The 72,089-nt window shown below is 40.7% G+C and overlaps 2 protein-coding genes across 2 annotated transcripts; both read right to left on the reverse strand.

Moving 5' to 3' along the window:
- Positions 1 to 10,006: 10,006 nt before the first annotated feature.
- On the reverse strand, positions 10,007 to 10,945 carry LOC110309831 (olfactory receptor 4E1). The gene has a single exon (XM_085828975.1). The coding sequence runs from the start codon at positions 10,937 to 10,939 to the stop codon at positions 10,007 to 10,009; it is 933 nt and encodes a 310-aa protein (XP_085685101.1). The 5' UTR covers positions 10,940 to 10,945.
- Positions 10,946 to 27,632: 16,687 nt separating this feature from the next.
- LOC110309772 (olfactory receptor 4E1) lies at positions 27,633 to 28,574 on the reverse strand. The gene has a single exon (XM_085828976.1). It carries the CDS (start codon positions 28,572 to 28,574, stop codon positions 27,633 to 27,635), a length of 942 nt encoding a protein of 313 aa, XP_085685102.1.
- Positions 28,575 to 72,089: the final 43,515 nt, after the last annotated feature.

Consider the following 72,089-nt stretch of genomic DNA (forward strand, 5'->3'; position numbering starts at 1 on the left):
ATAATTTCTTTCTTCAGAGACTTGAAGTTTTTATTATACAGATCTTTCACTTCCTTAGTTAGAGTCACGCCAAGATATTTTATATTATTTGTGACTATTGAGAAGGGTGTTGTTTCCCTAATTTCTTTCTCAGCCTGTTTATTCTTTGTGTAGAGAAAGGCCATTGATTTGTTTGAGTTAATTTTATATCCAGCTACTTCACCGAAGCTGTTTATCAGGCTTAGGAGTTCTCTGGTGGAATTTTTAGGGTCACTTATATATACTATCATATCATCTGCAAAAAGTGATATTTTGACTTCCTCTTTTCCAATTTGTATCCCTTTGATCTCCTTTTGTTGTCGAATTGCTCTGGCTAGGACTTCAAGTACAATGTTGAATAGGTATGGAGAAAGTGGACAGCCTTGTCTAGTCCCTGATTTTAGAGGGATTGCTTCAAGCTTCTGACCATTTACTTTGATGTTGGCTACTGGTTTGCTGTAGATTGCTTTTATCATGTTTAGGTATGGGCCTTGAATTCCTGATCTTTCCAAGACTTTTATCATGAATGGGTGTTGGATCTTGTCAAATGCTTTTTCCGCATCTAAGGAGATGACCATGTGGTTTTTATCTTTGAGTTTGTTTATATACTGGATTACGTTGATGGATTTCCGTATATTGAACCATCCCTGCATCACTGGGATGAAACCTACTTGGTCAGGATGGATGATTGTTTTGATGTGTTCTTGGATTCGGTTAGCAAGAACTTTATTGAGGATTTTTGCATCAATATTCATAAGGGATATTGGTCTGAAGTTTTCTATCTTTGTTGGGTCTTTTTGTGGTTTAGGTATCAGAGTAATTGTGGCTTCATAGAATGAGTTGGGTAGAGTACCTTCTGTTTCTATTTTGTGGAATAGTTTGTGAAGAACTGGGATTAGATCTTCTTTGAAGGTCTGATAGAACTCTGCACTAAACCCATCTGGTCCTGGGCTTTTTTTAGTTGGGAGACTATTAATGACTGCTTCTATTTCTTTGGGGGATATAGGGCTGTTTAGATCATTAACCTGATCTTGATTCAACTTTGGTACCTGGTATCTGTCTAGGAACTTGTCCATTTCATCCAGGTTCTCCAGTTTTGTTGAGTATAGCCTTTGGTAGAAGGATCTGATGGTGTTTTGGATGTCTTCAGGATCTGTTGTTATGTCTCCTTTTTCATTTCTGATTTTGTTAATTAGGATGCTTTCCCTGTGCCCTCTAGTGAGTCTGGCTAAGGGTTTATCTATCTTGTTGATTTTCTCAAAGAACCAGCTCCTTGATTGGTTGATTCTTTGAATAGTTTTTCTTGTTTCCACTTGGTTGATTTCACCCCTGAGTTTGATTATTTCCTGCCGTCTACTCCTCTTGGGTGAATTTGCTTCCTTTTGTTCTAGTGCTTTTAGGTGTGTTGTCAAGCTGCTAATGTGTGCTCTCTCTAGTTTCCTTTTGGAGGCACTCAGAGCTATGAGTTTTCCTCTTAAAAATGCTTTCATTGCGTCCCATAAGTTTGGGTATGTTGTGGCTTCATTTTCATTGAACTCTAAAAAGTCCTTAATTTCTTTCTTTATTCCTTCCTTGACCAAGGTATCATTGAGAAGAGTGTTGTTCAGTTTCCACGTGAAGGTGGGCTTTCTATTATTTATTTTGTTATTGAAGATCAGCCTTAGTCCATGGTGATCTGATAGGATGCATGGGACAATTTCAATATTTTTATATCTGTTGAGGCCTGTTTTGTGACCAATTATGTGGTCAATTTTGGAGAAGGTACCATGAGGTGCTGAGAAGAAGGTATATCCTTTTGTTTTAGGATAGAATGTTCTGTAGATATCTGCCAGATCCATTTGATTCATAATTTCTCTTAGTTTCACTGTGTCCCTGTTTAGTTTCTGTTTCCATGATCTGTCCATTGGTGAAAGTGGTGTGTTGAAGTCTCCCACTATTATTGTATGAGGTGCAATGTGTGCTTTGAGATTTACTAAAGTTTCTTTAATGAATGTGGCTGCCTTTGTATTTGGAGCATAGATATTCAGGATTGATATTTCCTCTTGGAGGATTTTACCTTTGATGAGTATGAAGTGTCCCTCCCTGTCTTTTTTAATGACTTTGGGTTGGAAGTCAATCTTATCAGATATTAGAATGGCTACTCCAGCTTGTTTCTTCATGCCATTTGCTTGGAGAATTGTTTTCCAGCCTTTCATTCTGAGGTAGTGTCTATCCTTTTCTCTGAGATGAGTTTCCTGTAAGCAGCAAAATGTTGGGTCTTGTTTGTGTAGCCAGTTTGTTAGTCTATGTCTTTTTATCGGGGAGTTGAGTCCATTGATATTAAGAGATATTAAGGAAAAGAAATTGGTGTTTCCTGTTATTTTTGATGTTAAAGTTGGCATTTTGTTCTTGTGGCTGTCTTCTTTTAGGTTTGTTGAGGGATTACCTTCTTGTTGTTTCTAGGGCGTGGTTCCTGTCCTTGTATTGGTTTTTTTCTGTTATTATCCTTTGAAGGGCTGGATTCGTGGAGAGATAATGTGTGAATTTGGTTTTGTCGTGGAATACTTTGGTTTCTCCATCTATGTTAATTGAGAGTTTGGCTGGGTATAGTAGCCTGGGCTGGAATTTGTGTTCTTTTAGTGTCTGTATAACATCTGTCCAGGATCTTCTGGCTTTCATAGTCTCTGGTGAAAAATCTGGTGTAATTCTGATAGGCTTGCCTTTATATGTTACTTGGCCTTTTTCTCTTACTGCTTTTAGTATTCTATCTTTATTTAGAGCATTTGTTGCTCTGATTATTATGTGTCGGGAGGTATTTCTTTTCTGATCCAGTCTATTTGGAGTTCTGTAGGCTTCTTGTATGTTCATGGGCATCTCTTTCTTTAGATTTGGGAAGTTTTCTTCTATAATTTTGTTGAAGATGTTTGCTGGTCCTTTGAGTTGAAAATCTTCATTCTCATCCACTCCTATTATCCGTAGGTTTGGTCTTCTCATTATGTCCTGTATTTCTTGGATGTTTTGAGTTAGGATCTTTTTGCATTTTCCATTTTCCTTGATTGTTGTGCCGATGTTCTCTATGGAATCTTCTGCACCTGAGATTCTCTCTTCCATCTCTTGTATTCTGTTGCTGATGCTTGCATCTATGGTTCCAGATTTCTTTCCTAGGGTTTCTATCTCCAGTGTTGCCTCATTTTGGGTTTTCTTTATTGTGTCTACTTCCCTTTTTAGGTCTAGTATGGTTTTGTTCATTTCCATCATCTGTTTGGATGTGTTTTCCTGTTTTTCTGTAAGGACTTCTACCTGTTTGATTATGTTATCATGTTTTTCTTTAAGGATTTGTAACTCTTTAGCAGTGTTCTCCTGCAATTCTTTAAGGGATTTTTGTGCTTCCTCTTTATTGTCTTCTTCCTTTTTAGCAGTGTTCTCCTGCATTTCTTTAAGTGTGTTATTAACGTCCTTCTTGAAGTCCTCTATCATCATCAGGAGATATGCTTTTAAATCCGTGTCTAGCTTTTCCGGTGTGTTGGGGTGCCCTGGACTGGGTGAAGTGGGGGTGCTGGGTTCTGATGATGGTGAGTGGTCTTGGTTTCTGTTAGTAAGATTATTACGTTTACCTTTCGCCATCTGGTAATCTCTGGGGTTAGTTGTTATAGTTGTCACTATTTAAAGATTGGAGCAGAAGCTGTGTTCCACTCACCAGCAGTCCCAAAATCCTGCGGCGGGGGTCGTGGGTAGCTGGCGGGTGTCAGGCAACCCTGCGCTCCCGCTACCCTGGCGCTGATCCGGCCGGGTGAGGCCTGTGGCCCTACTCAGGCTGGTTTCTGCTTCCCTAACTAATGCAGTCTCAGGTCCCGCGCAATTGGATTGGAGCAGAAGCTGTGCTCCCCTCACCAGAAGTCTTAAGATCCTGTGGCGGGTGTTGTGGGCAGTTGGCGAGTGTCAGCAGACCCTGCGCCCCAGCTGCTCAGGTGCTTTTCTGACCGGAAGAGGCTTGTGGCCCTGTGTGGGCCGGATTTCTCTCTCCCCAACCAGAGCAGTCTCAGGTCCCGCGTGATTGGACTGGAGCAGAAGCTGTGTTCCACTCACCAGCAGTCCCAAAATCCTGCGGCGGGGGTCGTGGGTAGCTGGCGGGTGTCAGGCAACCCTGCGCTCCCGCTACCCTGGTGCTGATCCGGCCGGGTGAGGCCTGTGGCCCTACTCAGGCCGGTTTCTGCTTCCCTAACTAATGCAGTCTCAGGTCCCGCGCAATTGGATTGGAGCAGAAGCTGTGTTCCACTCACCAGCAGTCCCAAAATCCTGCGGCGGGGGTCGTGGGTAGCTGGCGGGTGTCAGGCAACCCTGCGCTCCCGCTACCCCGGCGCTGATCCAGCCGGATGAGGCCTGTGGTCCTACTCAGGCCGGTTTCTGCTTCCCTAACTAATGCAGTCTCAGGTCCCGTGCAATTGGATTGGAGCAGAAGCTGTGCTCCCCTCACCAGAAGTCTTAAGATCCTGTGGCGGGTGTTGTGGGCAGTTGGCGAGTGTCAGCAGACCCTGCGCCCCAGCTGCTCAGGTGCTTTTCTGACCGGAAGAGGCTTGTGGCCCTGTGTGGGCCGGATTTCTCTCTCCCCAACCAGAGCAGTCTCAGGTCCCGCGTGATTGGACTGGAGCAGAAGCTGTGTTCCACTCACCAGCAGTCCCAAAATCCTGCGGCGGGGGTCGTGGGTAGCTGGCGGGTGTCAGGCAACCCTGCGCTCCCGCTACCCTGGCGCTGATCCGGCCGGGTGAGGCCTGTGGCCCTACTCAGGCTGGTTTCTGCTTCCCTAACTAATGCAGTCTCAGGTCCCGCGCAATTGGATTGGAGCAGAAGCTGTGCTCCCCTCACCAGAAGTCTTAAGATCCTGTGGCGGGTGTTGTGGGCAGTTGGCGAGTGTCAGCAGACCCTGCGCCCCAGCTGCTCAGGTGCTTTTCTGACCGGAAGAGGCTTGTGGCCCTGTGTGGGCCGGATTTCTCTCTCCCCAACCAGAGCAGTCTCAGGTCCCGCGTGATTGGACTGGGGCAGAAGCTGTGTTCCACTCACCAGCAGTCCCAAAATCCTGCGGCGGGGGTCGTGGGTAGCTGGCGGGTGTCAGGCAACCCTGAGCTCCCGCTACCCTGGCGCTGATCCGGCCGGGTGAGGCCTGTGGCCCTACTCAGGCCGGTTTCTGCTTCCCTAACTAATGCAGTCTCAGGTCCCGCGCAATTGGATTGGAGCAGAAGCTGTGTTCCACTCACCAGCAGTCCCAAAATCCTGCGGCGGGGGTCGTGGGTACCTGGCGGGTGTCAGGCAACCCTGCGCTCCCGCTACCCCGGCGCTGATCCAGCCGGATGAGGCCTGTGGTCCTACTCAGGCCGGTTTCTGCTTCCCTAACTAATGCAGTCTCAGGTCCCGCGCAATTGGATTGGAGCAGAAGCTGTGCTCCCCTCACCAGAAGTCTTAAGATCCTGTGGCGGGTGTTGTGGGCAGTTGGCGAGTGTCAGCAGACCCTGCGCCCCAGCTGCTCAGGTGCTTTTCTGACCGGAAGAGGCTTGTGGCCCTGTGTGGGCCGGATTTCTCTCTCCCCAACCAGAGCAGTCTCAGGTCCCGCGTGATTGGACTGGAGCAGAAGCTGTGTTCCACTCACCAGCAGTCCCAAAATCCTGCGGCGGGGGTCGTGGGTAGCTGGCGGGTGTCAGGCAACCCTGCGCTCCCGCTACCCTGGCGCTGATCCGGCCGGGTGAGGCCTGTGGCCCTACTCAGGCTGGTTTCTGCTTCCCTAACTAATCAGGAGAAACCGTTGGATCCCTTTTGAACTGGAGTTACAGATAGCTGTGAGCCACCATGTAGGTGGTGGGAACTGAATCCAGGTCTTCCACAAGAGTAACAAGTGTTCTTGACAGGGAGAAGAAAGCAGAAAATCTCAGAGAGAGATGCAACCAGGAAAGATTGTTGTCTTTGATGATGAAGGACCAACATCCCTAGAATACAAATGGCCTATAGAAATTGGAAAATGAAACTGAGATTTCAGAAAACATGACACCTGATACTTGTCCAGGGTGGTGTTCATTGAATGTCTGGATAACATTGTGCATTGAATGTCTGGACCATAGTCCATAAGAGCACACACAAAAATTTAGGTAACACTCTCAGTAACATTTTGTAGCCTGTTTGGGAAAAGTCAACCAATAAAATTAGTTAAGAGGGCAACTTAGTTTACAATATCAGAGCCTGATTTTTTGAACTTGCTGATGTATTATAGATTTAATGACACATTTTGAGATGCAGGTCAGAAGTATGTGATGCATTTGGAGGATTTTGCTTATTTTGAAAAGAATTTAGAATCCAATGGATATTAACTGACATTCTGTTATTTGTAGAAATGAAACTCAAATGTATTCTGGAGAATTGGACCCAGACAATATGGGCATAGGTACATCACAGACATATACAGTGCAGAGTGAATAGCCCACGAACTGCAACAAAAAGGCAAGATATGATTGAAGTGATAGGGCAAAGATGTGGTCTATTTAAGCAAACAAGGAACTGTTCACAAAAGTATTAATATATGTAAACTGTTAATCTTTAGTTAATAACAATGTACAAAATATTGTCTATCCCTTAATCTTCTTATATAAACAAAGTCAAAATAAAAGTCTTGTGTGATATAGGGTGATGAAAGACAGTCTGGTTATAACTTCTAAACTTATATTTAAGAATTTAGGGGCTGGTGAGATGGCTCAGCGGTTAAGAGCACTGACTGCTCTTCTAAAGGTCCTGAGTTCAAATCCCAGCAACCACATGGTGGCTCACAACCATCCGTAACAAGATCTGGTGCCCTTTTCTGGTGTGTCTGAAGACAGCTACAGTGTACTTACATATAATAAATAAATAAATATTAAAAAAAAAGAATTTAGGAAAGAATAATTACACCTTACATTGTGTACATTTATATGCATTGATGTTCAGACCCATTGATATCTATTATATAGAAAAAGTCTCTAATACTTTATTTGCAACATTAAAATATTTCTCTATTGCATAGAATGTTATGTCTGAAAGATTCAGTGATTGAAGAAAAGGCAGCTGAGCAAGAGTCAAAGTCTTTTGAGCTATTCAAGGTGTTACAGTCTTGTAAGCAGAGCTCCTGGGAGGTGAGGGCAAAAGGATAATGAATTAAGGGTGAGACTCAGCTATGTAGTGCATTTGAAGAGAGCCAGGACTACAAGAGATATTGTCTCAAAAACAAGTACAAGAAACCAAAAGATTAAAAACAAAACAAAACAAAACCAAAAAACCCCCCAAAAATCAAAATGTTAAGATTATTTTCATTTTATTCTTTATCAAGTAAGTACACACATTCTTATCTTTTGTCAGAGTCTGAAATAATTTCTGTGAAATGGAGAATAGCTGTTTTACTTTATGTCTCTAGAGAGTTGTGAAAATTCACACAATTGCAAACAGTAGTGACCATTCACAGGTGACAACTTTAGTGACTGCTAGGCAACATTGGGTGATGTTGCCTTTTCTATCAGTATGGGTTCCTCTGCTGATTTCTGCATACAGGGGCTCTGTTTGTACTCGTTGGAAATCTATTCTCACATCTATCATTGCCTATAGGAAAAGGACACTTCTTTTTATATGAACTGTATGATTTTAGAATCTGGCTTAGTTATTACACCAGGCAGAAGAACAAATATGCTTTAATGGTATCCAGGGAGTTAGGTTTGGAAAAAGCAAGCATGCTTTGATGAGCTGATGTGTCTATGGGAAATTAACATGCCCTACCTTAAATACACCCCCCGCCCCCTGCACCCTATGCTTGCATAGCCAAAGCTCAGAACAACTGAAATAGATTTTGGAGCTCAAATCACCTACTAATACATTTATAGGCAAAAGGACCATTAAAAGTAGAGATGGTTATTTTGGCCCAGGGATTTATTGGTGGCATCCTCACTGATAGTTGGTGGCTCAGGAGATCCAGGTTGAACTACAGTGTGACTCTGACTGATGGAGTCACAGTGTATGTCTGATTTCCAGTATGTCATGCTCCTTTGTAAACACAGATTCTTATACAGTCCAGGCTAATCTTAAACTCAACAAGTAGTTGAGGCTGACTATGAAGTCCTGATCCTCTTGTCTCTACATCTTAAATGTTGGGATGACAACCATGTGTAGCCATTTTCTCTTTTATAAATATGTAGAGACACAATTCTTTGTTTACCAATTCCATTTGTCACACACCTCTTTGCTGTGGTGCAGGCCACCCCAGAGCAATTCAAGGGGCTGGATATAGACCATGTAGTCAAGATGGTGTTCTCTTTCAGCAGTTGAAGCAACATCAAGTGATTATTAGTAGTTTGGAAATATATGCTTAGTTGGGTTAGTTCTCTACATAATAAATAGACCAATCCAGACACCGTGGCTCATGCCTGTAATTCTAGTGTCTGAAACTTAAAGGCAAGAGGATCAGGAATTTAAGGCCAGACTGAGCTACATGAAAGTTTGGCAACCAGAAGAGTAAGCTGTTCAGTGGTGGCATACACCTTTAACCCCAGAACAGGGGAGGCAAAGGACAGCCTGGTCTTTAGAGCAAGTTTCAGCACAGCCAAAGCTACACAGATAAACCCTATCTTGAACAACTAAAATGAACTAACCAACCAAAACCAACCAACCAACCAACCAACCAACCAACCAACCAACCAACCAACCAACCAATCAACATGCCAACTATCAAACAACCAACAACAATAAGAAAAATCCATTTTAACCTAACAAAACCCACATGTAATTTCTCATTTCTTTGCTTACCCCATTTTGGCATCTTCACACAGTATGGAAAAGAGTCTTAAACTCCTCAAATGAACACAGATTTTTCACTTCTTCAGTGCCCTTCTGCTGCCAGCCTGCCCTGCTATCTAGGCTGTCCCCATAGTGGTTGTCACTTGGAACAAGCAGTCTCCCCACAGAGGTTTTTGTACCTTACATATTCTCAACTTGGAATGTTTGCTGCTTCTGTTTTTCATGGTTGGTTTCTTCTGGTGTTTTATACTTCAGGTATAATGGGGCTTCCTCAAAGAGGGTTTCCTGGACTGCTAAGGGCAGAACATGCTACCCCTGCCTGTCTATGATACTCACTCTGTTCTTTCTTGTTGTATTTATAACTGTATTTAGTTGTTCACACTTTTTTTTTTACTAGACTGCTTCCTCCATGTATGACTGTCTACATATTTTTGTGTTTGTAACCATAAATCTAGTATCTAGCATAAATTTGATGCTCAGGAAGTATTTGTGAAATAAGAAATAAAATGTTCCCCTTTCATTACTCTGATGGCAGATTTGGATGAACTCTCAAGAGGATTAGTGACTTCAGTGGTTCCAAGTTGTTCTTTGTTACTGGTCATATTGAAATATTCTTTGTTTCATTTACCTGCACTTGAGAAGTCATTTAGGGAAACATCGAAATGAGCAATGTATGTGAGAGTGGTCCAGAAATCTGGTTTTGTTTAGATTGCTGGTTAATTGAAAAGCAGGAAGAACAGAATGAGATAATGAATTCAAATTGGTATTTTCTCCCAGTTCTTGGAACAATAGTGTGTTAGTGATCTGCTTTGAAATCCAATCTTGTGATTTTTATTTATTTTTTTGTCAAGTAGGGAAGTGAACCCAGGGTCTTCTATATGCCAAGTACACATTCTGCACTGAGCTACATTCTGGGTCCCCTGAGTTCTGTCTATGATTTTGTAGCAGGGTTAATGTTCAGCATGGTATTTTCTCAGAGTAAGCTTTTGTTTTGTTGTAATTAGATGAACATGTAACTACTGCTGCTGAGATAATTAACTAAGTCCCACTCACTATGATAATGTCTACAATGTGGAAGATGTTACCAGTCACAACATTTACTTTGATTGTTAGATGTAGGACCAGAAGAAAATGTTATAAGTCATATCATCTGGTAAATATAATAGTTGCTGTTTTGGTTTGGATCATCAAGAATCCTAAGGGCTTATCATTTTCACTTTTCTCTTCTCTTAATTAACTTGTTCAAGGCACTCTTCATGTCCTCATTCCTAAGGGTGTAGATTATGGGATTCAGTAGAGGGGTAACAGCAGTGAAAAACACAGACACAACCTTGTCCTCAGGAAGACTGGTGGATGGGCGTGAGTAGATGAAGATACAGTGTCCCAGAAACAGAGTGACTACGGTGAGATGGGCTGCACAGGTGGACAAGGCTTTCCTCTTGCCATCAGAGATCTGTTGCCTCAGACTCACAAGGATAACTGCATAGGACACTACAAGAACCACAAAACATACCACAGAGATCAGCCCACTGTTGGAGACAATGAGAATCTCAATGATGTGGGTGTCAGTGCAAGCCAGTTTGATCACTTGAGGTACATCACAGAAGAAGTTGTCAATCTCATCAGGACCACAGTAGGGCAGCTTGATGGTGAGTGAGGTGAGAGATATGGAATGGATGGTTCCCCCTATCCATAGGGCTGCTGCCAGCATCATACACACCTTCCAGTTCATTATTGTCATATACTGCAAAGGTTTACAAATGGCCACATATCGATCATAGGCCATGACAGTAAGAAGGAAGATCTCTGTGCAGGCAAAGAGGTGCAGGAAGAACATCTGGACCACACAGGCATCAAAGGAGATGAGCTTTTCTTCTGAGAAGGTGTCACTCAGCATCTTAGGGACAGTGACAGTGGAATGGCAGACATCAATAAAGGACAGATTGCTGAGGAAGAAATACATGGGAGTATGGAGCCGGTGGTCGTGTATGATTGTTATGACAATCAGGATGTTACCAACCAGAGTCAGGACATAGAAAATGAGGAATATGAAGAAAACAGCCATTTGTACTAATGGATTTGTAGATAAACCTGTGAGCCGAAATGACATCACTGAAGTTTCGTTGATGAGGACAGCCTTTTCCATTCTTTTAATTCTCTGTCAAAAATTAGATTAAAAGCTTGAAATGAATATAACACTTAACATGTATATCAATCATTTGGTCCCTTAATTTCTTGGTTATTTATGACCTCATTTATATTTATAATTCGTGGATCAAATATCTTGTGTTTATTTCCTGTTCTGTTCCCCTCTCTCTCCACCCTTGGTGCTATGAATTTGATAGCAGCTCAAACGTGAAATGCTCACTTAACCTGTGAAACTACAACCTCTGTTTTGTGTTTCTTAAACAAATTCTATTTCAGCATCTCCACTAGATGTTAAACCCACACCTTGGGAGTAATGCTATAGTGAGCCTTTATTTACTAGGAAATTAAAAATTATGTTAAAGAGGGAGGTGGAGAGCTCAAAGAAGCTATTTCTCCTGTAGTCATGTGTCAGTATTTAGAGTTATGTTATGTGTTTTTGGTTTTTTTTTTTTTTTTTGGAGACAGAATCTCAAAGAGTCCAGACTTGCTATGTAGCTGAGGGTGTCCTTGAAGTTCTGATCCTCCTCTCTCACTTCCTGACTGCTGAGTTTGCTGATGTGTGCCATCTCAACCAGCTCAGACTATGGATTAAGGTTATCCACAGTCTAAATAAGTCCTTTTTCTAAGGTCCATAAACCTGGCCTTTGAATATATTTTCTATTGTTTTCTGATTGTATTTTTCATGAGCCCAAATATCTTCTCCCCTTTTGCCCAGATGCTGGGAGCTTGATGTCCACAACATCAGTATTTGAGGATCACAGCCATTCACTATGCTGCTGGACAGATGGTCATGTGGCTGTGATGTTTGTTGAACAGTTCTTTAGAGAAGGCTGCACAAACCCTAGAAGCCCTAAGATGCAGACAGACTTGTCCTCAACCTGAAGATCAAGGTCCAGGCTTGGCAACACTGACTAGATCATCCCAGCTCTTCAGATTCTCATTCTGTTGCTTGATTTACTGGTCTATGAGTAAATCCAAAGACGTTGTTTTATTCATTTTTTTTAATATTAGCTTTCCTCTGATCCAAATGTCACTGTTACTTTGCAAGATTTTATTTGGCTATCTATCTATCTATCTATCTATCTATCTATCTATCTATCTATCTATCTATCTATCTATCTATCTATCATCTATCTATCTATCTATCTATCTATCTATCTATCTATCTATCTATCTATCTATCTATCTATCATCTATCTATCCATCCTCTAATTCTCTCTCTCTCTCTCTCTCTCTCTCTCTCTCTCTCTCTCTCTCTCTCTCTCTCTCTCTCTCTCTCTCCTGTATCTAACTGTGTGTGTGTGTGTGTTTAGTCCCCCCTTTATCAAATGGCAAAAATGAGGCATATATAGTTGAAACAGTAATTAGGCTCAAGGTTACTCAAAATTGGAGTTTAAGCTGGGTCTAGAGTTCAGGTCTCCTGGTCCTGGGCTTTATCTACTTTACCATTGCTTTGAATTTCTGTGGTGGCCAGCATAATAGGAGAGTCAAGCAGAGGTGTCTTAGTGCTCTCTTTCTTCTCTTAGGTGTCCTGAGTCTGCTTGGGGTTTGCTCTTCAGAGAGCCCACTTCTCAGGGTTGCCCAATCATGCCATCTTTGCACACAGCTTTCCAGTGGTGGCTCACCCAGGGAATCTGTCTCTCTTTGTCCCCCAGAGCCCCTCATCTTGTGCTGTCTGTCTTATAACATTCCTCAGGATCAGACTCTGCTGGACAAACACTTCTTTCCAATACTGCTTAGGGGAAACTCCCTTCTGCTCTCAGAAATTTCTAATATTCCCTGCCATTCACCGTGCCAGACTTATGCAAACAATGGGCACTTTTGCTGTTTATGTCAAAAGAAAGATTAACAGTAGGGGCAAATTGAGGCACTAACCAAATGGCAAACAGGATACTTTTAGACAGGGATCTTTCAATTAACACCTAAAAAAACCAACCAGACTAGTGTCTTGTTACAATTTACAGCAATATCTTAACATAGATATGGATTAATTTTACATCTTATCATTTCTCTCAGAACATACATTTAACATTTTTCTTTGGCACAGAAAACTATTTCAATTATTTAATTAGTGACTTACAGCCACTTTCCTTGTTTAAAAACTGAAGGTTGAAGGGCCAGAGGTTGGTTTTAAATTCATCGTGCGACATTTGGTCTGAAGCAAAGACTTCTGCTTCCTCCTCATTGGACAGTGATTTACACAGTTACCTCACCCTTTCTCCTGTCAGCATTTTTCTTGGACTTCCGTGAGCTCACATGAAAAGATGCTTAGAAAATGCACTGCCCAGTGACATCAAATAACTGAGGTAAAAATATGGGCTAGAGAGATGGTTCAGAGTTAGGAGCACCTGTCACTGTTGCAGATGACCTGGGCTTGGTCCCCAACACCTGTAACTCCAGTTACAGTGTATTTGAGTTCTTTTTCTAACCTCCATGGGTACAGGCACTCACATGGTACTTACATACATGCATGCAATCAAAACATTCATCTGAGTAAGATAAACTAAATAAATCTAAAAGTATATGGTGTGTACATCTTTCAGAAAAATGTATTAGATCATGAATAAGAACAAAATTAAAATATCTATAAATCTCACCTGAGTGCCTTCTGATTCTCTCAGTTCCTCCAAAAATACCTGGGTCTTCTGTCTGGTAGTTTGAGTATAATGAAAATTATCTTCCAGCAGAAGGACGAGTTTTCTTGAAGTTGGATAGTCAGAAAACCTTGTGTACATTGATTTTTTTCCCCCCTTATGGAGAAGGTGAGAAATCCTGAAGTTTCCTGGAGAGTTTGTTCACAGTTGGTCATAAGTCAGAGCAGAGAGGCACTATTCCGAATTTCTGACAAAACCATCCATTTGCATCTATACTTTTGCCCTCTTCTCACTATGCCAATAATACTGCAGTAAGGGTTCCTAGGATGGTGTCCAGCTGACTGAAGTTATGGAACAAGGGCAGTGTATTTTCTGTGTCCTTTCAGACCCAAGGATGAGTACCTGTGAGCAGTCAGTTTCAGAGCTGTAACAGTTTATCAGGGCAATTTAAAAACAAAAGGTCACCGACTTACTCAGAACCCCAGTGTGGCCAAAGGGTCTTGTTGCACACTTTAGGTGCAAGTTTTATCATTAGTTCCAGATGCAACATTCAACTCTTAAACTTTGAAGGGGAATCATAAAGGAAGCAAACAGCTGAAGCTGGCAGCTGTTGCATTGACGGTGTTGCACCTGGATTATCAAGGTTTTATTTCCAAGGTAACATCCAAGCCATGACATCAGCTTGCCAGGTCACTAGTTAGAAAAAGTAAGTTCTGTGGCTGCTGATGTAATCACCTCGATGTCTGTTGCTAAGAGGGTTTAATGAAAATAAAAATAAAAATAGGACTTGAACACCTATCTCTCTGGGGCATATTGCATTAATTAAATTAACTACTAGTACTTAGTGGCCTTATGTGAAGAGCTAATTACTAGGTGATGGCTTTGCATTTTTTTTATTTATATAAGAACACAGATGTGAGAAGGGCACTGGATGTGAGGCTCAGTCAGCTCTCTGATAGTATAAGTTCTTTGTCTGGGTGCAACTGTAAAAGTCCTAGGTGTTTAAATTTTAGGAAGTGTGTCAGGTCTCTGATCCTTATTTTCTTCTCCATAAGGCATTAATAGGGCCAGCAAGATGACTCAGTTGGGTAAGGGTTTGCCATGTGTACTTGGCAACCCATGTTTAGTTCTTGGGACACCCCTAAAGGTGGAAGGAGAGAACCAACTCCTCCAAATTGGAGAATTCTGACATTCACATCTATACTATGTCACAAACACATATCCACACACCATTCATATATATGTATTTATGTACATATATATTCATATATATGAATGACATATATGAATATACATATAAAGTCTCTTTATACATTAAAGAGAAGAAAATGCATAAGTTTTAGAACTGATGAGATATTTCCAAATGATGTGGTGTTAACTGTTATGGATAAAATATATATTTCAAGCAATAAAATGAAACAAAATAAAACCTATTGTCAATATTTTTGCCTCAAATATTTGTTACTTTAGACAATGGCAAGTCTCTTGAATAAATTAGAGTCTATTACCCTGGTTCTCTTTTTGTGTCTTCTTGGCTGTAGCTATTTGACTTTGGTATCTAAATATGCGAGCAAGAATATAAAGTAGAGAGATGAAGATTGCACTAATTAAAAAAAATTAATATGTATTTTTAAAAGATTTATTATATACTTTAGATAAAAATTTACATTAAAGATTAAGTATATATGCTAAAATATGAATTAAATATGAGTTAAATCTAACATGTATACAATAGCTACATACATATTCACATGTGTGCATATATAGATTATTCATATTGAATATAAATTATACATTAAATAAAAACTATATACACTGAATATGATTTATATATGTTAATATATTATATGCTGTAAATGTAAAAAACATGCATTAAAATTAATTATATAGTTTAAATGAACATTATTTATTTAATATGTATATTATATACATCATATATAGTAAATATAAACCATGTACATTAAATATTAATTATATGCTTTAAGTGAAAATTATATACTTTTAATACAACCATATATATTAAAATATGAGTTAAATATAACTTAAATCTAGAAAATATGTGTTACCTTCTATATAATATACATCATTTTGTATGTCCTCAAGGAGAGGGGATTATGGAACAAGCCCAAGGATCTCTAAAACATCAGTTACAAAAAATGAAAAAAGGGGGAGTTTATACTCCTTCACCACAAAATTTTATTTTGAATTTTTTTACCTTGTATGACAAGGAACTCTCTGCTGCTGAGCATCTATGGCATCCTCAACTCAGCATTTTTATGCCCGGGTGAAATGGAAGGATTTGCTTATTGACATATAGCATGGTCCTTATCTGGTATTAATATAGGGAAGAAAGCATGTTTGGGTTTTTCCGTGGGATGCTGAAGGAACATTGTGGCTGCCAGAGCGATTGGTGAGACATGCTGATGCTGGGACAAAGAATGATGCTGTCCATGATTTTGCTGAGTGTCTTGATGATGGTGATGGGGAAGCTGTACTGACCCACCTTTGCTACATCCTTCTGTATGGTCAAGGAGAGAAGTACATGTGATCTCAACTGTTAGGATTCCCTTGGTCTAGAATAAAAAGCATTCCAAATTGGTGAAGTACACTGCTATGGGTCAGGGCCTACCTATTTGTTTTACTAGAAATAGTACCAGTGCTGGATGTGTTTCTGTGGACCCTCAGACTAGGAAGAAGAATGTCTTTAAGACTGTAGTGAAAATCATTAAGATGGGAATGCCTGTATCTCAGACTGGACAAGCTGCCTTGGCTCAGGCTTTTAGAACGTGTGGGACAGAGACTGTGGAACCTGCCTCGGGGAAAAAACAAAAACAAAAACCAATCAAATAGAGAAGTTGTTATACTGACCCTCCTCTTTCCTTTAATGTGACCGGTTATTCAGACTCAATCAAGGATTGGTCTGAAAATCAATCCAAAATTGAACAAAAGGTAATTACAGTGGGCATTTGTAGGGCTGCTTTTTGACATTTTCAGAGACATATTTGGAAATTGGCAGCTGCCTTGTATGATGTTATGTTTGCTGTGGCTAGAAATGGAACAGGTTCTGGGGTTGAGGTAAATGGGACATCCTGCTTTGTTCTACCGAATCTTTTACTAATTAGGAATATTACCTTTGTTATTGGATATGATTATTAATTCAATATTTGTTGTTTTAATTGTCTTTTGTCCAATTGTATTTCTGTACTAATTGATGGTCAGTCTGGAATGGTAGTATATCAACAAAGTTTTATTATGTTTTCTATAAATTTATCTGAACCCTGATATTCTGAAGAAGTCTTACAAATATTGGAAGAATTAGATCATGCTCTGGCAAGGAGCAAATGCATGGTTGGACAGATTATTGATGATGCTGTTGCTCTCATAACTCTCACAGCCAGTGCTACTACTTCTGCATTAGCTTTAGCACAAGAGGTACACACAGCTAGTTTTGTTAATCATCTTGCTGAAAGTGTAACCAATGTCTTGAGCATATAAGAAGATTTGGATAGACAGCTAGAACCAAGAATTGATGCATTATATGATATAGTGCAGATCATGGGAGATGAGGTACAAGGAATGAAAGTCAGAAGCCATTTGGAATGTCATGCTTGATATCTCTGGATCTGTAGAACTCTAAATATATATAATTAGAGTCAGAATAACTGGACCAGAGTAAAAAGGCACCTTTAGGGTATTTGGCATAATACTAATCCCCCCCTTTTTTAGATTAGTCATACATAAGGAGGTTGTAAGTTTAAGAAACACAAAGCCTTTGTCTTTTGATGCTGGTAGCATTGCAAAAGATATTCTGAAAAAGTTACAGGCCATTTTCACTTTATGGTCCTTATTAACATCTCTCTTACTGGATGTAGCAGGACTTGATTTGATGCTCTTTTTTATGGCATGTCTATTACCTGTTCATTTTTTAAATTTTATTTTACAACAATTTTTAAATTAGATATTTTCTTTATTTACATTTCAAATGTTATCCCCTTTCCTAGTTTCCCCTCCGAAAATCCCCTATCCCCTCCTCCACTTCCACTGCTCCCCAACCTACCCACTCCTGCTTCCTGACCCTGGCATTCCCCTATACTGGGGCATAGAACCTTCACAGGACCAAGGGTCTCTCCTCCCATTGGTGACCGACTAGGTCATCCTCTGCTACATATGCAGCTAGAGCCATGAGTCCCACAATGTGTACTTTTTATTTGTTGGTTTAGTCCCTGGGAGCTCTGGGGGTTCTGGCTAGTTCATATTTTTGTTCCTCCTATGGGACTGCAAAACCCTTCAGCTCTTTGGGTACTTTCTCTAGCTCCTTCATGGGGGACCCTGTGCTCTGTCTAATGGATGTCTGTGAGCATCCACTTCTGTATTTGTCAGGCACTGGCAGAGCCTCTCAGGAGACAGCTATATCAGTCTCCTGTCAGCAAACTCTTGTTGGCATTTGCAATAGTGTCTGGGTTTGGTGGTTGTTTATGGGATGGAGTCCCATGTAAGGCAGTCTCTGGATGGTCATTCCTTCAGTCTCTGCTCTGAACTTTGTCTCTGTAACTCCTTCCATGGGTATTTTGTTCCCCCTTTTAAGAAGGATCGAAGTATCCATATTTTGGTCTTCCTTCTTTTTGAGTTTCATGTGTTTTGCAAATTGTATCTTGGGTATTCTGAGCGTCTGGGCTAATATCCACTTATCAGTGAGTGCATATCATGTGTGTTCTTTTGTGATTGGGTTACCTCACTCAGGATGATAACTTACCTGTTCTTTTGAGAGGAATCATCAGAGTTTTTACAGATATCAAGCAGAGTTACATAAGTTCAAGGTACATCTTCCCTAGCAGAAGTTGGTGGTCAATGATGGGTAAGATTGTCTTGAAAATCTTCTCAATGTAAGATAGGCTACAGATACAAGATTATTCACATGCCAATGATGGCTAAGAGTTGTGTTTTCCAATGGCAACCTAAGACAGGCACAAATTTCTGCTCTGTGACTGATAAAGTGCCTCCTATAGATAAAAAAGATGGGTAAGATTCTCTCAGAGGTGGATCAACCTAAGACAGGTCATGAGTGCTGAGATTCATGTATCAATGATGGGTAAGGTCCGTACTCCTAGAAGGGATGCCTAAGACAGGCACAGTCTTTTCTGCACCAATAGCTGAGACAGCTTTTGCTTGTATAGATAAAAAAGGGGGACATGTGGGGAGCACTTCCAGAGTTAACTTTGGCTGACTTCTTGCTTGTGATTAATCATGAATTAGTCTGCCTATATCTGTCTTTGTTTTTAATTAAGACTTGTGTTATATCCTGCTAAGTTCCTCCACTTAAGCATATGTCTTTGAGAGACTGTCCTACCTTGAAGAAAATGGCCTTAGTCAAACATAGGTACTCTGTACCATAAACTTGCCATGTAAGCTTTTGTGGTCATTGTTTATCTTTCTGGAATTGGTCATGCTTTGCTGCTTGCCCTTAAAAGACACTGAGAAAGTAAACTTGCTCACTGGTGTGGTATTAACCAGCAGCCCTCCCATACTCTATCTGCCTTTCCTATAATCATCCTCATTCCCCAAGTCATGGTTCCTGTGTTGACTGACTGGCAGACCCCCATAATATATGAGCATTTGCTCTCATGCATACCTGTGTACCACAAATCTTCTTGGTATACACAGAGTCTAGAAGAGGGTGTCAGATCTCTTGGAACTGGAGTTACAGACAATTCTGTGCTACCATGTGGATGCTGGGAAATAAACCCAGGTCCTCTGCAAGAGTAGCCAGTGCTTTTAACCATTGAATAATCTCTCCAGTCCCTTAAGTTTATTTTATTTTTATTTACTATTAACTTATTTATGATACATACAGATTATATATGCTATGAGGTACCATGTTATGTTTGATATGTGTATATTTTATGTAATGTACATTTTACCTCCTCCTCAAATATTTACCATTTCCTTATGATAAAGGATTCAAAATGTTGTGTCCTAGCAATTAAGAAATGTGTGGCTTGGGCCCAGGAGTCATTTCTCCTGTGCTATGCCTACTGAAGGCAGACGAAGGTCAGGGTCATCTCTCCTGTGCTCATGTCCTCAGGGCTGACTTGCCTGCCTTTCCCCCTGCAACTAGGGCCAGTTCTACTCTGTTGCCCAGGCATGGTGCAGGGCCTGTTCTCTGGAGTGCTGTAGTTGGCAAGGGCCAGCAAAGAGATTATTCTTGAATGTTCTTTTATGTGTGTATATCTTATTTGACTTTGATCTAGAGAAATAGTGTTTTTGTGAAAGAGTTTGGTATAGATCCTCCTGTTCTAATTTTAGGCAACAGTTTCAGAGGTATGGTGCTCTTCTTTAAAGTTTAGGTAGAATTCAGCAATAAATGCATCTGGGCCAACAACCAAAGAGCAAGCATTGGCTGGACCTAGGCCTCATGCACATATGTGGCAGATATGCAGCTTGGTATTCATGTGGGTCTCCCAACAAGTAGAGGGAGGATCTATATTTTGTTGCCAGTCTGTGGATCCCATTCCCCTAACTGGACCACCTTGTCTGGTCTCAGTAGGAGAGGATGTGCCTAATCCTGCAGTGACTTGATATAACAGGGCAGGATGATACACAAGGGGAGAGGCCTACCTCATCTCAGAGGAGAAGGGGAGAGGGGAATGGGAGGACATACAATTTGAGGGGGGACTGGGAGGAGAGAGGGGCCTGATATTGGGATATAAAGTAAATAAATAAATTAACTAATGAAAACATGCATCTGAACAATTTTTTTCTGTTATGAGGTTTTACTTTATTCATTATGATTTGCTTATCCTTGAGAAATCCATAGATGTATACAATGAAGTATGATTACAGAGTTCCATACTTCCTCCTCCAATTTCCCTTGTATCTCTCAACATGTCCTTCCAACCTTTGTTTGCTTGTTTGTTTCTTTTCTTTCTCTCTTTTTTCTCTTCCTTCCTTCCTTTCTTCCTTCCTTCCTTCCTTCCTTCCTTCCTTCCTTCCTTCCTTCCTCCCTCCCTCCCTTCCTTCCTTTCCTTTCCTTTCCTTTCCTTTCCTTTCCTTTCCTTTCCCTCCCTCCCTCCTTCCCTCTCTTCCTCCCTCCTTCCTTCCTCCCTTTCTTTTGAGAAGCCACTAGTTTCAATTATAAGGTCTACATATAAGGCCATGGATGTAGACCATCCACTATAGGATGGAAAACCCACTAGTAGCCTTACCCATGATTTTCCCTCTCCCAGAAGGTATGAATGTTTAAGAACTCCTAGGTAAGGGTCTAGATCTGAAGAGTACCTTGCCTTGTCTATTGCAAGATTTTGGTTGGCTTGATCTTATGCACATATCTGTAATTTCTTTGCATGTATGAGAACAATAGACATGTCATGGGTAGAAAAGAGTATTTCACATCATCTCTCCCCATCCTCCAGCTCTTCTGAGATGTTTCCTGGATGTCTGCATGAAGGGATTTGATAATCCTGTCCTATATAAGATTGAACACTTAATTTCTTGATCTCTGTACTTTGACCAGTTATACATTTTTGCATTAACCTCTGCTTAGTACAATAAGAGGCCTATCTAACCCATGTGTAGAGCAGGCTAGCTCTATGGGTATAGCCAATAATATTTAGAAGGCAATTTGGCACTATGATTATTTTTTAATTTAGTTTTTTAATTAGGTATTTTCTTCATTTACATTTCAAATGCTATCCCAAAAGTCCTCCCCACACTCCCCCACTCCCCTATCCACCCACTCCCACTTCTTGGCCCTGGTGTTCCCCTGTACTGAGGCATATAAAGTTTGCAAGAACAAGGGACCTCTTTTCCCAATGATGGCTGACTAGGCCATCTTCTACTACATATGCAGTTAGAGACACGAGCTCCGGGGGTACTGGTCAGTTCATATTGTTGTTCCACCTATAGGGTTGCAGACCCCTTTAGCTCCTTGGGTACTTTCTCTAGCTCCTCCATTGGGGGCCCTGTGTTCCATCCAATAGCTGACTGTGAGCATCCACTTCTATGTTTGCCAGGCACCGGCATAGCCTCACAAGAGACAGCTATATCAGGGTCCTTTCAGCAAAATCTTGCTGGTGTATGCAATGGTGCCAGAGTTTGGAGGCTAATTATGGGATGGATCCCCGGGTATGGCAGTCTCTAGATGGTCCATCCTTTCTTCTCAGCTCAGCACTATGATTATTGAGCAAAGCAACAAGAGCAGGTTTCCCTCTATAGCTCATGATCTACCCAGTTATGAGCCATTTGTCTACCAGGGTTATAGTACCATAACTGAAATTCTTTCCTACAGAATAGACATCTAGTCAAACCAGAAATTTATTACTTATCCCAAAATAGTAATAACATTATTACACCAAGTGATGCATCTTTCTTGGAGGGTCAATATTGTAACATGCAAAATCCAGCACTGGATAAAACCACTGATATTTTTTCTCTCCCACCATCCTGCATTATTTATTAAAGCACTGTAAAAGCTATTCAGTAAGGAATAAGTCTTTTCATCATTTTGAGATTAATTTCTCTATCTCCTAGACATTATGTATAGTATTTTCAGCAATAGCAACTTATCATTTAGTTATGGAATGTAACCAAGGGCAATGCCAGTTTATTAGTGTTTGTTTTGAGACCTTTCTCCTCAAGGAACATAGGAAGATATCTCAGGCCTTGCACGGTTATAGTTGAACTCTTTTTCAACTCTGTTGTACTTTGAAATTATCTTATTAACTAGTAAGTTTTGATAAAGTTTCTTTGTCATAAATCCTCAGATTTGGCTAATCCATCCACTACCTCTTCCTCATCGCCCTGTTCCCAACCCCCAATTAATTCTTTAACCCCAGGTATACCCTCACTTCTTTCATGTCACATGTGCTCCACAATTCCTTTGATTATATTTTAAAGATAGGTTGTGAGATAGTAGACTTCAGTATAGCTTTTCACATGACTGCTCTTTGTGGTAGCTCTCTCTGCTAACCCCTGATTACCCCATGTTTCTTCATGTTTGTCTTAATTAATGTTCTACTGCTGTGGTGAGACACCATCACCTGGGCCATGACAACTCTTATAAAGGAAAACATTTAATTGGGGTATGCTTACAGTTCCAGAGGCTTAGTCCAGTGTCATCATGGCAGTGAGCAGAGTGGCATGCTCACTGAGCAGACCTTGTCATGGAGAAGTAGTTGAGAGTTCTATATCTGAATCTACAGGTAGCAGGAAGGGAGATAGCCTGGCTTGGGTTTTTGAAACCTCATAGCCCATCCCCATTGACACATTTCTTCCAACAAGGCTACATCTCTAATCCCTCCCAAGTAGTGGCACTCCCTGATGACTAAGCATTCAAACATATGAGCCAATGGGGGCCATTTTTATTCAAACTACCACAATGTTTAAAAGCTGTTTCACCCCCAGAATTCTATTCTCCCCTCTTTTACCCTACAATTTATGATATCCTCTCTGTTAATGTATCTTCCCCCTCAAAGGTCAATTTCTGGTTTTCACTTCTGTTCCACATATACAAAACAAAAGGTTTAAAACTAAGAGCTTCATATAAGAGAGAATGTGAGACATTTTTTTCTTATGAGGTCTGATTTGCTCACTTTGTATAATTGTATACCATCCATTTACCAACAAGAGTCATTATTTCATTTTTCTTTACAGCTGACTAATACTGAACTATTTCTGTCTATATACATCAATCTCTCTATCTCTATCTATCTATCTATCTATCTATCTATCTATCTATCTATCTATCTATCTATCTATGTAATCTTATTTTTCTTACCCATCCAGTTGGTGAATATCTATCTATCTATCTATCTATCTATCTATCTATCTATCTATCTATCTATCAATCTTATTTTTCTTATCCATCTAATTGTTGATGAACATCTATTTTGCTTCCATTTTTTTTTAGCTATTGTGAGTTCAGCCTTGAAGAATATGAATATGTAAGTAAGCATTCCTATAGTAGGATATAAACTCCTTTGAGTATGTGTATAAGAGTTGTACAGAAGGGTCATATGTAAATTCTATTTCTGGATATTTTAAAAGGATTTATTTATTTTTATGTGAATGGATCATTGCCTATGTGGATGTATGTGTACCTTAAGTGCTTGCTGCTTGTAGAGGCCAGAAGAGGTTGTTGGATCCCTTTGAACCGGAGTTACAGATAGTTGTGAGCTACCATGTAGGAGCAGGGAACTGAATCAGGTCTTTCAAAAGAGTAACAAGTGCTCTTGACAGGTAGAAGAAAGCATATCTCAGAGGAAGATGCTGTTGATACTACTGAGTGAGAACAAGAACTACATCCCAAATAAAAGCCTATTAAGTGAGCTTTATTTACCATGCATAGCACTGACTTTCCAAAGTGGGATTAAAGAGTGTAGTGTGGGCTAACTTTTCAGGCCTCCATTTTTAGGGGAAAAATGTATAAACTGGGGATTTTGTAAAATAAGTATTTTGAAAGCAAATTTTATAGAAGCAGATGGCAAATTAGATTATTTGATAGATCATCTTGGCAGGACATCTCAAGTTTCCTTTACAGAAGACCTTATCTTACTAGGGTAGACTACATATGGGTCAAGCTCCAGTTCAGAATTAGAACATCTCAGGACTCCTTGGCAGAATACCATCTTATCAGGGTGAAGAATCCAGGGTCAAGCTTATCCTAAGATGAAATCAGAATGCTCTATCAGTGCAACCAGGAAGTATAAATGATTCACAAGGTCTGCTTTAAAGATGAAGGGACCAATATCCCTAGAATGCAAATGGTCTCTAAAAATTGGAAAAGGAAACTGAGCTTTCAGAAACCATGTCATCCTCCTGAAACCTGGTGCTACTCTAGAGTTGTGCTTGTTGAATGTCTGGGTCATATTGTGCATTGAATGTCTGGACCACAGAACTGTGATGCAATGTTTATGGCATTTAAAGCAGTAGGATAGAGTAGTTGATTATAGCACCAATACAAACATTAGTGCCAGTCCTACCCCAAGAGAACATACATCATTGTTGGGTAATATTCCCAGTAATATTTTAAAATTTATTTAGAAAGTATTGTGTAATTTAGTTGATGAAAGACAGTCTGGATATAACTTCTAAACTTATATTTAAGAATTTAGGAAAGAATAATTACACCTTACATTGTGTACATTTATATGCATTGATGTTCAGACCCATTGATATCTATTATATAGAAAAAAGTCTCTAATATCTTATTTGTTCATTTACTTAATGGCAATATTAAAATATTTCTCTATTGTATAGAATGTTGTGTCTGAAAGATTCAGTGGTTGAAGAAAAATCAGCAATTAGAGTCATGGTCTTTTGAGTTATTCAAGGTGTTACAGGTTTGTAAGCAAAACAACATGGTTGGTGAGGGCAAGGGGATAATGAACTAAAAGTTAGCCTCAGCTATATAGTGCATTTGAAGAGAGCCTGGACTACAGCAGATCCCATGTCAAAAAACCAAACTCCCCTAAACCAAACAAAAATTTAAGATATTTTAATTTTGTCATTGCATAGCTATACACATTTTTATCTTTTGTCAGAGTCTTAAATAATTTCTGTGAAATGGAGAATAGCTGTTTTACTTTATGTCTCTAGAAAGTTGTGAAGATTCATACAATTGCAAACAGTAGTGACCATTCGCAGGTGACAACTTTAGTGACTGCTAGGCAACATTGGGTGATGTTGCCTTTTCTATCAACAGCATGTGATTCTCTGCTGATTCCTGCATAAAGAGGCTCTGTTTGTGCTCCTTGGAAGTCTAGTCTCACATTTGTCATTGCCTATAGGAAAAGGACATTTGTTTTATATGAACCTTATGATTTTAGAACTTGGATCATTTTTCGTACCAGGCAGAAGAATAAATGTGGTTTAATGTTATTCAGGGAGTTAGGTTTGGGGAAAGCAAGCATGGTATTAATGAGCTGATGTGTCTGTGGGAAATTAATATGTCCTACCTTAAAAGCACTCCTTCCAGCCCCTACCAATGCCTGCAAAACCAAATCTTGGAACAACTGAAATAGCTTTTGAAGCTCAAATCACCTACTAATACATTTATAGGCAAAGAATCATTAAAAGTAGAGATGGTTATTTTGGCCCAGGGATTTATTGATGGCATCCTTAGTGATAGTTGGTGGCTCAGGAGATCCAGGTTGAACTACAGTGTGACTCTGACTGATGGAGTCACAGTGTATGTCTGATTTCCAGTATGTCATGCTCCTTTGTAAACACAGATTCTTATATAGTCCAGGCTAACCTTAAACTCAACAAGTAGCTCAGGCTGACTGTGAAGTCATGATCATTTTGCCTCTACATTTTAAATGCTGGGGTGATGACTGATGCCACCATGTCAGGCCACTTTCTTCTTGTATATGTATACATATATGTGTACATGTATGTGTACGTGTACATGTGTATGTGTATGTATATGTATTTGTATATGTATATGTGACATAATTCTTTGCCAATTCTATTTGTCACATGTCTCTTTGCTGTGGTGCAGACCACCCCAAAACAAATAAAGGCGCTGGATATAGACCATGTACTCATGTTGGTGTTCTCCTCCAGCACTTGAAACATCATCAAGTGACTATTAGTAGTTTAGTAGTAATGCTTAGTTGGGTTAGTTCTTTACATAATAAATAGACCAATCAAGCCCTGGTGGCCCATGACTGTAACTCTAGTGTCTGGGACTTAAAGAAAAGGGGATCAGGAGTTTAAGATCAGGCTGAGCTACTTGAAAGCCTATTTCCAAAACAACACCATGAAGTTTACTTTACCTAACAAAAACCAAAAACCAAACATCATTTCTCTGCTTATCCCATTCTGGCATCTTTTATTTTATGAAAAGACTCTAAACTCTTTGAGTGAATACAGAAAGATATATGTATATATATATTTAACTTCTACAATGCCCCTTTCCTACCAGCCTGCCCTCCTATCTGGGCTAAAAACCACAGTGGTTGTTACTTCTCAGAACAAGTCATCTCTCCTAAGAGAGGTTTTGCACCTGCCATTTCCTCTGCCTTGACTGTTTTCTGTTTCTGTTTTTCATGGCTGGTTCCCTTTCCATGTTTCACACCTCAGCTAAAATGGGACTTTCTCAAGGAGGTTTCTCTGGACTGCTCAATGTAGTATCCACCTCCCCTGCATGGTCATGTTGCTCACTCTATTCCCCAACAGGATTTTGCTGCATCTATAACCCCATTTAGTTGTTCACATTGTGCTTCTTCTTTGTACTCCACTGCACACTCCATGTAGGACTGTCTATTTGTTGCATTTGTAACTACAAATCTACTGTCCAGCACAAATTTGATGCTCAGGAAGTATTTGTGAAATGAGAAATATGTCCCCCTTTCATTACTCTGATGGCAGATTTGGATGAACTCTCAAGAGGATTAGTGACTTTAGTGGTTCAGAACCTTTCTTTGTCAGTAGTTAAACTCAAATGTCCTTTGATTCATTTACTCACTTTTGGTATGTCATCTAGGCACATGTCAGAATGAATAATGTAAGTGAGGTGACAACTGAAAAGCAGGAGATAATGAATTCGGGTTGGTATTTTCTCCCAGCTCTTGGAGCAATGATGGGCTGATGGATTTGATTGAAATCCAAACCCAATTTTGTGACTCTTTTTTTTTTTTCGTGCCAGAGAGAGAGAGAGAGAGAGAGAGAGAGAGAGAGAGAGAGAGAGAGAGAGAGAGAGAGAGAAAAGAAAGAGTGTGTGTTTGAAGTAGTTTGAAGCAGGAAATGCAACCTGGGCCTCTTATATACCAAGTACATATTCTGCACTGAGCTACATTCTGGGCCACTGAGTCCTATCTTTATGATCTTGTAGCAGGCTAACTTTCAGCATGGTATTTGCTCAGAGTGAGTTTTTGCTTCTTTGTAGTTAGATGAGCATGGAACTACTGCTGTAGATCAAGGTCAGTACGTGATTAGTCCCTATGACAATGTTTAGAATATGGAAAATGTTACTAGTTACAGCAGTTACTTTGATTGCTACATACAGTATCAGAATAAAATGTTGTCATATCATCTGTTAAATACAATATAGTTGCTTCTTTGATTTAGATTACCAAGAATCCTAAGCACTTATCATTTTCACTTTTCTTTTCCCTCTTTTCTCCTGATTAACTTCTTCAAGGCACTCTTCATGTCCTCATTCCTAAAGGTGTAGATCATGGGGTTCAGCAGAGGGGTTATGGCCGTGAAAAATGCAGATACAATCTTGTCCTCTGGAAGGCTGATGGCTGGGCGTGAGTAGATGAAGATACAGTGTCCCAGAAACAGAGTGACTACAGTGAGATGGGCTGCACAGGTGGACAAGGCTTTCCTCTTGCCGTCAGAGATCTGTTGCCTCAGACTCACAAGGATGACTGCATAGGACACTACAATAATCACAAAACATACCATAGAGATCATCCCACTGTTGGAGACAACGAGAATCTCAGTGATACGGGTGTCAGTGCAAGCCAGTTCGATCACCTGAGGTACATCACAGAAGAAGCTGTCAAGCTCATTCGGACCACAGTAAGGCAGCTTGATGGTGAGTGAGGTGAAAGATATGGAGTGTATGGTCCCTGCTGTCCACATGGCCACTCCTAGCACCATACACACCTTCCAGTTCATTATTGTCATATACCTCAAAGGTTTACAAATGGCCACATAGCGATCATAGGCCATGACAGTAAGAAGGAAGATCTCTGTGCAGGCAAAGAGATGCAGGAAAAATATCTGGACCACACAGTCATTAAAGGAAATGAGCTTTTCTTCTGAGAAGGTGTCACTTAGCATCTTAGGGACAGTGACAGTGGAATGGCAGACATCAATAAAGGACAGATTGCTGAGGAAGAAATACATGGGAGTATGGAGCCGGTGGTCGTGTATGATTGTTATGACAATCAGGATGTTACCAACCAGTGTCAGGACGTAAAAAATGAGGAATATGAAAAAAATAGCCATCTGTACTTTCGGATTTGTAGATAAACCTGTGAGCCGAAATGACATCACTGAAGTTTGGTTGATGAGGACAGCCTTTTCCATTCTTTTAGTTCTTTGTCAAAAATTTAAGGAAAAAACATGAAACAAATGTAACACTTAACATGTACATCAATCATTTGGTCCCTTAATTTTTTTTGGTCGTTTACGATGTCACCTACATCTAGAAAATATGAGACAAGTATCTAGTTTATTTCCTGTTCTCCTCTTCCTTCCCTCTTCCCTTGATGCTGGGGATTTGATAGAAGCTCACACAAATTAAGCGCTTCTTTTGTCTCTGAGCTACAGCTCCTGTCTTGCTTGTGTTTCCTAAAAAAAAGAAAAGAAAAAAAGAAAAAGAAATGCTCTGTAGGAGCCAAAAGAGTCAAGGACACCACTAAAAAAAAAAAAAAAAAAAAGCCTACAAAATCAACTAATCTGGGCGTGTAGGGGCTCACAGAGACTAAACTGACAACTAAGGATTTTGCTAGGAGCTGACCTAGATCCTTCACACTTGTTACAGTTTGTGTAGCTTGGTCTTCTTGTGGGACTCCTAACTTTGGAAGCAGGAACTGTTTGTCACTCTGTTGTCTGTGTTCAAACCCTTTTCTCCTACTGGGTTGCCTTTTCCAGACTTAATAGTAGAGGTGCCTAGTCTTTCTGCAACTTGATATGTTAGGGCTGGTTGAGATCCACGAGAGGCCCTTTTCTGAAGAGAAAAGGAATGGATGAGAGGGAAGGGGGTGGGGTGGTACTTGGAAGAAAGGAGTGAAGGGAAACTGTGGTCATTATATAAAACAATCTAAATAAACAAATAAATAAAAATAAATAAATAAAACATAAGACTGCCACCATGAGCCCTCCAGTAGATTTAGACTTAGAAAGAGTATTTCTGTAGGAATATAATGACTATTTCCAAAACTATGTGTGTGATATTCTCTTGGGTGTCTGTACATAATACCTTCTCTTAACTCTAAAGTATGTAGTCAGATGCTTCAAAATATTAGATTATAACAGAAAAGCAGCAAAGAAGCAAGGACTACGATTAATGCTCTTCAAATTCAAAATAAATAGTGTCTTCTTGTGAGATAGTTAGGTGTAATGCAGACATAGTTGCAAATGAAACAATTTTCCAAATTATTTTAGCTCCCATTTAACAATAATAAGGACCAATCCTCAAAGATTAAATCATAGGCTTTCCTCCATAGTGTAGCAAATATAACTTGGGGCTTTATGACATCTACTCTGAAGCCAAAGAAACATACATTAAGGGGAAGTCAGAAGAAATCTGTATGTACAGTGGGTGTTGGGGGAACCAACAGAGACCTCCTCAGGACTGAGAGGCCAATTGCAGCAACTGTTGGGGGAACTGCTAGCAGACAGCCCTCAGCTGTTACACTGCTTTGATAAGTGTCTTATCTATACACCTTAGAAGGCAGCTCCAGTTCAGCCATTGGTAGGCTAAAGAGAGTTTGTCATTCCCCAAGTCAGGATAACTGTAATAGACCATCTTGGCTTTAGCCTTCTCACTGACCTGAGTGGAGCCACTGAGACCACAGAGGAGGACAACTCTTCCCTTCACTCAGCTAAGCTTCCTTCTTCCAAGGGGGGTGGTTCCTATAGTGCTCCTAATAAACAAACATTCTTCACTCTCAAAAAAAAAATCTTGGAACATCTTCCCTAGATGTTAAACCCACACTTTGGAAATAATGCTGTAGTGAGCCTTGATTTACTAGGAAATTAAAAATCACCTTGAAGAGGAAGGTGGAAAGCTCAAAGAAGGTGGAGATGCATCAGTGTTTAGTTTATATTTTTTGTTTTTTTCTGGAGACAAGAATCTCAAATAACCCAGACTTGCTATATAGTTGAGGGTGTCCTTGAACTCCTGATCCTGCTGCCTCCTTTCCCACCTGCTGAGTTTGCTGGTGTGTGCCATTGCAACCAGCTCAGATTATGGATTAAGATTATCCATGCTCTAAATAGGTCCTTTGTTTAAGGTCCATAAACTTGGCCTTTAAATATAGTCTCTATTGTTTTCTCATTGATTGTACTTTCCACTAGCCCACATCTCTTCTCTCCTGGTGGCTTTGCCCAGGTGTTGGGAACTTGACATTCACAATGTCAGCATTTGAGGACCACAGCCATTCACCATGCTGCTGGACAGCTGGTCATGTGGCTGTGATGTTTGTTGAGAAGTTCCTTAGAGAAGGCTGCACAAACCCTAGGAGCCCTAAGATGCAGACAGGTTTGTCCTCAACCTGGAGGTCAAGGTTCAGGCTTAGCAATATCTGTGTGTTAACTAGATCATCCCAGCTCTTCAGATTCTCATTCTGTTGTTTGATTTACAGGTCTGTGAGTAAATCCAAAGAAGCTGTTTATTTATTCATTTTAAAAATTTTTTAAATTTAATTTAAATTTTTAAAATTTTTAAAAATGAGCTTTCCTCTGATCAAAAGTAGTATCACTACTACTTTAAAAGATTTTATTTACTGATTTATTATCTATGTACTATCTATCTATCCATCTATCCATGCAATTATGTATAGATGTATCTGATGCACATATATATATATGTTTCATGTGCATGGATGTTTTGCCTGCATATGTCAATGTGCACCATGAGTGCCTGGTGCCCATGGAAGTCAGAAGTGGGCATCAGATTATTCTGTGGAGTTTCAGATGTTTATAAGCTTCCATATAGGTGCTATCAAGAGAACCTGGGGCCTCTACAAGAGCAGTCAGTGCTCTTAATTGCTGAGGCCTCTCTCCACTACCACTACTGTTTTTAAAACAATTGTATGTTCTATCTATGACTTTCAGGATTTTAATTCTCAAAGGGAGTTGAGGGTTTAGCTTTTTTTTTCTTCCATTTTACAAATGGCAAAAATCAGGCCTATAGAGGTAAAGCACTAACTAGGCTCAAGGTCACACAGAATTGGACTCATAGCTGGGTCTAGAGTTCAGGTCTCCTGGCCCTGGCTTTATCCACTTCACCATTGCTCTTAACGTCTGTGGTGGCCAGCATAATAGGAGGTCAAGCAGAGGTGTCTTAGTGCCCTCTTTCTTCTCCTAGAGGTCCTGAGTCTGCTTGGGGTTTGCTCTTCAGAGAGCTCATTTCTCAGGCTTGCCCAATCTTCATGTGCCATCTTTGCACACAGCTTTCCAGTGGTGGCTCACCCAGGGAACCTGTCTGTCCCTCATAGTCCCTCATCTTGTGCTGTCTGTCCTATACCATTCCTCAGGATCAGCCTCTGCTGGACAAACACTTCTTCCCAGTACTGCTTAGGGGAAACTTCCCCTCTGCCCTCAGGAATGTCTAATATTCCCTGCCATTCACAGTGCCAGCCTTATGCAAAACAGCCCTATGCTGTTTATGTCAAAAGAAAGATTAACACCAGGGACACAATGAGGCACTAACCAAACAGAGCTGTGGCAAACAGGATACCTTTAGACAGGGGTCTTTCAATTAACACCTGAAACATAACCAGACTAGTATCTTGTTACAATTTACAGCAACTTTTTTTTTACATAGCTATGGATTAATTTTACATTTTATAACTTTTCTTAGAACATGCATTTAACATTTTTTCTTTTGCTACAGAAAACTATTTCAGTTATTTAATTAGTGACTTACAGTCATTTTTCTTGTTTAAAAACTGAAAGTTGAAGGGTCAGGGGTTGATTTTAAATTCATCATGTGACATTTGGTCTGAAGCAAGGACTTCTGCTTCCTCCTCATTGGACAGGGTTACCTTACCCTCTCTCCTGTCAGCATTTTTCTTGGACTTCTGTGAGCTCACAGGAAAAGATGCTTGGAAAACATAGTGCCCAATGATATCAAATAACTGAGGTAAAAAATATGGGTTAGTGAGATGGTTCAGAGTTAGGAGCATCTGTCACTCTCATGGAGTACCTGGGCTTGGCTCCCAGCATCCATAACTCTGGTTCCAGGGTATTTGATACCTTCCTCTGACCTCCACAGGAACTCACATGATACACACAGGCAGACAAAACACTCATACATGTAAGATAAACTAAATAAGTCAAAATCTATCTTCTCTCTCTCTCTCTCTCTCTCTCTCTCTCTCTCTCTCTCTCACACACACACACACACCCCACACACAGAGTATATGTAACTATACATCTCAGGAAAATGTAGAAGGTGATGAGCAAAATAAGAAAGAATATCTATAAATCTCACCTGAATGCTTTCTGATTCTCTCAGTCCCTTCAAAGATACTTGGGTATTCTGTCTGGTAGTTTGAATACAATGAAAATTATCTTCCCGTAAAAGAAACAACTTTCTTCAAGTTGGGTAGTCAGAACATCTCGTGTTACAGCAGTCCTGGAGAGCCTGCTTCTCGTGTCAGGGCAGAGAGGCACTATTCCAGATTCCTGACCAAACCAACCTTTTGCATCTACACTTTTGCCCTTGTCTCACTATGCAAATAATTCTGCAGCAAGAGTTTCTAGGATGGTGTCCAGCAGACTGAAGTTGTGCAACAAGGACAGTGTGTCTTCTGTGTCTTTTCAGACCCAGTGATGAGGAGGGGTTCCACGCTGTGAGCAATCAGTTTCAGAGCTGTACCAGTTTATCAGGACAATTTAAAAACAAAATTGTCTGGTCACCAACTTACTCAGAACCCCAGTGTGGCCAAAGGGTCTTGTTGCACACTTTAGGTGCAAGTTTTATCATTAGTTCCAGATGCAACATTCACCTCTTAAACTCTGAATGGGAATCATAAAGGAAGCAAACAGCTGAAGCTGGCAGCTGTTGCGTTGATGGTGTTGCACCTGGATTATCAAGGCTTTATTTCCAAGGCAACATCCAAACCATAACATCAGCTTGCCAAGTCACTAGTTAGAAAAAGTAAATTCTGTGGCTGCTGATGTAATCGCCTTGGTTTTTCTCTCTAAGGGAAGTTAATGAAAACAAAACAAAACTAAATTAAGTACTAGTATTTAGTGACCCTATGTGAAAGCTAGGTAATGACCCTAGGCGTTGGCTCTGCATTTTCTCATTTAAGTTATATGAGATCACAGACATGAGAAGGGCAGTGGATGCGAGGTTCTGTCAGCCCGCTGATAGTGTAAGTGCTTTGTCTGAGAAGTAGATTGTCTGGGTGCAACCGTAAAGGTTGTAGATGTTTAAATTTTGGGAAGTGTGTCAGGTCTCTGATCCTTAGTTTCTTCTCCTTAAAGCGTGAATAAGGCCAGCAAGATGGCGCAATAGGATAAGGCTTGCCACGTGCATTTGACAACCTAAGTTTAATTCTTGGGACACCCCTAAAGGTGGAAGGAAAGGACCAACTCCACAAAAGTGGAGAACTCTGACCTCCACATGTATGTTATATGCTGTGTATATATGCCCACACATGCTTTCTCTCTCTCTTATATATCTAATAAAACAAAATTAAAAAGAAAAAATGCACAATTTTTAGAACTTTTGAGATATTTTCAAAGCATGTGGCATTTACTGTTATGCATAATTCATGCCTTTCAAGCAAAAAGTGAAAAGAAAAAAAAAATCCTGTCAGTTTTTTTGCCTCAAATGTTTGTTACTTTAGACAATAGCAAATGTGTGTATATAAATTAAAGTCTCTCGTCCTGGTTCTCCTTTTCATTTCTCTTTGTTGTAGCTATTTGAATTTATTGTTTAAACCAGTGAAGAAGAATACAAAGTGGAGAGATGAATGTCACTTTTTTTTTTTTTTTTTTTTTTTTTTTAGCGTGACCCCAGTCAATTCTGAGACTGAAGGCAAATTTTTATTTTCTAACCCATTTTTAAAAATTTTAATTAGGTATTTTCTTCATTTACATTTCCAATGCTATCCCAAAAGTCCCCCATACCCCCACCCCCACTCCCCTGCCCACCCACTCTCAATTCTTGGCTCTGGTGTTCCCCTGTACTGAGGCATATAAAGTTTGTAAGACCAAGGAGCCTCTCTTCCCCTGATGGCCGACTAGGCCATCTTCTGATATACATGCAGCTAGAGACACAAGCTCCGGGGGGTGGGGGGTACTGGTTAGTTCATATTGTTGTTCCACCTATAGGGTTGCAGACCCCTTTAGCTCCTTGGGTACTTTCTCTAGCTCCTCCATTGGGGACTCTGTGATCTATCTAATAGCTGACTGTGAGCATCCACTTCTGTGTTTGCTAGGCCCCGGCATAGCCTCACAAGAGACAGAATGTCACTAATTTTTTTAAAAATTAAAATGTATATATTTTAAGATTTATTCATTTTTTTCATATATGTGAGTGTTGCCTACAGGTACGTCTGAGCACCACATGCATACTTGGTACTCACTGAGTTCAGAAGAGGGTGTCAGATCTCCTTACCTAGACTAGACTTACAGACAGTTCTGAGCAACCATGTGGGTGCTGGGAACCGAACCCAGGCCCTTTGCAAGAGCAGCCAGTGCTTTTAACCATGGAACAATCTTTCTAGCCTTTTACTTTTATCTATCTATCTATCTATCTATCTATCTATCTATCTATCTATCTATCTATGTTTTTTTGAGACAGTGTTTCTCTGTGTAATAGCCCTGGCTGTTCTAGAACTAGCTTTGTAAACCTGACTGGCATTGAACTCACTGGTATCTACCTGCCTCTGCCCTTCAAGTACTGGGATTAAAGGCATGTCCTACCATACCTGGCTAATTTATTTTTAACTTATTCACGACACACACAAAGTAAATATGTTATGAGGTACTGTGACTGTTTGCATATGCTTGGCCTAAGGGAGTGGTACTATTAGAAGGTGTGGCCCTGTTGGAGTAGGTGTGTCACTGTGGGTGTGGGCTAACGGACACCCTTTCTAGCTGCCTGGAAGTCAGTCTTCCACTAGCAGTCTTCAAGTAAAGATGTAGAACTCTCAGCTCCTCCTGCACTGTGCCTGCCTAGACATCTCTATGCTCCCACCTTGATGATAAAGGACTGACCCTCTGAACCTGAAAGCCAACCCCAAATAAGTCCTTTATAAGACTTGCCTAGCTCATGGCATCTGTTCACAGCAGTAAAACCCTAACTAAGACAGGTACCATGTCATGTTTGATATGTATTTATTTGATGTCTATATCTGATTATACATATCCATATTCTCAAATATTTATCAATTTATTATAATTAAAGCCTTCAAAATTTCGTCTCACGGCAATTAAGAAATATGTAGAATTATCTATAGTAGCCCTACTGTGCATGCAAAACTTTCTGTTCCTGTGTAAACTATGTACAGTTACTGTTGATCAGTTTCTTCCCACCCTTTCAGCCCATCCCTTTCCCCAGCTTCAGGGAAGCTCCATTTTACTGTCACCTCTTATGAGATAAACATTCTAAGATATCTAAGAATATCTAAAAATATCTAAGAAATATTCTAGTTGTGAGTGAGATAATCCAGTATTTACTTTTCGGAGCATGGATAATTTTATTTAACACAATTATGTTCATTTTCACTTATGTTGTCTCCAGTGACAACATTTCAGTTTTCAAAAGTGGCTAGTGCACAGTGCTTCTACATTGGGGACCCTGTGTTCCATCCTATAGACAACTGTGAGCATCTACGTCTGTATTTGCCAGGCACTGGCAAAACCTCACAGGAGACAGCTATATCAGGGTCCTTTCAGCAAAATCTTGCTGGCATATGCAATAGTGTCTGCGTTTGGTGGCTGATTATGGGATGGACCCCCGGGTGGGGCAGTCTCCGGATGGTCCATCCTTTTGTCTTAGCTCCAAACTTTGTCTCTGCAACTCCTTCCATGGATATATTTTTCCCTATTCTAGGGAGGAATGAAGTATCCATGCGTTGGCCTTCCTTCTTGATTTTCTTGTGTTTTGGAAGTTGTATCTTGGGTATTCTAGGTTTTTGGGCTAATATCCACTTATCAGTGAGTGCATATCAAGTGACTTCTTTTGTGATTGGGTTACCTCACTCAGGATGATATCCTCCAGATACATCCATTTGCCCAAGAATTTAATAAATTCATTCTTTTAAATAGCTGAGTAGTACTCCATTGTGTAAGTGTACCACATTTTCTGTATCCATTTCTCTGTTGAGGGACATCTGGTTTTTTTTCCAGCTTCTGGCTATTATAAATAGGGCTGCTATGAACATAGTGGAGCATGTGTCCTTATTACCAGTTGGAACATCTTCTGGGTATATGCCCAGGAGAGGTATTGCTGGGTCCTCCGGTAGTACTATGTCCAGTTTTCTGAGGAACCACCAGACTGATTTCCAGAGTGGTTGTACTAGTTTGCAATCCCACCAGCAATGGAGGAGTGTTTTTCTTTCTCCACATCCTCGCCAGCATCTGTTGTCACCTGAGTTTTTGATCCTAGCCATTCTGACTGGTGTGAGGTGGAATCTCAGGGTTGTTTTGATTTACATTTCCCTAATGATTAAGGATGTTGAATATTTTTTTCATGTGCTTCTCAGCCATTTGATATTCCTCAGTTGAGAATTCTTTGTTTAGCTCTGTACCCCATTTTTTAATGGTGTTATTTGAATTTCTGGAGTTCAGCTTCTTGAGATCTTTGTATATATTGGATATTAGTCCCCTATCAGATTTAGGATTGGTAAAAATTCTTTCCCAACTTGTTGGTGGCCTTTTTGTCTTATTGGCAGTATCGTTTGCCCTACAGAAGCTTTGCAATTTTATGAGGTCCCATTTGTCGATTCTTGATCTTACAGCACAGGCCATTGCTGTTCTGTTTAGGAACTTTTCCCCTGTGCCCATATCTTTGAGGCTTTCCCCCACTTTCTCCTCTACAAATTTCAGTGTCTCTTGTTTCATGTGGAGGTCCTTGATCCACCTGCACTTGAGCTTTGTACAGGGAAATAAGAAAGGATCAATTTGCATTCTACATGTTGACCACCAGTTGAACCAGCACCATTTGTTGAAAATGCTGTCTTTCTTTCACTGGATGGTTTTAGCTCCCTTGTCAAAGATCAAGTGACCATAAGTGTGTGGGTTCATTTCTGGGTCTTCAATTTTATTCCATTGATCTACTTGTCTGTCGCTGTACCAGTACCATGCAGTTTTTATCATAATTGCTCTACAGTACAGCTTTAGGTCAGGCATGGTGATTCCACCAGAGGTTCTTTTATTGTTGAGAATAGTTTTGCTATCCTAGGTTTTTAATTATTCCAGATGAATTTACAAATTGCCCTTTCTAACTCAGTGAAGAATTGAGTTGGAATTTTGATGGGGATTGCATTGATTCTATAGATTGCTTTCGGCAGGATAGCGATTTTTACTATGTTAATCCTGCCAATCCATGAGCATGGGAGATCTTATCATCTTCTGAGATCTTATTCAATTTCTTTCTTCAGAGACTTGAAGTTCTTGTCATACAGATCTTTCACTTCCTTAGCTAGAGTCACACCAAGGTATTTTATATTGTTTGTGACTATTGTGAAGGGTATTGTTTCCTTAATTTCTTTCTCATCCCGTTTATCTTTTGTGTAGAGAAAGAGCACTGATTTGTTTGAATTAATTTTATATCCAGCTACTGCGCTGAAGCTGTTTATCAGGTTTTTTATCTAGTGGAATTTCTAGGTTCACTTATATATACTATCATATCATCTGCAAATTTTGACTTCTTTTTTTCCAATTTCTGTCCCAGGATCTCCTTTTGATGTCGAATTGCTTTGGTTAGGACTTCAAGTACTATATTGAATAGGTAGGGAGAAAGTGGGCAGCCTTGTCTAGTCCCTGATTTTAGTGGGATTGCTTCAAGCTTCTCACCATTTAGTTTGATGTTGGCTACTGGTTTGTTGTATATTGCTTTTATTATGTTTAGCTATGGGCCTTGAATTCCTGATCTTTCCATGAATTTTATCATGAAGGGGTGTTGGAGTTTGTCAAATGCTTTCTCAGCATCTAACAAGGTGATCATGTGATTTTTGTCCTTGAGTTTGTTTATATAGTGGATTACATTGATGGATTTCCATATATTAAACCATCCCTGAATCCCTGGGATGAAGCCTACTTGTTCATGATGGATGATCATTTTGCTGTGTTCTTGGATTTAGTTTGTGAGGATTTTATTAAGTATTTTTGCATCGATATTCATAAGGGAAATTGGTCTGAAGTTCTCTTTCATTGTTGGATCTTTGTGTGGTTTAGGTATCAGAGTAATTGTGGCTTCATAGAATGAATTGAGGAGAGTTGGAATTAGGTCTTCTTTTAAGGTCTGATAGAACTCCGCATTAAACCCATCTGGTTCTGGGCTTTTTTTTTTGGCTGGGAGACTATTAATGACTGCTTCTATTTCTTTAGGGGAAATGGGACTGTTTAGATCATTAATCTGATCCTGATTTAATTTTGGTACCTAGTATCCTGTGTATCTTTCAACCCTCATCAGAGAAGGTTATTGTTGTGAGAGTTAATAGAGAGACTCACATCTGGATGATGTACAGATCACTTGAGATTTTAGATCACTCAGCCCTAAATGGGATGTCTTTATCAACCCTCCCCCTGTCAATGCTCAGGGCTCTATGTGTAATCAAGGCCTAAAGACTATAAGAGCCAGAGGTGATGAATGATTCCAAGGAAATATAATCATTTAGATATAACAGGAATGTTATACATATGAACTCACAGAAACTGTGATAGTACTCACAAGATCTTCACAGGTTCAAACCAGAACCCCCCTCAAAAAAATTCTAGCACAGAGGAGGAAGTGGACATAAAGTCTCACCATTAACCAAGAAACTGTTTGTAATTGATACCTATTGGAAAGGGAAAAACCACATTTCTTGGATAGTTTTATGTCAACTTGAAAGCTAGAGTTATCTGAAAGGAGGGAATCTCAAGAGACTGCCTCCATAACATCTGGCACTCTTCTAATTAGTGATTGATGGGATAGGGCCCAATCCATTGTTAGTGGTGCCACCCCTGGAATGGTGGTCCTAGGTTCTATAAGAAAGAAGCCTGAGCAAGCCATGGGGAGCAAGCCAGGGAGCAGCACCCCTTCATTTCATTGTTTCTGTATCAGCTCTTGGCTGTGGTTCCTAATGGGTTTGAGTTTCTATTCTGTCTTCATTCAATGATGTATTACAATGTGAAAGTGTAAGCCAAACAACCCTTTTCTTCCCAACTTGCTTTTTTGTCATGGGTTTTCATTGCAGCAGTAGAAACCCTTACCAAGACATCACTTTTCTCCAATAGACTATTACTGCGCATGTGGGGTCAGTCCCAGAAGTAGTCAACACAAAATTGACTCCATTTATTTTCGTGTATGTGTTTTTGTTTTGTTTTAGTATTTATTAGTTTATTAAGTTTTTGCTTGTTTATTTTGATCTTTGTTTTTGGGAGGAGTTGAAAAAGGGAAGAGAATATGATTGAAAAAACATAGTCTGTAAAAAAACCACACTAAACCCATTTAATTGAGGAAGCATCATCAAGGCAGACAGTGCAAACCCCAATATAGACAGTACCAGGAACACAGAGTAACACCTCAGATTAAGCTTCTGTGAAAAAGAACCAGTAGCCACAGATACAAGGACATCACAAGTCAGGTGCCCACTCCATCTTGCAGATATATGACTGAAGCAGTCAGCTGGAGCTCCTATGTGATCTCTCTCTGTGTGACTGAGCTTCCCATGGCTGAGCTTCTGGCTTCTCTTTCCCACTTCAGGCATTTTTATGCCATGGGATAAATCACAGTAACCTATGTTGAGAATGATTCAGCTTCTAGCTGTTCTCAAAAGAACAATGTTTTCATTCTTGGGCTGTCTGGCTGATCTCTCTCCCATTACAGAGTTCTGGGTCAGCCCATTCCTAGACAAGGGTTCTTGGAGGACACTTGATATAAACATGAAGTGCATGTATGTAGTGTGCATGTGCATGTGCATGAGTGTGTGTGTGTGTGTATGTGTGTGCGTGTGTGTGTCAGGTGCCATCACAGTCTCCAGAGCCACCTTCTCAGTGAGCTTAAATAGCACATGGCTATTTAACAATATTATGTATATCACACCCACCAGTAGATGTTCTTTTACTAGCTCTTTTTCTCTATTATTCCTCTATCTCTCACTCTCTTAATGCACAGACACACATACTCCATAGTATTCTTACTGTGAAAAGCTCCCTTTCCTCCTTTCCACTTTTGATTGGTTCTTTGAGTTGACTTATATTAAAGACTTTGTTGGGGATACAGTTTGTGAACCCCAAGTTTGACTAAAAACTAGCTATAGAGACTGTATCCTGTTTTAAATCTCTAAACCTTGGCAACATGGTGTGTTTGAGTATGTGTGTGTGTGTGTGTGTGTGTGTGTGCGTGCATGTGTGCGCTTCTCCCACAACTCTGTGCTTATCCTTTAGGGCAGAAACTACTACTAATTTCAAAACAACAGTTGTACTTATTAAATAGAGCTTTATTCTAGATCTGCAAGAACTCTTTTACTTGACTTTTCTCTCCCATTTGATCCTGAGCGTAGCTTGAGACTATAGTTGATGGTGGATGTTAAATAAGAGACCCTCTACTTTCCTTGATATCTACCAGAAACCAGGCCACACACTCCAGTAGTCTGTCTTCTACCAAGACAATTCCTGCTTTGAGCACTCAGGCTTGGGTGGGTGAGTGGATGTGGGGGCAAGCTAGTTCCTCTTTCTTACAATGATGAGATAAACTATGGTCCAATTCAGTGCCTGCCTCTTCCATTTCCCTTGTCATGCCAGTTAGTTTCTGCCAAATAGAATCACATGGGAATATGGAAAGTCAGTTGAGGAAAAGCTTCCATCAGAATTATCTTTAAGCATCATTTTCTTGAGTGATTATGGATGTGGAAGTGCTTTGGGCAGTGCAGCCATTGGGCAGGTAGTTCTGAAAGGAATAAGAAAGGTTGTTGAACAGGATCTTAAAAAAAGGAGCATGGCCAACTTCATTTTATGAGGCCACAGACACCCTGATATCTAAACCACACAAAGACTCAACTAAAAAAGGAAAATATCAGAATAATTCCTCTTATGAGCACTGATACAAAAATACTCAATAAAACACTTACAAACTGAATCCAAGAACACATCAAAAATATCATCCACCATGTAGGCTTCATTTCAGAGATTAAGGGATGGTTCAGAATATGAAAATCCATTCCTCTTCCTGTCGGACCAGCACCAGGATGGCTGGGGCACGGGGTCGGCTGACACCCGCCAGCTACCCACGACACCCGCCACAGGATCTTGAGACTTCTGGTGAGTGGAACACAGCTTCTGCTCCAGTCCAATCGCGTGGGACCTGAGACTGCTTTGCTTGGGGAGGCAGAAAACCTGCCTGAGTAGGGACACAAGCCTCTTCCGGTCTGACCAGCACCGGGGTAGCTAGGGCGCAGGGTCAGCTGACACCCGCCAACTACCCACGACACCTGCCACAGGTTCATGAGACTTCTGGTGAGTGGAACACAGCTTCTGCTCCAATCCAATTGCGCGCGGGACCTGAGACTGCTTTAGTTAGGGAAGCAGAAAACTGGCCTGAGTAGGGCCACAAGCCTCTTCCGGCCTGACCAGCACCTGGGTAGCTAGGGTTCAGGGTCAGCTGACACCCGCCAGCTGCCCACGACACCCGCCACAGGATCTTAAGACTTCTGGTGAGTGGAACACAGTGTCTGCTCCAATCTTTAAACAGTGACAACGATAACAACTAACCCCAGAGATTACCAGATGGTGAAAGGTAAACGTAATAATCTTATTAACAGAAACCAAGACCACTCACCATCATCAGAACCCAGCACTCCCACTTCACAAAGTCCAGGGCACCCCAACACACCGGAGAAGCTCGACCCGGATCTAAAAGCATATGTCATGATGATGGTAGAGGACATCAAGAAGGACTTTCATAACACACTTAAAGAAATACAGGAGAACACTGCTAAACAGGTAGAAGACATTAAAGAGGAAGCACAAAAATCCCTTAAAGAATTGCAGGAGAACACTGCTAAACAGGTAGAAGACATTAAAGAGGAAGCACAAAAATCCCTTAAAGAATTGCAGGAGAACACTGCTAAACAGGTAGAACACATTAAAGAGGAAGCACAAAAATCCCTTAAAGAATTGCAGGAAAACCAGACCAAACAGGTGATGGAATTGAATAAAACCATCCAAGACCTAAAAAGGGAAGTAGAGACAATGAAGAAAACCCAAATTGAGGCAACGCTGGAGATAGAAACCCTAGGAAAGAAATCTGGAACCATAGATGCGAGCATCAGCAACAGAATACAAGAGATGGAAGAGAGAATCTCAGGTGCAGAAGACTCCATAGAGAACATCGGCACGACAATCAAAGAAAATACAAAATCCAAAAAGATCCTAACTCAAAACATCCAGGAAATACAGGACACAATGAGAAGACCAAACCTACGAATAATAGGAGTGGATGAGAATGAAGATTTTCAACTCAAAGGACCAGCAAATATCTTCAACAAAATTATAGAATAAAACTTCCCAAACCTAAAGAAAGAGATGCCCATGAATATACAAGAAGCTTACAGAACTCCAAATAGACTGGACCAGAAAAGAAATTCCTTCCGACACATAATAATCAGAACAACAAATGCACTAAATAAAGATAGAATACTAAAAGCAGTAAGGGAAAAAGGCCAAGTAACATATAAAGGCAAGCCTATCAGAATTACACCGGATTTTTCACCAGAGACTATGAAAGCCAGAAGGACCTGGACAGATGTTATACAGAAACTAAGAGAACACAATTTCCAGCCCAGGCTACTATACCCAGCCAAACTCTCAATTAACATAGATGGAGAAACCAAAGTATTCCATGACAAAACCAAATTCACACATTATCTTTCCACGAATCCAGCCCTTCAAAGGATAATAACAGAAAAAAACCAATACAAGGACAGAAACCACGTCCTAGAAAAAGAAAGAAGGTAATCCCTCAACAAACCTAAAGAAGACAGCCACAAGAACAGAACACCAACTCTAACAACAAAAATAAAAGGAAGCAACAATTACTTCTCCCTACTATCTCTTAATATCAATGGACTCAACTCCCCAATAAAAAGACATAGACTAACAGACTGGCTACAGAAACAGGACCCAACATTTTGCTGCTTACAGGAAACTCATCTCAGAGAAAAAGATAGACACTACCTCAGAATGAAAGGCTGGAAAACAATTTTCCAAGCAAATGGTAGGAAGAAACAAGCTGGAGTAGCCATTCTAATATCTGATAAGATTGACTTCCAACCCAAAGTCATCAAAAAAGACAAGGAAGGGCACTTCATTCTCATCAAAGGTAAAATCTTCCAAGAGGAACTATCAATTCTGAATATCTATGCTCCAAATACAAGGGCAGCCACATTCATTAAAGATACTTTAGTAAAGCTCAAAGCACACATTGCACCTCACACAATAATAGTGGGAGACTTCAACACACCACTTTCACCAGTGGACAGATCATGGAAGCAGAAACTAAACAGGGACACAGTGAAATTAACAGAGGTTATGAAACAAATGGATCTGACAGATATCTACAGAACATTTTATCCTAAAATAAAAGGATATACCTTCTTCTCAGCACCTCACGGTACCTTCTCCAAAATTGACCACATAATTGGTCACAAAACAAGCCTCAACATATACAAAAATATTGAAATTGTCCCATGCATCCTATCAGATCACGATGGACTAAGACTGATCTTCAATAACAAAATAAATAATAGAAAGCCAACACACACGTGGAAACTAAACAACACTTTTCTCAATGATACCTTGGTCAAGGAAGGAATAAAGAAAGAAATTAAGGACTTTCTGGAGTTTAATGAAAATGAAGCCACAACATATCCAAACTTATGGGACACATTGAAAGCATTTCTAAGTGGAAAACTCATAGCTCTGAGTGCCTCCAAAAAGAAACTAGAGAGAGCACACATTAGCAGCTTGACAACTCACCTAAAAGCTCTAGAACGAAAGGAAGCAAATTCACCCAAGAGGAGTAGACGGCAAGAAATAATCAAACTCAGGGGTGAAATCAACAAGTGGAAACAAGAAGAACAATTCAAAGAATCAACCAATCGAGGAGCTGGTTCTTTGAGAAAATCAACAAGATAGATAAACCCTTAGCCAGACTCACTAGAGGGCATAGGGAAAGTATTCTAATTAACAAAATCAGAAATGAAAAGGGAGACATAACAACAGACCCTGAAGAAATCCAAAACACCATCAGATCCTTCTACAAAAGGCTCAACAGAACTGGAGAACCTGGATGAAATGGACAAGTTTCTAGACAGATACCAGGTACCAAAATTAAATCAAGATCAGGTTAATGATCTAAACAGTCCCATATCCCCTAAAGAAATAGAAACAGTCATTAATAGTCTCCCAACCAAAAAAGCCCAGGACCAGATGGGTTTAGTGCAGAGTTCTATCAGACCTTCAAAGAAGATCTAATTCCAGTTCTTCACAAACTATTCCACAAAATAGAAACAGAAGGTACTCTACCCAACTCATTCTATGAAGCCACAATTAGTCTGATACCTAAACCACATAAAGACCCAATAAAGATAGAGAACTTCAGACCAATTTCCCTTATGAATATTGATGCAAAAATCCTCAATAAAGTTCTTGCTAACCGAATCCAAGAACACATCAAAACAATCATCCATCCTGACCAAGTATGTTTCATCCCAGGGATGCAAGGATGGTTCAATATACGAAAATCCATCAATGTAATCCATTATATAAACAAACTCAAAGACAAAAACCACATGATCATCTCATTAGATGCTGAAAAAGCATTTGACAAAATCCAACACCCATTCATGATAAAAGTCTTGGAAAGATCAGGAATTCAAGGCCCATACCTAACCATGATAAAAGCAATCTACAGCAAACCAGTAGCCAACATCAAAGTAAATGGTGAGAAGCTGGAAGAAATCCCACTAAAATCATAGAGTAGACAAGGCTGCCCACTCTCTCCCTACCTATTCAACGTTGTACTTGAAGTCTTAGCCAGAGCAATTAGACAACAAAAGGAGATCAAGGGGATACAAATCAGAAAAGAAGAAGTCAAAATATTGCTTTTTGCAGATGATATGATAGTATACATAAGTGACCCTAAAAATTCCACCAGAGAACTCCTAAGCCTGATAAATAGCTTCGGTGAAGTAGCTGGATATAAAATTAACTCAAACAAATCAATGGCCTTTCTGTACACAAAGGATAAACAGACAGAGAAGGAAATTAGGGAAACAACACCCTTCTCAATAGACACAAACAATATAAAATACCTTGACGTGACTCTAACTAAGGAAGTGAAAGATCTGTATGACAAGAACTTCAAGTCCCTGAAGAAAGAAATTAAAGAAGATCTCAGAAGATGGAAAGACCTCCCATGCTCATGGATTGGCAGGATCAACATTGTAAAAATGGCTATCTTACCAAAAGCAATCTACAGATTCAATGCAATCCCCATCAAAATTCCAACTCAATTCTTCAACGAATTAGAAAGGGCAATCTGCAAATTCATCTGGAACAACAAAAAACCTAGGATTGCAAAAACTCTTCTCAAGGATAAAAGAACCTCTGGTGGAATCACCATGCCTGACCTAAAGCTGTACTACAGAGCAATTGTGATAAAAACTGCATGGTACTGGTATAACGACAGACAGTAGACCAATGGAACAGAATTGAAGTCCCTGAGATCAACCCACATACCTATGGTCACTTGATCTTTGACAAGGGAGCAAAAACCGTCCAGTGGAAAAAAGACAGCATTTTCAACAAATGGTGCTGGCAGAACTGGCGGTTATCATGTAGAAGAATGCGAATTGATCCATTCCTATCTCCTTGTACTAAGGTCAAATCTAAGTGGATTAAGGAACTCCACATAAAACCAGAGACACTGAAACTTATTGAGGAGAAAGTAGGGAAAAGCCTCGAAGATATGGGTACAGGGGAAAAATTCCTGAGTAGAACAGCAAAGGCTTGTGCTGTAAGATCGAGAATTGATAAATGGGACCTCATAAAGTTACAAAGCTTCTGCAAGGCAAAAGACACCGTCAATAAGACAAAAAGACCACGAACAGATTGGGAAAGGATCTTTACCTATCCTAAATCAGATAGGGGACTAATATCCAATATATATAAAGAACTCAAGAAGGTGGACTCCAGAAAATCAAATAACCCCGTTAAAAATGGGGCTCAGAACTGAACAAAGAATTCTCACCTGAGGAATACCGAATGGCAGAGAAGCACCTGAAAAAATGTTCAACAACCTTAATCATCAGGGAAATGCAACTCAAAAAAACCCTGAGATTCCACCTCACACTAGTCAGAATGGCTAAGATCAAAAATTCAGGTGACAGCAGATGCTGGCGAGGATGTGGAGAAAGAGGAACACTCCTTCATTGTTGGTGGGATTGCAAGCTGGTACAACCACTCTGGAAATCAGTTTGGCGGTTCCTCAGAAAATTGGACATAATACTACCAGAGGATCCAGCAATACCTCTCCTGGGCATATATCCAGAAGATGTTCCAACCGGTAAGAAGGACACATGCTCCACTATGTTCATAGCAGCCTTATTTATAATAGCCAGAAACTGGAAAGAACCCAGATGCCCCTCAACAGAGGAATGGATACAGAAAATGTGGTACATTTACACAATGGAGTACTACTCAGCTATTAAAAGGAATGAATTTATGAAATTCCTAGGCAAATGGATGGATCTGGAGGGCATCATCCTGAGTGAGGTAACATATTCACAAAGGAACTCACACAATATGTACTCACTGATAAGTGGATATTAGCCCAGAAACTTAGGATACCCAAGATATAAGATACAATTTGTTAAACACATGAAACTCAAGAAGAACGAAGACCAAACTGTGGACACTGTGCCCCTTCTTGGAATTGGGAACAAAACACCCATGGAAAGAGTTACACAGATAAAGTTTGGAGCTATGTAGAAAGGATGGACCATCTAAAGACTGCCATATCCAGGGATCCATCCCATAATCAGCTTCCAAACGCTGACACCATTGCATACACTAGCAAGATTTTGCTGAAAGGACCCAGATATAGCTGTCTCTTGTGAGACAATGCTGGGGCCTAGCAAACACAGAAGTGGAAGCTCACTGTCAGCTATTGGATGGATCACAGGGCCCCCAATTGAGGAGCTAGAGAAAGTACCCAACGAGCTAAAGGGAACTGCAACCCCATAGGTGGAACATTATTATGAATTAACCAGTACCCCAGAGCTCTTGACTCTAGCTGCATTTGTATCAAAAGATGGCCTAGTCGGCCATCACTGGAAAGAGAGGCCCATTGGACTTGCCAACTTTATATGCCTCAGTACAGGGGAATGCCAGGGCCAAGGGGTGGGGGTGGGGTGGGTGGGGGACTGGGGGGTTGTATTGGGGACTTTTTGGATAGTATTCGAAATGTAATTGAGGAAAATACCTAATTAAAAAAAAAACAAAAAAAAAAGGAAAAAAATGAATACTAACATTAAAACAAAATAAAAATTATAATTTAATTTAAAATAAAAGTTATTGGAATGAAACTAAAAAAAAAAGAAAATCCATTAACATAATCCACCATAATATGATCATCTCATTAGATGCTGAAAAGCCTTTGACAAATCTAATACCTCTTTTTGTTAAAAAGTGCTACATCCACTCAAGTAGTGACTCATGTGACAGGTTTAGAAGCCTGGAAGCAGTCCTGAGGCAAAGAGTTCCATGGAAACATAGCCTCCTGGAATCTTGGCATTCCCATAGCACATATACTAGAAACCTGTCCCTGAGTTAGTCTGGTCTATGGATCCATGTGCTCTCTTTCAGTATTGTTTTATTACAACTGCCTTTAAGGATTGATTTTGACATATAGCTAAGCCTCCACCAGTGTTCCAATGTTCTAGAAAGTTCTTGAGCTGACCCTGAGCTTGGAATTCAGTAAGAATGTTACCTATTCAGTAACATTCAAATTTACCTCTAGTAGAGACAGTGAAAATAATCAGGCATTACAATTTACTTGAATAGAGCTAGAAAGCTCAGGCCTAGTCTACATAGTAATGACTTAGAACAATAGCTGAGTCACACCCATACACAATGGCCTAGGAAATAGGTGGGTTGTAGTATTATTCATGAAAGGGTTAGTAGAATGGAATTCCTCTGGTGCAGGTTTTTCACTAGGCACAGAAGAATAGCATAATCAGATATTTACTAAAGGACCCCTGGTGGTGGATTTAACAATAGACTAGCATTGTATCAGAGCATTCACCTGGCTCCTGTGTTTAGTTGATCTTAATTAGGGTTGTTCCTTTTCTCAGTTGTAAACAAGACCTGGCTCCTGCCATCTTTTTATGTATACATTTTCTTTGTTTTGTGTTAAGAACCACTGTACCTTGATGGATGTATTTGCCTAGCCTTCTTGTTTTTCTTCTGTATTAAAAGCCTGGTGTTTGCTTGGAGAAAATACATTCAGATACAGCACTTCCTTGTGTCGTGTCCATTTGTCACCCTTTTCTCGCCAACTCCATGCTTGCCCGTAACGGGAACCCCAATTTTTTCCCCACGGATTGAGGGAGGCCAACTGGGGCTGGTCCGCGGCAAAAAAATCTTGGAGAGATCAGGGATATAAGGTACATACCTAAGCATAATAGAAGCAATACATAGCAAACCAATAGCCAATATCAGATTAAATGGAGAGAAACTTTAAGCAATTCCACTAAAACCAAGGAGAAGTCAAGGCTGCTTACACTCTCTGTATCTATTCAGCATAGTACATGACGTTCTAGCTGGAGTAATAAGACAATTAAAGTAGAAAGGAAGAAGTCAACGAATCACTCTTTGAAGATGATATGATGACATGAAAGCATACATAAGTGTCTCCAAGAATTCTACCAGAGAATTGCTTCTGCTTTTGCATTGGCAAAGTGGATGGATACAAAATTAATTTAAAAAGTAGCTTTCCTTTGTACAAATGATAAACAGGCTGAGAAAAAAATTAGGGAAACAATACCCATTACAATAGCTACAACAATATAAAATATCTTGGTGTAGCTATAACCAAGCCAGTGAAAGATATGTATGACAAGAACTTTAAGTCTTTGAAAAAACAATTAAGAAAGATAGCAATCTACAGATTCAATGCAATCCCAATCAAAATTCCAACTCAATTCTTCAACGAATTAGAAAGGACAATTTGCAAATTCATCTAGAACAACAAAAAACCTAGGATAGCAACAACTCTTCTCAATGATAAAAGAACCTCTGGTGGAATCACCATGCCTGACCTAAAGCTGTACTACAGAGCAATTGTGATAAAAACTGCATGGTACTGGTATAGTGACAGACAAGTAGACCAATGGAACAGAATTGAAGACCCAGAAACCATCCCACACACCTATGGTCACTTGAACTTTGACAAGGGAGCTAAAACCATCCAGTGGAAAAAAGACAGCACTTTCAACAAATGGTGCTGGCACAACTGGCAGTTACCATGTAGAAGAATTCAAATTGATGCATCCTTATCTCCTTGTACTAAGGTCAGATCTAAGTGGATCAAGGAACTCCACATAAAACCAGAGACACTGAAACTTATAGAGGAGAAAGTGGGGAAAAGCCTCGAAGATATGGGCACAGGGGAAAAATTCCTGAATAGAACAGCAATGGCTTGTGCTGTATGATCGATAATCGACAAATGGGACCTCATAAAATTGCAAAGCTTCTGTAAGGCAAAACACACTGTCAATAAGACAAAAAGACCACCAACAGATTGGGAAAGGATCTTTACCTATCCTAAATCAGATAGGGGACTAATATCCAATATATATAAAGAACTCAAGAAGGTGGACTCCAGAAAATCAAATAACCCCATTTAAAAAAGGGGCTCAGAGCTAAACAAAGAATTCTCACCTGAGGAATACCGAATGGCTGAGAAGCACCTGAAAAAATATCCAGCATCCTTAATCATCAGGGAAATGCAAATCAAAACAACCCTGAGATTCCACCTCACACCAGTCAGAATGGCTAAGATCAAAAATTCAGGTGACAGCAGATACTGGCGAGGATGTGGAGAAAGAGGAACACTCCTCCATTGTTGGTGGGATTACAAGCCTGTACAACTACTCTGGAAATCAGTCTGGCAGTTCCTCAGAAAATTGGACGTAGTACTACCGGAGGATCCCGCAATACCTCTCCTGGGCATATATCCAGAAGATGTTCCAATTTGTAAGAAGGACACATGCTTCACTATGTTCACAGCAGCCTTATTTATAATAGTCAGAAGCTGGAAAGAACCCAGATGCCCATCAACAGAGGAATTGATACAGAAAATGTGGTACATTTACATAATGGAGTACTACTCAGCTATTAAAAAGAATGAATTTATGAAATTCCTAGGCAAATGGATGGACCTGGAGGGTATCATCCTGAGTAACCCAATCACAAAAGATCTCACATGATATGTACTCACTGATAAGTGGATATTAGCCCAGAAACTTAGAATACCCAAGATACGAGATACAGTTTGCAAAACACATGAAACTCAAGAAGAACGAAGACCAAAGTGTGGACACTTTTCCCCTTCTTAGAATTGGGAACAAAACACCCAGGGAAGGAGTTACAGAGACAAAGTTTGGAGCTGTGATGAAAGGATGGACCATCTAGAGACTGCCATACCAAGGGATCCATCACATAATCAGCTTCCAAAGGCTGACACCATTGCATACACCAGCATGATTTTGCTAAAAGGACCCTGATATAGCTGTCTCATGTGAGGCTATTGCGGGGCCTAGCAAACACAGAAGTGGATGCTCACAGTCAGTTATTGGATGGATCACAGGGTCCCCAATGGAGGAGCCAGAGGAAGTACCCAAGGAGTCAAAGGGGTCTGCAACCCTATAGGTGGAACAATAATATCAACTAACCAGTCCCCCCAGGGAGCTTGTGTCTCTAGCTGCATATGTATCAGAAATGGCCTAGCCGCCCATCATTGGAAAGAGGGGCCCCCTTGGTCTTGCAAACTTTATATGCCTCAGTACAGGGAAATGCCAGGGCCAAGAAGTGGGAGTGCGTGGGTAGGGGAGTTGGGGGGGGTATGGGTGACTTTTGGGATAGCATTGGAAATGTAAATGAAGAAAATACCTAATAAATAAAAAAAAAGAAAGATAGCAGAAGATTGAAAGGTCTCCCATGCTCATGGATAAGTAGGATTTACATAGTAAAAATGGCCATCTTACCAAAAGCAATCCACAGATCCATGAAATTCCCATAAAAATTTCAACACAATTCTTTACAGTCTTTGAAAGACCAATTTTCACTTTTATATGACAAAAACAAACAAACAAACCAAAAACCCAGGGTATGTAAAACAAACTTGTACAATAAAAGAACTTCTGGAAGTTTCATAAGTCCTGATTTCAATTATACTACAGAACAATAGTAATAAAACTGCATGACATTGTCATAAAGACAGACAGGTTAATCAATGGAATTGAATCGAAGACCCAGAAATAAACCCATACACCCATGGAAACTTGAATTTTGACAACAAAGCAAAAACAATACAATGGAAAAAAGAAAGTATTTTCAACAAAAGGTGTTTGTCTAATTGGATATATGCATGTAGAAGAATGCAAATAGACCCATACATATCACCCTGAACAAAAGTCAAGTCGAAGCGGATCAAAGACCTCAACATAAAAACAGACACACGAAGCAGTCATTAATAGTCTCCCAACTAAAAAAAGCCCAGGACCAGATGGGTTTAGTGCAGAGTTCTATCAGACCTTCAAAGAAGATCTAATCCCAGTTCTTCACAAACTATTCCACAAAATAGAAACAGAAGGTACTCTACCCAACTCATTCTATGAAGCCACAATTACTCTGATACCTAAACCACAAAAAGACCCAACAAAGATAGAAAACTTCAGACCAATATCCCTTATGAATATTGATGCAAAAATCCTCAATAAAGTTCTTGCTAACCGAATCCAAGAACACATCAAAACAATCATCCATCCTGACCAAGTAGGTTTCATCCCAGGGATGCAGGGATGGTTCAATATACGAAAATCCATCAACGTAATCCAGTATATAAACAAACTCAAAGACAAAAACCACATGGTCATCTCGTTAGATGCGGAAAAAGCATTTGACAAGATCCAACACCCATTCATGATAAAAGTCTTGGAAAGATCAGGAATTCAAGGCCCATACCTAAACATGATAAAAGCAATCTACAGCAAACCAGTAGCCAACATCAAAGTAAATGGTGAGAAGCTTGAAGCAATCCCTCTAAAATCAGGGACTAGACAAGGCTGTCCACTTTCTCCATACCTATTCAACATTGTACTTGAAGTCCTAGCCAGAGCAATTCGACAACAAAAGGAGATCAAAGGGATACAAATTGGAAAAGATGAAGTCAAAATATCACTTTTTGCAGATGATATGATAGTATATATAAGTGACCCTAAAAATTTCACCAGAGAACTCCTAAGCCTGATAAACAGCTTCAGTGAAGTAGCTGGATATAAAATTAACTCAAACAAATCAATGGCCTTTCTCTACACAAAGAATAAACAGGCTGAGAAAGAAATTAGGGAAACAACACCCTTCTTTTTTTTTTATTTTATATTTTTATTACATATTTTCCTCAATTACATTTCCAATACTATCCCAAAAGTCCCCCATAGCGCCCCCCACTTCCCTACCCACCCATTCCCATTCTTTTGGCCCTGGCATTCCCCTATATTGGGGCATATAAAGTTTGCAAGTCCAATGGGCCTCTCTTTCCATTGATGGCCGACTAGGCCATCTTTCGATACATATGCAGCTAGAGACAAGAGCTCCAGGGTTCTGGTTAGTACATCATGTTGTTCCAACAATAGGGTTGCAGATCCCTTTAGCTCCTTGGGTACTTTCTCTAGCTTCTCCATTGGGAGCCCTGTGATACATCCAATAGCTGACTGTGAACATCCACTCCTGTGTTTGCTAGGCCCCGGCATCGTCTCACAAGAGACAGCTATATTTGGGTCCTTTCAGCAAAATCTTGCTAGTGTATGCAATGGTGTCAGCGTTTAGAAGCTGATTATGGGACGGATCCCTGGATACAGCAGTCTCTAAATGGTCCATCCTTTCATCACAGCTACGAACTTTGTCTCTGTAACTCCTTCCCTGGGTGTTTTGTTCCCAATTCTAAGAAGGTGCACAGTGTCCACACTTTGGTCTTCATTCTTCTTGAGTTTCATGCGTTTATCAAATTGTATCTTATATCTTGGGTATCCTAAGTTTTGGGCTAATATCCACTTATCAATGAATACATATTGTGTGAGTTCTCTTGTGATTGTGTTACTTCTCTCAAGATGATGCCCTCCAGGTTCATCCATTTGGCTAGGAATTTCATAAATTCATTCTTTTTAATAGCTGAGTAGTACTCCATTGTGTAAATGTACCATAATTTCTGTATCCATTCCTCTGTTGAGGGACATCTGGGTTCTTTCCAGCTTCTGGCTATTATAAATAGGGCTGCTATGAACATAGTGGAGCATGTGTCCTTTTTACCGGTTGGGACATCTTCTGGATATATGCCCAGGAGAGGTATTGCTGGATCCTCCGGTAGTACTATGTCCAATTTTCTGAGGAACCGCCAGACTGATTTCCAGAGTGGTTGTACAAGCTTGCAATCCCACCAACAATGGAGGAGTGTTCCTCTTTCTCCACATCCTCGCCAGCATCTGCTGTCACCTGAATTTTTGATCTTAGCCATTCTGACTGGTGTGAGGTGGAATCTCAGGGTTGTTTTGATTTGCATTTCCCTGATGATTAAGGATGTTGAACATTTTTTCAGGTGCTTCTCTGCCATTCGGTATTCCTCAGGTGAGAATTCTTTGTTCAGTTCTGAGCCCCATTTTTTAATGGGGTTATTTGACTTTCTGGAGTCCACCTTCTTGAGTTCTTTATATATATTGGATATTAGTCCCTTATCTGATTTAGGATAGGTGAAGATCCTTTCCCAATCTGTTGGTGGTTTTTTTGTCTTATTGATGGTGTCTTTAGCCTTGCAGAAGCTTTGTAGTTTCATGAGGTCCCACTTGTCAATTCTCAATCTTACAGCACAAGCCATTACTGTTCTATTCAGGAATTTTTCCCCTGTGCCCATATCTTCAAGGCTTTTCCCCACTTTCTCCTCTATAAGTTTCAGTGTCTCTGGTTTTATGTGAAGTTCCTTGATCCACTTAGACTTGACCTTAGTACAAGGAGATAGGAATGGATCGATTCGCATTCTTCTACATGTTAACAACCAGTTGTGCCAGCACCATTTGTTGAAAATGCTGTCTTTCTTCCACTGGATGTTTTTAGCTCCCTTGTTGAAGATCAAGTGACCATAGGTGTGTGGGTTCATTTCTGGGTCTTCAATTCTATTCCATTGGTCAATTTGTCTGTCACTATACCAGTACCATGCAGTTTTTATCACAATTGCTCTGTAGTAGAGCTTTAGGTCCGGCATGGTGATTCCACCAGAGGTTCTTTTATCCTTGAGAAGAGTTTTTGCTATCCTAGGTTTTTTGTTATTCCAGATGAATTTGCAGATTGCACTTTCTAATTCGTTGAAGAATTGAGTTGGAATTTTGATGGGGATTGCATTGAATCTGTAGATTGCTTTTGGCAAGATAGCCATTTTTACAATGTTGATCCTGCCAATCCATGAGCATGGGAGATCTTTCCATCTTCTGAGATCTTCTATAATTTCTTTCTTCAGAGACTTGAAGTTTTTATTATACAGATCTTTCACTTCCTTAGTTAGAGTCACGCCAAGGTATTTTATATTATTTGTGACTATTGAGAAGGGTGTTGTTTCCCTAATTTCTTTCTCAGCCTGTTTATTCTTTGTGTAGAGAAAGGCCATTGATTTGTTTGAGTTAATTTTATATCCAGCTACTTCACCGAAGCTGTTTATCAGGCTTAGGAGTTCTCTGGTGGAATTTTTAGGGTCACTTATATATACTATCATATCATCTGCAAAAAGTGATATTTTGACTTCATCTTTTCCAATTTGTATCCCTTTGATCTCCTTTTGTTGTCGAATTGCTCTGGCTAGGACTTCAAGTACAATGTTGAATAGGTATGGAGAAAGTGGACAGCCTTGTCTAGTCCCTGATTTTAGAGGGATTGCTTCAAGCTTCTCACCATTTACTTTGATGTTGGCTACTGGTTTGCTGTATATTGCTTTTATCATGTTTAGGTATGGGCCTTGAATTCCTGATCTTTCCAAGACTTTTATCATGAATGGGTGTTGGATCTTGTCAAATGCTTTTTCCGCATCTAAGGAGATGACCATGTGGTTTTTGTCTTTGAGTTTGTTTATATACTGGATTACGTTGATGGATTTCCGTATATTGAACCATCCCTGCATCCCTGGGATGAAACCTACTTGGTCAGGATGGATGATTGTTTTGATGTGTTCTTGGATTCGGTTAGCAAGAACTTTATTGAGGATTTTTGCATCAATATTCATAAGGGATATTGGTCTGAAGTTTTCTATCTTTGTTGGGTCTTTTTGTGGTTTAGGTATCAGAGTAATTGTGGCTTCATAGAATGAGTTGGGTAGAGTACCTTCTGTTTCTATTTTGTGGAATAGTTTGTGAAGAACTGGGATTAGATCTTCTTTGAAGGTCTGATAGAACTCTGCACTAAACCCATCTGGTCCTGGGCTTTTTTTAGTTGGGAGACTATTAATGACTGCTTCTATTTCTTTGGGGGATATAGGGCTGTTTAGATCATTAACCTGATCTTGATTCAACTTTGGTACCTGGTATCTGTCTAGGAACTTCTCCATTTCATCCAGGTTCTCCAGTTTTGTTGAGTATAGCCTTTGGTAGAAGGATCTGACGGTGTTTTGGATGTCTTCAGGATCTGTTGTTATGTCTCCTTTTTCATTTCTGATTTTGTTAATTAGGATGCTTTCCCTGTGCCCTCTAGTGAGTCTGGCTAAGGGTTTATCTATCTTGTTGATTTTCTCAAAGAACCAGCTCCTTGATTGGTTGATTCTTTGAATAGTTTTTCTTGTTTCCACTTGGTTGATTTCACCCCTGAGTTTGATTATTTCCTGCCGTCTACTCCTCTTGGGTGAATTTGCTTCCTTTTGTTCTAGTGCTTTTAGGTGTGTTGTCAAGCTGCTAATGTGTGCTCTCTCTAGTTTCCTTTTGGAGGCACTCAGAGCTATGAGTTTTCCTCTTAGAAATGCTTTCATTGTGTCCCATAAGTTTGGGTATGTTGTGGCTTCATTTTCATTGAACTCTAAAAAGTCCTTAATTTCTTTCTTTATTCCTTCCTTGACCAAGGTATCATTGAGAAGAGTGTTGTTCAGTTTCCACGTGAAGGTTGGCTTTCTATTATTTATTTTGTTATTGAAGATCAGCCTTAGGCCATGGTGATCTGATAGGATGCATGGGACAATTTCAATATTTTTATATCTGTTGAGGCCTGCTTTGTGACCAATTATGTGGTCAATTTTGGAGAAGGTACCATGAGGTGCTGAGAAGAAGGTATATCCTTTTGTTTTAGGATAGAATGTTCTGTAGATATCTGCCAGATCCATTTGATTCATAATTTCTGTTAGTTTCACTGTGTCCCTGTTTAGTTTCTGATTCCATGATCTGTCCATTGGTGAAAGTGGTGTGTTGAAGTCTCCCACTATTATTGTATGAGGTGCAATGTGTGCTTTGAGATTTACTAAAGTTTCTTTAATGAATGTGGCTGCCTTTGTATTTGGAGCATAGATATTCAGGAGTGATAGTTCCTCTTGGAGGATTTTACCTTTGATGAGTATGAAGTGTCCCTCCCTGTCTTTTTTAATGACTTTGGGTTGGAAGTCAATCTTATCAGATATTAGAATGGCTACTCCAGCTTGTTTCTTCATGCCATTTGCTTGGAAAATTGTTTTCCAGCCTTTCATTCTGAGGTAGTGTCTATCCTTTTCTCTGAGATGAGTTTCCTGTAAGCAGCAAAATGTTGGGTCTTGTTTGTGTAGCCAGTTTGTTAGTCTATGTCTTTTTATTGGGGAGTTGAGTCCATTGATATTAAGAGATATTAAGGAAAAGAAATTGGTGTTTCCTGTTATTTTTGATGTTAAAGTTGGCATTTTGTTCTTGTGGCTGTCTTCTTTTAGGTTTGTTGAGGGATTACCTTCTTGTTGTTTCTAGGGCGTGGTTCCTGTCCTTGTATTGGTTTTTTTCTGTTATTATCCTTTGAAGGGCTGGATTCGTGGAGAGATAATGTGTGAATTTGGTTTTGTCATGGAATACTTTGGTTTCTCCATCTATGTTAATTGAGAGTTTGGCTGGGTATAGTAGCCTGGGCTGGAATTTGTGTTCTTTTAGTGTCTGTATAACATCCGTCCAGGATCTTCTGGCTTTCATAGTCTCTGGTGAAAAATCTGGTGTAATTCTGATAGGCTTGCCTTTATATGTTACTTGGCCTTTTTCTCTTACTGCTTTTAGTATTCTATCTTTATTTAGAGCATTTGTTGCTCTGATTATTATGTGTCGGGAGGTATTTCTTTTCTGGTCCAGTCTATTTGGACTTCTGTAGGCTTCTTGTATGTTCATGGGCATCTCTTTCTTTAGATTTGGGAAGTTTTCTTCTATAATTTTGTTTTTTTTTTTTTTTTTTTTTTTTTTTTTTTTTAATATTTTTATTACATAATTTCCTCAATTACATTTCCAATACTATCCCAAAAGTCCCCCATAGCGCCCCCCACTTCCCTACCCACCCATTCCCATTCTTTTGGCCCTGGCATTCCCCTATATTGGGGCATATAAAGTTTGCAAGTCCAATGGGCCTCTCTTTCCATTGATGGCCGACTAGGCCATCTTTCGATACATATGCAGCTAGAGACAAGAGCTCCAGGGTTCCGGTTAGTACATCATGTTGTTCCAACAATAGGGTTGCAGATCCCTTTAGCTCCTTGGGTACTTTCTCTAGCTTCTCCATTGGGAGCCCTGTGATACATCCAATAGCTGACTGTGAACATCCACTCCTGTGTTTGCTAGGCCCCGGCATCGTCTCACAAGAGACAGCTATATTTGGGTCCTTTCAGCAAGATCTTGCTAGTGTATGCAATGGTGTCAGCGTTTAGAAGCTGATTATGGGACGGATCCCTGGATACAGCAGTCTCTAAATGGTCCATCCTTTCATCACAGCTACGAACTTTGTCTCTGTACTCCTTCCCTGGGTGTTTTGTTCCCAATTCTAAGAAGGTGCACAGTGTCCACACTTTGGTCTTCATTCTTCTTGAGTTTCATGCGTTTAGCAAATTGTATCTTATATCTTGGGTATCCTAAGTTTTGGGCTAATATCCACTTATCAATGAATACATATTGTGTGAGTTCTTTTGTGATTGTGTTACTTCACTCAAGATGATGCCCTCCAGGTCCATCCATTTGGCTAGGAATTTCATAAATTCATTCTTTTTAATAGCTGAGTAGTACTCCATTGTGTAAATGTACCATAATTTCTGTATCCATTCCTCTGTTGAGGGACATCTGGGTTCTTTCCAGCTTCTGGCTATTATAAATAGGGCTGCTATGAACATAGTGGAGCATGTGTCCTTTTTACCGGTTGGGACATCTTCTGGATATATGCCCAGGAGAGGTATTGCTGGATCCTCCGGTAGTACTATGTCCAATTTTCTGAGGAACCGCCAGACTGATTTCCAGAGTGGTTGTACAAGCTTGCAATCCCACCAACAATGGAGGAGTGTTCCTCTTTCTCCACATCCTCGCCAGCATCTGCTGTCACCTGAATTTTTGATCTTAGCCATTCTGACAGGTGTGAGGTGGAATCTCAGGGTTGTTTTGATTTGCATTTCCCTGATGATTAAGGATGTTGAACATTTTTTCAGGTGCTTCTCTGCCATTCGGTATTCCTCAGGTGAGAATTCTTTGTTCAGTTCTGAGCCCCATTTTTTAATGGGGTTATTTGACTTTCTGTAGTCCACCTTCTTGAGTTCTTTATATATATTGGATATTAGTCCCTTATCTGATTTAGGATAGGTGAAGATCCTTTCCCAATCTGTTGGTGGTTTTTTTGTCTAATTGATGGTGTCTTTAGCCTTGCAGAAGCTTTGTAGTTTCATGAGGTCCCACTTGTCAATTATCGATCTTACAGCGCAAGCCATTACTGTTCTATTCAGGAATTTTTCCCCTGTGCCCATATCTTCAAGGCTTTTCCCCACTTTCTCCTCTATAAGTTTCAGTGTCTCTGGTTTTATGTGAAGTTCCTTGATCCACTTAGACTTGACCTTAGTACAAGGAGATAGGAATGGATCGATTCGCATTCTTCTACATGTTGACAACCAGTTGTGCCAGCACCATTTGTTGAAAATGCTGTCTTTCTTCCACTGGATGTTTTTAGCTCCCTTGTCGAAGATCAAGTGACCATAGGTGTGTGGGTTCATTTCTGGGTCTTCAATTCTGTTCCATTGGTCTATTTGTCTGTCACTATACCAGTACCATGCAGTTTTTATCACAATTGCTCTGTAGTAGAGCTTTAGGTCCGGCATGGTGATTCCACCAGAGGTTCTTTTATCCTTGAGAAGAGTTTTTGCTATCCTAGGTTTTTTGTTATTCCAGATGAATTTGCAGATTGCACTTTCTAATTCGTTGAAGAATTGATTTGGAATTTTGATGGGGATTGCATTGAATCTGTAGATTGCTTTTGGCAAGATAGCCATTTTTACAATGTTGATCCTGCCAATCCATGAGCATGGGAGATCTTTCCATCTTCTGAGATCTTCTATAATTTCTTTCTTCAGAGACTTGAAGTTTTTATTATACAGATCTTTCACTTCCTTAGTTAGAGTCACGCCAAGATATTTTATATTATTTGTGACTATTGAGAAGGGTGTTGTTTCCCTAATTTCTTTCTCAGCCTGTTTATTCTTTGTGTAGAGAAAGGCCATTGATTTGTTTGAGTTAATTTTATATCCAGCTACTTCACCGAAGCTGTTTATCAGGCTTAGGAGTTCTCTGGTGGAATTTTTAGGGTCACTTATATATACTATCATATCATCTGCAAAAAGTGATATTTTGACTTCATCTTTTCCAATTTGTATCCCTTTGATCTCCTTTTGTTGTCGAATTGCTCTGGCTAGGACTTCAAGTACAATGTTGAATAGGTATGGAGAAAGTGGACAGCCTTGTCTAGTCCCTGATTTTAGAGGGATTGCTTCAAGCTTCTCACCATTTACTTTGATGTTGGCTACTGGTTTGCTGTATATTGCTTTTATCATGTTTAGGTATGGGCCTTGAATTCCTGATCTTTCCAAGACTTTTATCATGAATGGGTGTTGGATCTTGTCAAATGCTTTTTCCGCATCTAAGGAGATGACCATGTGGTTTTTGTCTTTGAGTTTGTTTATATACTGGATTACGTTGATGGATTTCCGTATATTGAACCATCCCTGCATCCCTGGGATGAAACCTACTTGGTCAGGATGGATGATTGTTTTGATGTGTTCTTGGATTCGGTTAGCAAGAACTTTATTGAGGATTTTTGCATCAATATTCATAAGGGATATTGGTCTGAAGTTTTCTATCTTTGTTGAGTCTTTTTGTGGTTTAGGTATCAGAGTAATTGTGGCTTCATAGAATGAGTTGGGTAGAGTACCTTCTGTTTCTATTTTGTGGAATAGTTTGTGAAGAACTGGGATTAGATCTTCTTTGAAGGTCTGATAGAACTCTGCACTAAACCCATCTGGTCCTGGGCTTTTTTTAGTTGGGAGACTATTAATGACTGCTTCTATTTCTTTGGGGGATATAGGGCTTTTAGATCATTAACCTGATCTTGATTCAACTTTGGTACCTGGTATCTGTCTAGGAACTTGTCCATTTCATCCAGGTTCTCCAGTTTTGTTGAGTATAGCCTTTGGTAGAAGGATCTGATGGTGTTTTGGATGTCTTCAGGATCTGTTGTTATGTCTCCTTTTTCATTTCTGATTTTGTTAATTAGGATGCTTTCCCTGTGCCCTCTAGTGAGTCTGGCTAAGGGTTTATCGATCTTGTTGATTTTCTCAAAGAACCAGCTCCTTGATTGGTTGATTCTTTGAATAGTTTTTTTTGTTTCCACTTGGTTGATTTCACCCCTGAGTTTGATTATTTCCTGCCGTCTACTCCTCTTGGGTGAATTTGCTTCCTTTTGTTCTAGTGCTTTTAGGTGTGTTGTCAAGCTGCTAATGTGTGCTCTCTCTAGTTTCCTTTTGGAGGCACTCAGAGCTATGAGTTTTCCTCTTAAAAATGCTTTCATTGCGTCCCATAAGTTTGGGTATGTTGTGGCTTCATTTTCATTGAACTCTAAAAAGTCCTTAATTTCTTTCTTTATTCCTTCCTTGACCAAGGTATCATTGAGAAGAGTGTTGTTCAGTTTCCACGTGAAGGTTGGCTTTCTATTATTTATTTTGTTATTGAAGATCAGCCTTAGTCCATGGTGATCTGATAGGATGCATTGGACAATTTCAATATTTTTATATCTGTTGAGGCCTGTTTTGTGACCAATTATGTGGTCAATTTTGGAGAAGGTACCATGAGGTGCTGAGAAGAAGGTATATCCTTTTGTTTTAGGATAGAATGTTCTGTAGATATCTGCCAGATCCATTTGATTCATAATTTCTCTTAGTTTCACTGTGTCCCTGTTTAGTTTCTGTTTCCATGATCTGTCCATTGGTGAAAGTGGTGTGTTGAAGTCTCCCACTATTATTGTATGAGGTGCAATGTGTGTTTTGAGATTTACTAAAGTTTCTTTAATGAATGTGGCTGCCTTTGTATTTGGAGCATAGATATTCAGGATTGATAGTTCCTCTTGGAGGATTTTACCTTTGATGAGTATGAAGTGTCCCTCCCTGTCTTTTTTAATGACTTTGGGTTGGAAGTCAATCTTATCAGATATTAGAATGGCTACTCCAGCTTGTTTCTTCATGCCATTTGCTTGGAGAATTGTTTTCCAGCCTTTCATTCTGAGGTAGTGTCTATCCTTTTCTCTGAGATGAGTTTCCTGTAAGCAGCAAAATGTTGGGTCTTGTTTGTGTAGCCAGTTTGTTAGTCTATGTCTTTTTATTGGGGAGTTGAGTCCATTGATATTAAGAGATATTAAGGAAAAGAAATTGGTGTTTCCTGTTATTTTTGATGTTAAAGTTGGCATTTTGTTCTTGTGGCTGTCTTCTTTTAGGTTTGTTGAGGGATTACCTTCTTGTTGTTTCTAGGGCGTGGTTCCTGTCCTTGTATTGGTTTTTTTCTGTTATTATCCTTTGAAGGGCTGGATTCGTGGAGAGATAATGTGTGAATTTGGTTTTGTCATGGAATACTTTGGTTTCTCCATCTATGTTAATTGAGAGTTTGGCTGGGTATAGTAGCCTGGGCTGGAATTTGTGTTCTTTTAGTGTCTGTATAACATCCGTCCAGGATCTTCTGGCTTTCATAGTCTCTGGTGAAAAATCTGGTGTAATTCTGATAGGCTTGCCTTTATATGTTACTTGGCCTTTTTCTCTTACTGCTTTTAGTATTCTATCTTTATTTAGAGCATTTGTTGCTCTGATTATTATGTGTCGGGAGGTATTTCTTTTCTGATCCAGTCTATTTGGAGTTCTGTAGGCTTCTTGTATGTTCATGGGCATCTCTTTCTTTAGATTTGGGAAGTTTTCTTCTATAATTTTGTTGAAGATGTTTGCTGGTCCTTTGAGTTGAAAATCTTCATTCTCATCCACTCCTATTATCCGTAGGTTTGGTCTTCTCATTGCGTCCTGTATTTCTTGGATGTTTTGAGTTAGGATCTTTTTGCATTTTACATTTTCCTTGATTGTTGTGCCGATGTTCTCTATGGAATCTTCTGCACCTGAGATTCTCTCTTCCATCTCTTGTATTCTGTTGCTGATGCTCGTATCTATGGTTCCAGATTTCTTTCCTAGGGTTTCTATCTCCAGTGTTGCCTCATTTTGGGTTTTCTTTATTGTGTCTACTTCCCTTTTTAGGTCTAGTATGGTTTTCTTCATTTCCATCATCTGTTTGGATGTGTTTTCCTGTTTTTCTGTAAGGACTTCTACCTGTTTGATTATGTTATCGTGTTTTTCTTTAAGGATTTGTAACTCTTTAGCAGTGTTCTCCTGCAATTCTTTAAGGGATTTTTGTGCTTTCTCTTTATTGTCTTCTGCCTGTTTAGCAGTGTTCTCCTGCATTTCTTTAAGTGTGTTATTAAAGTCCTTCTTGAAGTTCTCTATCATCATCAGGAGATATGCTTTTAAATCCGTGTCTAGCTTTTCCGGTGTGTTGGGGTGCCCTGGACTGGGCGAAGTGGGGGTGCTGGATTCTGATGATGGTGAGTGGTCTTGGTTTCTGTTAGTAAGATTATTACGTTTACCTTTCGCCATCTGGTAATCTCTGGGGTTAGTTGTTATCGTTGTCACTGTTTAAAGATTGGAGCAGAAGCTGTGTTCCACTCACCAGCAGTCTCTAAATCCTGCGGCGGGGGTCGTGGGTAGCTGACGGTACCCCGGTGCTGGTCCAGCCGGAAGAGGCCTGTGGTCCTACACAGGCCGTTTTTCTGCTTCCCTAACTAATGCAGTCTCTGGTCCCGCGTGCAATTGGATTGGAGCAGAAGCTGTGTTCCACTCTCCAGAAGTCTTAAGATCCTGTGGTGGGTGTTGTAGGTAGCTGGTGAGTGTCAGCCGACCCTGCGCCCCAGCTGCCCTGGTGCTTTTCTGACCGGAAGAGGGTTGTGGCCCTATGTAGGCCGGATTTCTCTCTCCCCAACCAGAGCAGTCTCAGGTCCCGCGTGATTGGACTGGAACAGAAGCTGTGTTCCACTCACCAGCAGTCCCAAAATCCTGTGGCGGGGGTCGTGGGTAGCTGGCGGGTGTCAGGCAACCCTGCGCTCCCGCTACCCCGGCGCTGATCCGGCCGGATGAGGCCTGTGGCCCTACTCAGGCCGGTTTCTGCTTCCCTAACTAATGCAGTCTCAGGTCCTGTGCAATTGGATTGGAGCAGAAGCTGTGTTCCACTCACCAGCAGTCCCAAAATCCTGCGGCGGGGGTCGTGGGTAGCTGGAGGGTGTCAGGCAACCCTGCGCTCCCGCTACCCCGGTGCTGATCCGGCCGGATGTGGCCTGTGGCCCTACTCAGGCCGATTTCTGCTTCCCTAACTAATGCAGTCTCAGGTCCCGCGCAATTGGATTGGAGCTGAAGCTGTGTTCCACTCACCAGCAGTCCCAAAATCCTGCGGCGGGGGTCGTAGGTAGCTGGCGGGTGTCAGGCAACCCTGCGCTCCCGCTACCCCGGCGCTGATCCAGCCGGATGAGGCCTGTGGTCCTACTCAGGCCGGTTTCTGCTTCCCTAACTAATGCAGTCTCAGGTCCCGCGCAATTGGATTGGAGCAGAAGCTGTGCTCCACTCACCAGAAGTCTTAAGATCCTGTGGCGGGTGTTGTGGGTAGCTGGCGAGTGTCAGCAGACCCTGCGCCCCAGCTGCCCCGGTGCTTTTCTGACCGGAAGAGGGTTGTGGCCCTATGTAGGCCGGATTTCTCTCTCCCCAACCAGAGCAGTCTCAGGTCCCGCGTGATTGGACTGGAGCAGAAGCTGTGTTCCACTCACCAGCAGTCCCAAAATCCTGCGGCGGGGGTCGTGGGTAGCTGGCGGGTGTCAGGCAACCCTGTGCTCCCGCTACCCCGGCGCTGATCCGGCCGGATGAGGCCTGTGGTCCTACTCAGGCCGGTTTCTGCTTCCCTAACTAATGCAGTCTCAGGTCCCGCGCAATTGGATTGGAGCAGAAGCTGTGTTCCACTCACCAGCAGTCCCAAAATCCTGCGGCGGGGGTCGTGGGTAGCTGGCGGGTGTCAGGCAACCCTGCGCTCCCGCTACCCTGGTGCTGATCCGGCCGGATGTGGCCTGTGGCCCTACTCAGGCCGATTTCTGCTTCCCTAACTAATGCAGTCTCAGGTCCCGCGCAATTGGATTGGAGCTGAAGCTGTGTTCCACTCACCAGCGTCCCAAAATCCTGCGGCGGGGGTCGTAGGTAGCTGGCGGGTGTCAGGCAACCCTGTGCTCCCGCTACCCCGGCGCTGATCCAGCCGGATGAGCAACACCCTTCTTAATAGTCACAAATAGTATTAAATATCTTGGCGTGACTCTAACTAAGGAAGTGAAAGATCTGTATAATAAAAACTTCAAGTCTCTGAAGAAAGAAATTATAGAAGATCTCAGAAGATGGAAAGATCTCCCATGCTCATGGATTGGCAGGATCAACATTGTAAAAATGGCTATCTTGCCAAAAGCAATCTACAGATTCAATGCAATCCCCATCAAAATTCCAAATCAATTCTTCAACGAACTAGAAAGTGCAATCTGCAAATTCATCTGGAATAACAAAAAACCTAGGATAGCAAAAACTCTTCTCAAGGATAAAAGAACCTCTGGTGGAATCACCATGCCGGACCTAAAGCTCTACTACAGAGCAATTGTGATAAAAACTGCATGGTACTGGTATAGTGACAGACAAATAGACCAATGGAATAGAATTGAAGACCCAGAAATGAACCCACACACCTACGGTCACTTGATCTTCGACAAGGGAGCTAAAAACATCCAGTGGAAGAAAGACAGCATTTTCAACAAATGGTGCTGGCACAACTGGTTGTTAACATGTAGAAGAATGCGAATCGATCCATTCCTATCTCCTTGTACTAAGGTCAAGTCTAAGTGGATCAAGGAACTTCACATAAAACCAGAGACACTGAAACTTATAGAGGAGAAAGTGGGGAAAAGCCTTGAAGATATGGGCACAGGGGAAAAATTCCTGAATAGAACAGTAATGGCTTGTGCTGTAAGATCGAGAATTGACAAGTGGGACCTCATGAAACTACAAAGCTTCTGCAAGGCTAAAGACACCATCAGTAAGACAAAAAAACCACCAACAGATTGGGAAAGGATCTTCACCTATCCTAAATCAGATAAGGGACTAATATCCAATATATATAAAGAACTCAAGAAGGTGGACTCCAGAAAGTCAAATAACCCCATTAAAAAATGGGGCTCAGAACTGAACAAAGAATTCTCACCTGAGGAATACCGAATGGCAGAGAAGCACCTGAAAAAATGTTCAACATCCTTAATCATCAGGGAAATGCAAATCAAAACAACCCTGAGATTCCACCTCACACCAGTCAGAATGGCTAAGATCAAAAATTCAGGTGACAGCAGATGCTGGCGAGGATGTGGAGAAAGAGGAACACTCCTCCATTCTTGGTGGGATTGCAAGCTTGTACAACCACTCTGGAAATCAGTCTGGCGGTTCCTCAGAAAATTGGACATAGTACTACTGGAGGATCCAGCAATACCTTTCCTGGGCATATATCCAGAAGATGTCCCAACCGGTAAAAAGGACACATGCTCCACTATGTTCATAGCAGCCCTATTTATAATAGCCAGAAGCTGGAAAGAACCCAGATGTCCCTCAACAGAGGAATGGATACAGAAATTATGGTACATTTACACAATGGAGTACTACTCAGCTATTAAAAAGAATGAATTTATGAAATTCCTAGCCAAATGGATGGACCTGGAGGGCATCATCTTGAGTGAAGTAACACAATCACAAAAGAACTCACACAATATGTATTCACTGATAAGTGGATATTAGCCCAAAACTTAGGATACCCAAGATATAAGATACAATTTGCTAAACGCATGAAACTCAAGAAGAATGAAGACCAAAGTGTGGAAACTGTGCACCTTCTTAGAATTGGGAACAAAACACCCAGGGAAGGAGTTACAGAGACAAAGTTCGTAGCTGTGATGAAAGGATGGACCATTTAGAGACTGCCGCATCCAGGGATCCATCCCATAATCAGCTTCTAAACGCTGACACCATTGCATACACTGGCAAGATTTTGCTGAAAGGACCCAAATATAGCTGTGTCTTGTGCGAAGATGCCGGGGCCTAGCAAACACAGGAGTGGATGTTCACAGTCAGCTATTGGATGTATCACAGGGCTCCCAATGGAGAAGCTAGAGAAAGTACCCAAGGAGCTAAAGGGATCTGCAACCCTATTGTTGGAACAACATGATGTACTAACCAGAACCCCGGAGCTCTTGTCTCTAGCTGCATATGTATCGAAAGATGACCTAGTCGGCCATCAATGGAAAGAGAGGCCCATTGGACTTGCAAACTTTATATGCCCCAATATAGGGGAATGCCAGGGCCAAAAGAATGGGAATGGGTGGGTAGGGAAGTGGGGGGTGCTATGGGGGACTTTTGGGATAGCATTGGAAATGTAATTGAGGAAAATATGTAATAAAAATATTAAAAAAAAACCAGACACACTTAATCTAATAGAAGAGAAAGTGGGGAGCTGTCTTGAATAGATTGGCTTAGCAGACAAATTCCTAAATAGAGCACCAATAGCCCAGGCACTAAGATCAACAATCAATAAATGGGACCTTATGAAACTGAAAAGCTTTTACAAGGTTAAAAGCACTATCTTATAGGACAAAACAGCAGCCTACAGATTGGGAAAAGATTTTTACCAACCCTACATCTGACAGAGGACTAATATCCAAAATATATAAAGAGCTCAAGAAATTAGACACCAACAAATCAAATAACCCAATTAAAAATGGGGTTCAGAGCTAAACAGAATTCTCAATAGAGGAATCTCTAATTGCTGAGAAATACATAAAGAAATGTTCAACATCTTTAGTTATCAGGTGGGTTTAAATATAAAAGGACTCTGAGACTTGATCTTATACCCATCAGAATGGCTAAGATCAAAAACTCAAGGGACAGTGCATTCTGGCAAGGATATGGAGCAAGGGGGACACTCCTCTGTTGCTAGTGGGAGTGCAAACTTGAACAACCACTTTGGAAATCAATTTGGTGGTTTTTCAGAAAATTTGGAGTAGTTCTACTTGAAGACCTTGCTATACCACTGCTGGGCATATACCCAAAGGATTCCTCACTATACCACAAGGACACTTACTCAACTCTGTTCATAGCAGGTTTTTATTCATCATATCCAGAAATGAGAAACAGCCTAGATGTCTACTGAAGAATGTACATACAAAATGTGGTACATCTCACACAATGGAACACTATTAAAAACAAAAATGTCATGAAATTTGTAGGCAAATGGATGGAACTAGAAAATATCCTGTCATTTGTGGGGAGGACAGAAGATATGGCCAGATGGCCACAAGAATGGATGGAAATCTGCAACTGATGAAGTTGGGGAGGTAGGGGGACATCTCCAGGATGTGACAGAGACCTGAGGTAAGAATCAATGGGGGTGACCTTATCTTGAGCATATGTGTGAGTCTGCATTTCGCCCTGCCGCTGGGGTGTGGGACATGCTTGGGTAGGTGGAATGCAGAAATGTTAGAATGCATTTGCTCTGAGCTGCAGCTGTCAGGTACTGAGCAGTGTGCTGCTCAGCAGGTGGGAAAATACAGTCTAGGATGTGGAAGGCTGAAACTGGTGTTCCCTGATTCCTGGGAATCCAGTTACTTCTGCTGAGACCAACAAGGCTAGGGCTGGAGGAATGTGGAGCTCCAGCTTAGCTCATTTGCAATTGTTCTTAGCTTAGTAGTTGTCTGGGAATGCAGAAGGGCCTTCTATGGGAGACTTAGATAGCTCAGCTTTGTAGGCAAAGACTTTCTCCATGCTCCCCATGGTGGTTCTTGGTGAAAGAGACAGTCCTTGATTCCAAACTGTTTATTGATTGTTCATCATGGAAAATGGATGCATATCAACTCCCCACTGTATACCAGAGATTAAATATCATTTGCAGGCAGGAGTGTCTGGGGAAGGGAAGCTTATTGACTAAACCCTCAGGGCTTTTAGACACTTCATTAGCATGGAGGACTCTGTTCTAGGCAATGTGGCTGATGTGGTGGTGTGGTCACATATTCTGGGCCAGGAATGTAGTAGGGAGCAGAGAGATGCCTACTGTCTCAGGTGGGTGCCTGGGTGCTGGAGTCTTGGACCTGCTCAACCTTACCCACTTTCCTTGCATGATTCATTGTCCACAATATGGACTCTAAAGAGGCTACCTCCTATATCCAGGCAGGAATTCCAGTGGAGCGATAGGGACACCAATCCATCCACAAAACTTTTGGCCCCAAATTTATCCTGTCTACAAGAAATGTAGGGACAGGGGATGGAACAGAGGCTTAGGGAGTGGCCAACCAATAACTGGCTCAACTTGAGATCTATCCCATGGGCAAGCACCAATTCCTGACATTATTAAGTATACTCTGTTATGTTTGGAGACAGGAGTCTAATATAACTGTCCTCTGACAGGCTCTGCCCAGCAGCTAACTCAGACAGATTCAGACACCCACAGTCAAACAGTGGATGGATCTTAGAGACTCTTATGGAAGAATAGGGGGAAGGATTTCCAGCCCTGAAGGGGATAGGAACTCTATAGGAGGACTAACACAGTCAACTAATCTAGACCCTTGGGAACGTGAGAGACTGAACCATTAATCAAAGAGTAGACACAGGCTGGACCTAGACCTCCCTGTTCATATGAAGTAGATGTGCAGCTTGGTCTTCATGTGGGTCCCAGCAACTGGAGAGGGTGATATCATAAAAGTTATTGCCTGTCTGTGAATAGATATGTTCTTCTAGCTGGGCTGCCTTGTGTGGCTTCAGTGGGAGAGGATGCTCTTATCCTTGAAGAGACTTGATGTGCTAGGGTTGGAGGATATTCAGGGGGGCCCAACCACTCAGAAGAGAAGGGGAGGTGCAAATGGAGGAAAAAGTTGTGGGAGGGAGGGGCTGGGGGGCAGTGAGCAGGATGTAAAGTGAATAAATAAAAAAAATAACAAAATTAAATTAAAAAAAAAGAAAAAAGAAAATAATATCCTGCCGGGCGTGGTGGTGCATGCCTTTAATCCCAGCACTCGGGAGGCAGAGGCAGGTGAATTTCTGAGTTCGAGGCCAGCCTGGTCTACAAAGTGAGTTCCAGGACAGCCAGGGCTATGCAGAGAAACTCTGTCTCAAAAAAACCAAAAAAAAGAAAAAACAAAAAAACCAAAAAACCAAACCAACCAACCAAACAACAACAACAACAAAAAGAAAATAACATCGTGAGTATGGTAACCTGGATCCAGAAAGACATAGTATGTATTCCTTATAAGTGAAAATTAGTGATAAAGTACAGGATAACCGTGCTACTATTGAGAGACCCAATGAAACTAAGTCATAAGGAGGGCCCAAGGGAGGATACATAGATCTCACTCAGAAAGGGAAATAAAATAGACATCCGAGATCGATGAAGGGAAGAAATTGGGTGGAAGAGGGGATGAGGAGGGCAACAGCAATGGGGATCAGGTGCAGGGAGAGGTGGGGGCAGGAGAGAACCGCGTGTGAGAACATCGATAGGGGGCATCTCTGGGACTAGAGACCTGGGATGGAGGAGGTGCCTGGGAGTCTATGGTGGTGACCTTAGCTGATACTCCTATTAGCTGGGGATATGAAGACTGAAGTGGCCACCTCCAGTAGCCACATGGGACTCCAAGTGGAGGAAAGGAGACATCAATTCATCCACAAAATCTTCAACCTCAAATTTGTCTTGCCTACTAGGTGTACAGAGATAAGGATGGAGCAGAGATTGAGGGAAAGGCCAAGCAATGACTGTCCTAATTTAAGACCTATCCTATGTGAGAAAGCCAACCCCTGACACTATTAATGATACTTTGCTATGCTTGCAGACAGGAGCCGAGCATAACTGTCTCCTTAGAGGCTTCATCCAGCAGTGGATGGAATTAGATGCACAGACCCCTAGCCAAACATCAGGCAGAGCTGGGGGATTCTTGTGGAAGAGTGAGGGATAGGATTGAGGGAGCCGAAGGGGTCAAGAACACTACATGACGCTCTTCAGAGTCAACTAACCTGAGTCCATGGGGCCTCACAGAGACTGGTCCACCAAACAAAGGGCACACAGGGGTTAGACCTAGGCCCCTTACATGTTTGTAGCAGATGTGCAGCTTGGTCTTCAAGTGGGCCTTTTAAAAATTGGAGCAGGGATGTTTCTGATCCTGTTGCCTGCCACTAGATCCTCTTCCCCAGCTGGACTGCTTGGTTAGGCCTCAGTGGGAAAAGATGTACTTAGTCCTGCTGCAGCTTGATGTTCCAGAATGTAATGGTACCCAAGGAGGGGGGCGCTTCCACTTCTCTGACAAGAAGGGAAGTGGGTAATGGGGTGGTGGTGGAAGGATTTGTAAGGACAGGACTGGGAGGAGAAAAGGGATGGGGGCTGTGATCAGGATGTAAAGTGAATAAAAAAATTGGTTAAAAAAAAGTAAAACTGTTTACTTGATTTCTGCTTTCAGTTTTTGAGAGTTAGTGTTCTTGAATTTGGACACTTGAATAGAAATGATGAAATAGATAGAACTTGTGATTGTTTTTTAACTAGTTTATTCAGACATGAACACATGAAAGATTTTTGTACACAATTATTTATTCCAATACTAATCCTGTACTTAAAGATAAAAACTGTACTATTATTTATGTAGTAGAAAATCAAATGTAAGTGTAGGAGAACTCACAAAGTGATAATGCAAATAGCTGGATTTAGA

This window comes from Mus caroli, unplaced genomic scaffold (genome assembly GCF_978045245.1).
Source record: "Mus caroli unplaced genomic scaffold, Mus_caroli_1 scaffold_12, whole genome shotgun sequence".
In the NCBI taxonomy this organism is placed as follows: domain Eukaryota; kingdom Metazoa; phylum Chordata; class Mammalia; order Rodentia; family Muridae; genus Mus; species Mus caroli.

What these genes read in the sequence shown, in the direction of transcription:
- LOC110309831 (XM_085828975.1), bottom strand. Translation starts at nt 10,939, where the DNA reads ATGGAAAAGGCTGTCCTCATCAACGAAACTTCAGTGATGTCATTTCGG.
- LOC110309772 (XM_085828976.1), bottom strand. Translation starts at nt 28,574, where the DNA reads ATGGAAAAGGCTGTCCTCATCAACCAAACTTCAGTGATGTCATTTCGG.